A 72089-nucleotide genomic window follows, 5' to 3' on the forward strand; every position below is an offset into this window, starting at 1 on the left:
AATTATAAGACTTCTGCTTATGCTTGGTTGAGATCAGCTTACCAGACACAGACCAGGGATTGAATCTAGGTCCTTCCTGGTCTGTATAGTGCATTTTCTCAGGAGACTTTACCAGCTCAACCATTAATTTGTACTGAACTAGCCGATTTCAGTTGGGGCACATTTAGGATGGGACCATCTGCTGGATAGTGATCAGGAGCGGAGACAAGCTAATATTTTCACTTTTGCCAGTTTTATTCTCCTGTCCGTTTTCTCTTCTCTTGTCTACTGCTTGTTCATAACTCCTGTCACTTTACCATTGGTGGCCGAGCCTTAAGCCAATATGTCTCCACTCCGGATTCTCACTCCAAATCTCTCTGCTCCTTTCTTTCCTTTCTTCAAAACCATTTGTAAAATCTCTTTGACTGAGTATTTAGTTAAACACCCTTAATTTCTCCTTCCTCTCTTCACTTTTCAGGGTTTTTGTCCATTGGCTTTCTGAAATGGTTGAAGATGCTCAGGTCATGGAACTCAGATAGGTTGACACTCCAGTGCAGTGCTGGGGGAGTACTGTATTGTTGAAGGTGAGATGTTAAACTGAGGTCCCATCTGCCTGTTCAGGTGGATGATACATATCCCATAGTACTATCCAAAAAGAGAAGGTAATTCTTTCCAGTGTCCTGGCCAACAATCCCCCAGATAAAATTGATCACTCACTTCATGGCTATTTGTGGGATTATTGACGTGTGCAAATTCACTGCTATTTTGCCTACAAATACACAGCCACTCTCTCACAGTAAAATTCTGTGAAACACTTTGAAACATCTCAAAGTTATGATAAGGTGCTGTATCAAAAACAGGGAATATTATTATTGCTATTATGTTAATATTATATTGCTATGTGAAAGTTGCTCTGCAGGTGCAATTTACAGTATCTATTACCCTATAAAAGGATCCACGAATCAACTAACAACTGGGTTTCTACTTACTGCTAGAGGTGTGTGGAGTAAGGAAACTTGCCTAACGTTTCACCCTGGTGGGAATTGAACTCAGGCAAGGCGAACACTACCCAATACACATCATTTAGAGGTCAAGCGGTGTACACAGCTCACATGTACCATACGAGTCATTTGAGGGCATTGTTATGTGAATGATCAACTGTGAAGGTCGTATAGACTTGCACGTGATGTAGAATGCAATTCTCCAATATTACTCACCAGCCAGCTGTGTGTCAAGTGTGACCTCTTTCATTGAAAAAGATTGCTCAGAGGTGCAACAAGACCGAGGCCCTCCTGATTGGTTCCCATCAGGGTCTCCACATCTCAAGCACTGGCAGCATCACTATCCATGGATGCACACTCCACCTCACTGAGTTTAGAAGCTTGGCGTCTTGTTTTACCTTCAACTGTCCTTCCTACCGCGCATCTGTGCCATGAGCTGCTCTGCCTTCCCCTACCTCTGTAACATCACCTGGCTCCACCACTGCCTCTCCCCTCTGGCTGCCAAAACCCTCATTCATGAGTTGATTATATCTAGGCTCAACTACGGCAACTCCCTGCTTGTCAGCCTTCCCAACTCTTCCCTCCACAAGCTCTCCGACACCAGGCTCCATAACCCTATCACCCCCATTGTCGCCCGGTTCCACTGGCTCCCCATCCTGCAGAGGATAGAGTTCAAAATCCTGTCCTCACCTTCAAGACTCCCCATGGCCTAACTCTGTGTCCTGCTTACCCCATATCAACCTGTCCACTCAGCATGCTCTGGCCTGCTCCATGTCCACTGCCTGCCCCGCCCCACCATTGGCGGTTGGGCTTTCAGCTTCTCTGCCCCAACCCTTTGGAACTCCATTCCACAGTCCCTTCATCTTGCTCCCTCCCTTGCCTCCTTCAAAACACGTCTCAAGCCCCTTTCTTCCACCACACTTTCGGCCACCCTCCTACCCCTACCCTCCCTGACTTCCACCTCCCCTGATCCCAAACCCCTGCTTGGGTCCTAAATCCTTGACTGTCCAGCGCCTTGGGATGTCCTCCTAACATGAAAGGTGCTTTACAAATGTAATTTGTTGTTGTTTATTGCTTCCATGTCTCTCCCATATTTCAGCATTGGCTCACCAAGTCACTCTTTCATTCACTGTGTCACTCTCTACTGTTTGTATCTGTTAATGGACTATTAATAGAATGTATGTCTGTTAATTTGGACCTCTCAGTTTTTCTCTCTCTCTCGCTCTCTCTCTAATCTCTCTTTGGTAACGTGTAACTACTAGGTCATTTCTGTCTGTTTCTCTCGTTTTACCTATCTCTTTCAATGTATTTTAGTAACTACCAATCTGTCTATCTCTGTAAATGAGCTCTTAGTAGGGTCTCTCTTTTTTCAACATTTCTGTGTCTCTCATTTGTCTGTAAAATACTCCTTGCTTTTCTTCCTGTACCTGTATACAGGTCACATTTCTTTTAGTGTCAGAATCCCCACAGGGACAGGTCTGAACTGCTCAGGTTGCACATCATCTTCTTAGGTAATAAAGAAGTGACTCCAGTGTGTTGTAAATAAATAATAATCCTTGCATTTGATATAGCGCCTTATCATGTCTTCGAGATGTCTCAAAGCGCTTCACAGAATATACTACAAACTGAATTGACTGTATATTTGTGGGTGAAACGCAGCGGCCAATTGCGCACACCAGTGACCCAAAAACAATCGTGGATTGGGTGAACAAATTATTATTTTTTTTATTATTATTATCCCCGGAAAAGTGATCCACCAATCGACTAACAACCAGGTTCCTAGTTACTGCTTGGTAAACAGAGGCGTGTGGAATAAAGAAACTTGCCCAACATTTCTCCCTGCCGGGATTAGAACCCAGATCTCTCACTTGCAAGCCGAGTGCTCTAACCACTGAGCTAAATGAGATAAGCAACAAAAAAGATTGGACTGTGAAATATTGGCAACCCAGATAACTTTCCAGTGTAGTTGAGAGTCAGCAAACAAACCTAGCTCTATCTGTCCTATCAGACTCACTTATTTCAAACTATCCATCAGTCCAGTATTAGTCAGCTCTGCCTGAAACTAATGAATCTGAAAAGTTTGTCCTCTGATAACACAAAGGGCATCATAAATAAAACACTAGTTATAATAAACAGGTTCTCAGGTATCAAGAGATACGAGTTACTTCCAGTTATCCCTCCTCAAGTCTGGTATATTGCTAAGCAGTAGGAATGAAGCATCCTATTGCCCCTGAGGCCCATCAATTTGTTTTTGTTTTGGATCAATTTGTTTTTATTTGTATGCCTCACACATGTAGAATTCTTGTGCTTAAGAGTATCCAAACCAGCCTGAGGTTTCCATGTCTGCCACCTAAACATGGAAATTTCCCTGTAACTGGAATGGAATGCTCATCATTAGACACACCTTACTTACCTAATCCGAAACAGTATTAGGCGCAGGTTGGCGAGAGTCAAAGCTTGGGGATCCCAGAGTGTGCGCTGGAATGCCATTGGAGTTTAACCAGCTAAAACTGCACAGTTTGCCATTGACAGCACAGCAGTGGTGTTGAAGGTGCTGTCTTTCGGATGAGATTTTATGTTAAATGTTAAAGGATGTCTGTTCAAGTGAATGTTAAAGATCCGATGACCTTACTTGAAAAGAGATGTTCATCCTGGTGTCCTGGCTATGTGAACAATCTTTCACATAAATTGGCTCTTTGTGTGATCTTGTTCTGTACAAATTGGTCTCTGCGTTCGCCTATAGATACACAGTCACTTGATGAGATTTGCCTGAGAAAATTCAAGGATTATTATCACTTCAAATTGAACTACAGAACCTTAGGAAGAAGAATACACCACTAGCCATTGTATCTGTACTGGTTCTTTGAAAAGCAATTCAGTCAGTCTCGATTATCTGTCTTCTCCTTTCCGAGACTCCGTCCAGCGTGAAGGGTGCTACGTAAAGGCAAGTTGTTGTTGTTCTTATTTTCCCAATATCACATCTATCCAGATTACTTCAATCATCAATCCTGTTGTTATTGTATCTGTTATAGACTATAGTCTAATTGATCCAATCTTTTTACAACACCAATAACCTCCCTCACCAACAACCTCCTGCTACTCCTCTGCTGTCTTCACATCTTTATTTTTATGAACCTTCATAGTCTTTTAGCTCCATGTCATGTGCAGCTTCAGTTGTCAGCCATGCCTGTGATGCCAAATCATGTGATATGTCAATAAGCATCTCAACGATGTGATAAGACACAATATGAAAACTAAGCAATATTAATCCCAATGCTCTTCGTATTAGTTAAAAAAAACTGTTTTACTTGTTCTTCATCATTTCCCCTCTTTCCTTTCCCATTCTTTAGTTGTATTCACTCTTCGCTCTTTGCTCTGAACACCCGCTCCTGACTGGGCACAATTCTGAGCTCATCCTTATCCATTTCATTATAGAGCAAATTCAAACATTTACAGCGTGTTATTCTGCTCCAGGCACACCACGTATCCAATCACTTGCTCTAGGCTAAACATGATTCTGCTCTTTCAGTATGATTTGCAGATTTTGGCCCTCGTGCTTATAAATAAATGAAATACCAATTTAAAGTGATAGATGACATGGACTTACAGATGTAAAATTAAATGCTACTTTTAAGAATGGTATTTCCATTTATTTATGAGTGCACAGGAACAAATTTGCAAAATGTACTAAATGGAACAAGTTATCTTTTAGTCTAAATTCACTATGAAGCAGATTAAATCTATCAGACATGGCTGAGCACACCCGCCAAATTTCCCAGATATACTACTGTTGCTTTTGAGGAGTTGGGAGGGGAGAGAGACACATAGCAGCCTTTCTCTGTGTAGAAGGTGTAAAGATGAGAATTGGGAAGGGGGCAGTTGTCTAATATCACACTACACCTCCTACCAATAATAACCTATTTTGTAGGCAGTTGCATACAAAATTTAGGCATTTGCCAACAAAATGCCTATGAAATAAATTCTGTGAAGTGCTTTGAAATGCCCTCCTGACGTGAAAGGTCGTATATCAAATGCAAGGATTTTAAAAAATGTTATTTTTATCATGTGAACCTGTAACAATGAGGTGTGACTATATTCTCCTGATGAGGAAATATGAAGACTTGTGACATATGATAGAGAGAAAGAGAGAGGGGCAGAGAAAAAACCCTGTGAAATATTTTGGAATGCAACGTCATTCCAATCCCTGAAGGTTCATGCACTCAGTGCAAGAATGTCTTCCTCTGGAATTTCTCAAAATATCGCTAAACTCTTTCCCACACTGCAAAATTTATACCCTAATAGAGAGATTCCTTCAGACTTCCTTGACCTTCCTGTGAAAAGGGATTAAAATACCCTCAGTATTGCGAAACATTCCACGGCACAAAGCTGTGGACCAGCTCATCCCGTCAGCACAGCGTTTCTGCAGAAACTGCCGGGAATGACATCATGAGAGAACCACAGAGACATCCTGAGCTGAAGGTACTTGGGTACAGGTACTTGGGAAGTAAAAATATTAGGTGATACGGAGAGAAGACAGGGAAATGGGATCAAAATATTTCACATAATCTAATAAAATGGGAGAAGAGGCCCAATGGACTAAATGGCCTCTTTCTATTCAGAGATCACTATGAAGGGCTGAAACCAGGGTTAATCATGTGTCATTATACTTCGGATCTCCCACATAGAAATTATTTCCAGACAAGGTATGAATGGGGGAGAGATTCCACCTGGATCTATTTTCTAAGCATTTCTGAGGGTCCAGAAATTAGCAAATTCTTCAACACTGCCTTCATTTTGAAGCCAGTTTTTCATAAATTCTTTTAAGGATGAAAGAAAAACAACTGCAAAGTTAAGGTGGAATTCAACTATTTGGCAACGTTCTGTAAGCTCTGGAATGTCCGTAAATATATCCCCCCGGAAACATTAAATTTACTCTCCTCTATAAAAAACAAATGCTAAACCAAAGCTTTGAATGAATAAAAAAACAACAGATAGTAAAGATTATGGCCCAAGAATCCCATCCAATAAACTGGATTTAAACTCCAGTTTCAGGCATTGTTTCAGCCTGTTATAAGTAAAGCAGGTTAGTCTTTCTGTTCAAGCAAATATCTTGATCAATATAATCTTCTGCTTTCCTACCTAGTTCCATTGATTTCTCCCACCACCGCACCCCACCACCCCCTCCACCCTCATGAATTGTGCTTGTGAAGGTGAGGAATGAGAGTGCTGGAAAATTGAACACGTCTTATTTTGGGCACCAAGCTTGACCATCAAGAGCTCCCAGCTAAGCTACAGAAAAGTTAGCTCCAGAGTAAACTTTCTGCTTTCTTCCACTACAAAACACTTCTTCTTTATCATTATTATTTGAAACCCTTTAATTTTTAAGAGTAGATTCTAGTCAGCTGAGCGTCTAACATTGACTGCATGAGGATGGAGGGATTGCCTTTCTAGGGAATACTTGCCGTTTGGAGAACACAGCTATGGCTTGCCACAAGACAAGGTATTGGAGGCCTGGGGTACCATTGGAAATGAACTATTGTAGCTAAGAGAGCACAGCTTTATCACTGGGAGGCAACAGCAGCTTCCTGCTGCTTCCCTGGCTCTCCCCATCCTCAGCTCGGGCATGCAGCCAATTCTGTCAAACACTTTGAGATGTCCCATGTTCTCCGTCTTGCCCGCTCCAGCATCAGAGCTCAGACCTTCAGCCTTTCTGTTCCCATCCTCTGGAACATCCTGTTCCCATCCTTCCCAGAGCCCCTCCGCCTCGCCCGCTTCTTTGCCTCTTTCAAGGCCTGTCTCAAGACCTTGCTCCTCTTTGACTGTGCCTTCTGCCACCCTCACACTCCCCCTTCCCTCCACCCCTCTTGATTCCAATCCCAGCTTGCGTGAAAACCCTTCACGGTCCAGTGTCTCATGTCATCCTCCCAACCTGAAAGGCGTTATATAAATGTGATTTTGTTGTTGGCATAAATAATTTCAAAGTTGACAGAGCATTGCACAGGCTAGCCTGTAAATCCTTACAAACAATAACAATCCTCATATTGGTATAGTGCCTTTCATGTCAGGAGGATATCCCAAAGTGGTTCACAGTATTTACTGTAAAGTGCAGTGACTGTGTATTTGTCGGCAAACTCAGCAACCAATTTGCGCGCAGCAATGTCCCACAAACAGCCATGAAGTGACTGAACAATTTTATTTGGGGGATTGTTGGCCAGGATATTGGGATAAACTCCCTTCTCTTTTCAAATACTGCCATAGGATCTTCAAGGCCTACCTGAACAGACAGGACCTCGGTTTAACTTCCCATTCAAAAGACAACATCTCCAACAATGCATTGGAATGTCAATGGCTTTTCAGTACGAATTGGAGAGATTCTCACATCACTAGGCATGGGACTTTTACCAGTCATGGTCTAGGTTCAAGTAAAGAACAGTCATGTGGATGAGGTTCTGGGCTATACACCCCATGAAATAGCCAGGAACAGAAATTCAGACATACCTCACCCAACTCATCGCTTGGAAGAAGCACAAGCATGCCATTCAATGTTAAGTAGGTGAGGCAGCTATGTGTGTGCTCTTGGCTCAGCTCGCTGCTGTTTTAGTGTGTTGTCATGGAGATAAATTACACAATATCAGCATGAGAACTCAAGCAGTGTGGCTGATATATAGTCTAGTGATTTGCAATGCTCTCAAACAGCCCTATTTAGAATTTGACCGCAATTATCTCTGTTTAGAATCATATAACAACTCAGTGTGCTTCATTCATCCCCCAGAGGCATCTCTTTGCTCTCCATGCTAATCCGAGGAGCATGTGGATTGATTCAGAGTTTGGTTATTTATAGCGCAGAGCAGAAAATTCATGTTCTGGATGATTTTATAAAACTAAATGCAGATGTGGACCAGACTGGGGTGAGACTTGGACAGAGGGGAAAGATCATATGAGCAGAATTAGTTCATTTTGGGTTAAGCCATAGATGTTCAGTTTGAGACATTTCAGGTGCAGCTTCTCCTTTCCCATAAACAGTGGCAATGTGCGAGCACAGAAGTACAAAACTCTCCCTCTTCCCCTTTCCTCTCAATTTACTGCTCATGCCCACATCCTAACAGAGTGTTTTCTGTCTGTTTCTGTGCTGTCATTTACATTCAACATGGGCTCAGACATTTAGGTAGCTCAGCTAGTTGAGATGAGGGTCCATTCAGCTTCTTCATCCTTTTGAGTTTGAGTTTGATTTAAGACACCACATCAGAGAGCAGAAGCTGAGAACAGAAAGTATAGCACTTCAAAAAGGATTTCCCTGGTCGCTCATTTACTTTCCAGCTGGTAGAGTTGCAGCTTTGCTCTGAGTATTTTTTGGTGTTCCTACCCAACACCATGGTGGGAGCACCATCTCCACAAGGACTACAACAATTTAAAAAAAAGTCCCACCACTATCTTCTCAGAGCAACCAGGGAAGGACAATAAATGTCCATTGGCCATGTTCTGAGATTAATAAAAAATATAGTTTTGCCACAGCAGGCAAAAGTCAAGTGCAGCTGTGAGTCAAGTGTGTGATCTGGCATGAGGACATCAGCATTGAACATGGGGAGGGAGGCAGATTGAATGGGCAGAGGGAGAGTTTTCCCTCTGACACATCTGGGGAATTTCTAACTTTTAACTGCATGATAGATCCCACTGACGTGTACTTGCCCCAAAGAGCCGAGCTTCACTGGGTAGTGATCTCATTAAGGCTTGGCTCAGAGTGATACTTGGGTGGACAAGTGCTGTGCTATGAGGTTACCACTCACTGTACAACTGGGCTCAATGATAAAAGGCGATGACTCATTGAAGGATTACAGTTCTCATTACGTACCTGCTCCAATGCAGACGGTGATGTGGTGTTCAGCCTGAAGAGATTTGTACAATGGCCAGATTGTTCTCAGCTTCTGCTCTCTGATGATCTGACTTAGGACGGAAGGAAATCAAATTCCCATCATTTAGAGTAAACATATTTAAAGATAAACAAAGCCGAGCATTTTGTCTGTGTAATGGGCAGTTGCGGTATCTGAGTTATAGGGAAAAGCCTATTTTCCAATTAACCTAATTTATATGTAAATGCAATCTAATTACAATAATTCATTAATGCACAAACTCGTGTAGTACACCAAACGTGGCCTCCAAGTTAGATAAAGACAAAAATAATTTCAGTTGTCAGGAAAGTCCATTTTCCAATTATACTAATTTGTCTATGCAAATCAAATCACACTGACACAATGTATTAATAAGCCTGCCCTTGGAGCAAAATGAATATAGCTCTTATTGCCTTCTAAGTCCAGGGCTTTACCTTTCCTGAATTGTTGGGGCATCGCACATATCAGCATTGCTCAATTGGTATCATTGTCATATCTGAGTCAGAAGGCCCACGTCGGGTCTTTGAACTCACATAGTCTACTCTGACAGTGCAATGCAATGTTGTATTGTCAGAGGTGAAATCCTCTGGATGAGATGTTAAATGAAGAAAGAGAAGTGAGTTTCTCTTGGGGTCCTGGGCAACAACCCCCAGGTAAAACATGGTCATTCATTTCATGGCTGTTTATGAGGAATTGTTGTGCAGAAATTGGTTGCTACATTTGCCTACAAAGTATAAAATCACTACACTTCACAGTAAGTGCTGTGAAGTACTTTGAGATGTCCTCCTCATGTGAAAGGTGCTGTATCAAATGTAAGGATTATTATTATCTGCTTCCTAATTGCTCCATGCTGACTATGGAAATGAATCATATTAACATATTATTTCTATTATGCAAACATTTCCCAACTGTTTGTTAACCTGTAGCCGATCATTTGGAGTCCTGTAGACTGCTGCTCCTTTCTCTCTCCTTCCCCTATACTTGGCCGATTACAGAAACAGAACAAAAACAGAAATTACATAGAATTTCACCTCCTTTGTCTCAATGTTCCAACACTCAAAGCTTAATAAGGGACCCGATAAATGTCAGAATATAAAGAGGCTGCTGTTAGTCATCGAGTTGTGATTCACTTTTAATCTCCAACAAGGGCACTTTAGTGAAGGGCAGACAGGACATTTATTTGGCATGTTGAAGGAATTTGGCACTTTTAAAAAATATCCTATCGAACAAAGCTTTTCTTTTGCTTGAAAAAATACAGTAAAGTCCTTGCATTTGATATAACGCCTATAATATCAAAATGTCTCAAATAATTTCATAGCGAATTGCTTTCTAGCGTAATGACTATGTATTGGTAACCAAACAGCAATAAATTATCTGTTATAATGCTGTCCTTTGGGGCCAATATTGGAGGCCTTCCCTAATAAGTGGAGCATGACAGAATACCCCTCGTCAAGTCACCACTGACATCACTTCCTGTACATTATTCAAATAATAAAAATAAAATAATCCTCGCATTTGATATAGCGCCTTATCATGTCTTCGAGATGTCTCAAAGCGCTTCACAGAATATACTGTAAAGTTATATTTTGTGGGCGAAACGCAGCAGCCAATTGCGCACAACCGTGTCCCACAAACAGTCGTGGATTGAAGTGACCAATTTATTATTATTTATTATTTTTATTTTTACAAAGGAATTATTATCCCTGGAAAAATGATCAGCCAATCAACTAACAACCAAGTTCCTACTTATTGTTAGGTAAACAGAGGCAAGTGGAGTAAGGAAACTTGCCCTGCCGGGAATCAAACCCAGGTCTCTTGCTTACGAGGCGAATGCTCTAACCACTGAGCTACACAACCCCTCGTCCATATATGTTTTACGGTAGTGAAGTGCTTTGTGATGTTTTGATATGATGAGGCACTATACCAAATGTTGGAAGGATTATGATTACTATTATCTTTAACTTCCACCTGAAGCCAAATGAGTTTGCAGAACTACACAGCACTGCTGATTAAGGACAAGCCACACTGGCTTGTTGGCAGGACTTGGAGGGGCAGACTATTCATAAGAGTAGGGATACTTCCTACTAAGCTCCTGATAACCCTACAAGCCAATGCACTCATGGGTAGGGTGGACCTAGCTGCATAAGCAGCGGGAAGCTTGCTAAATGGTTCTCTCAAAGGCAGGCTAAGACAGTTTAGCTGTTTAGACTCCAGCAATATCCAAACGTACACTCTGGGGTCCCCAAACGTTGTCTCCAGCAAATCTGTACCTCTTGGTAAGCAGAGTATGTCCCTCTGGGCAGAGAGTGCGCATTACATTCTAGATGTAATTATATTCTAGACGTTTCGCCCACAAATATACAGTCAATTCACTTTACAGTCTATTCAGTGAAGCGCTTTGAGACGTCGAGAAGACGTGAAAAACGCTATATCAAATGCAAGGATTATTATTATTATAGATTCAGAAACATTTCACTGTGAAGTTGGTATACATATGCAGAACTTTTAGTTTGGTTGGGGTCCTCTTAAACATGGTAATCGATTTCTACATGTGTCAAACAGCCCACTGATCAAAAAGAAAGATTATTAACAGCGAACCTGAAGTGATCCAAGGAGATGATGAATTGCTTTGGAATTATTTACTGCATCTCTTGCTTTTCAACAATGACATACTGCTCCACTCTCAAAAGTCAGTTGAGCACTCTTTGTAAAAAATAGTGCCATTTTAAAGTGATTCAAGTTCACCCTGTGAGTGATAGGCAGACACAATCCCTATGCTTTGCAAAACTATACTTTTCAACATCTATAGCCTCTAGTGTTATTTTACATCCAACAACAACACCACCAACAAAATTACATTTGTATAGCGCCTTTCACATCGGGAGGATGTCCCAAGGTGCTGGGCAGTGTACAGCATTTCAGACCCGAGCTGGGGTCGGGGGGAAGACGGGAGGGGAGGGGAAGGGGAGTGACCGATGGCATGGTTGAAGAGGAGGGTGTTGAGGTGGGACTTGAAGGAGGCTAAGGAAGGGGCGAGACGGAGTGATTGGGGGATGGAATTCCAGAGGTTGGGGGCAGAGTGGCTGAAGGCTCTCCCGCCAATGGTGGGGCGGGTGGGTCAGGGGACATGGAGCAGGCCAGAGCCGGCTGAGCGGAGGGAGCGGGCAAGTTGGTAGGGGGTTAAGAGGTTACGAGGTATGGTGGGGCGAGGCCATGGAGGGCTTTGTAGGTGAGGACCAGGATCTTGAACTGGATCCTCTGAATGGAGTTAGGCAAGAATGGGGGAGATGGGGTCACGGATTTTGGTACGGGAGAGGACATGGGCTGCAGAGTTCTGGGTTATCTGCAGTCTGTGGAAAGAGGAGTTGGGAAGGCTGACAAGCAGGGAGTTTGCATAGTCGAGCCTGGAGGTGATGAAGGCATGAACAAGAGTTTCAGCGGCCTGAGGGGTGAGGTAGTGACGGAGTCGGGCGATGTTACGAAGGTGAGGGAAGGCAGAGCGGGTCATGGCTTGGATGTGGGGAAGAAAAGACAGTTGAGGGTCGAACAAGACATCCAGGTTCCTGACTGGCTTGGTGAGTTGAAGTGTGCAACCATGGAGGTTGATGCTGCCAGAGCCTGAGGTGCTGAGGCGCTGGCGCGAGCCAATCAGGAGGGCCTCAGTCTTGTTCACATTCAATTGTAGGAATAAGAAAGGAAAAGGAATAAGACAAGGAGAGCCTAGAGCCCTATTCAATTACAAGGATCTTTATAGTAAATGTCTAAATGGATTGAGGCTGTTTGAACCAATGCACTGCCAATAGCTTCCTCGTGACAAATTGTGCTCCAGAAAGTCCTATTCAGAATCTAAGTTCAGCAACTTTCAGGCAAATCCCAAGTACTTCTGGTTTCCAGACCTGATGTAATGATGCATAAAACCTAATGGCACTTGGTACTGTAACATAATTCATTCTCTTCTAGCACCTGTTGGCCATTTATGGGCATTGCTGCTCACTTCTCCCAGCTGTGGTTGATGTCACTGTTAAATATCAGTCTGGTGTGTGGGAAGGGACAGCATTGCCAAGCTCCCAGACAATTCTAGATAGTAATGGAACAAGTATTGCACCCACACAACCTGAAAAACACCAATAATATCTTCTGCAATTTGTCTGGTGACCACTTGTTGCATTTGAAAGGAAAATTAGAATGATTTTGTTTTTGCACAGTCTGACACATGCAGAAACCCATCATAATGCTTAAAAGTATCCAAACCAAACTGAGATTTCCATGTATCCCACCTACACATGGAAATCCCAGGGATAGATTGTTGGAATGGAATGTGCACTTATCATAATAAGAATAAAATAAGTTGATGGTTTCAAACCTCCATTTTAATAACACCTTGTGTTGAATCCATTTTAGTTATTGCACAACCCACTTGCTCTTCTATTTTAGAATATGCACTAGGCAGGTGGGGCAGGGAGCAGTACACTTGCTCTGCAGGATGCCTATATAAACTGGGTTGTATTGCATCCACGTTGACTGACTCAGATCGACTGTGATGCACACGGTAACCAGCAATAAAATCTTCAACATCTGAGGCAAACTGACAGGGAAGCAGATGTGCATCATACCAACTTGCAAGAACACTGGTCGGGAAATAGCCTGTGTTGGAGCAGAGTTCCATCGTGACAAGGTGACACGCATCTGGTTCCGCTTGGAGGCATTATTTGCAACTCCTGTTACAAATACCCCTTTTAGATCTTAACATAATACACTAAATAATTTACCAAGTCTATTTATGTTTATTAATTTAGGTCATGTAAATATACTGTAAGAGTGCTGGAAAATTACCAATTGAAACCAGACATGGTGGTTATTATTATTATTAATAATTTCTGCATTCCATATAATGCCTTTCACATCTCAAACGGTTCAGAAGATTTAGAGCTTAAAGTGCCTTGGGTTCTTTAACATCCACCTGAACAGCCTTTTTGGTACTTGGTTGGAATATAAAACAAAAATTACAAAAATCACAAACAACCTAGCAACCAAGTGTGCTGTAATACAAGGACCACACGTCTGAATGCCCATAACCCTAACCCTCAATATAAAAGTCAATGATCCGGATAAGTACAAGATTAGAGTGAGGGAAAGATGCACAAGTAGTTAGATAGAGATAGTAGAGAGAGAAATATACCTGTAAAAACAGAGAGGCAGACTCATACACACACACACACACACAGTTACACTCTAACACAGAGAATCCTATTATCTACATTGTTTTTGCATCTGCAATGGAACGTGTACCAATTCTAGTGCAGGGTGAGATTCTCTACTGTATTACATTAACTCCAGAGTTTGGTAGTACTGTTTGCAGATGTTGAATGTGGCATTCCACTGGGTCATCTTAAGACATATCCCCACACCTTTAAGATTCATTACAAATCCTTATGTTAAACTTGAATATTAGCAGCCATTGTCCACAGTTTGGTGATTGACCCATTCAGTTATATGAACACAGCTGCAAAAAAGAGGTTTGCACAGTGGTACCATATTTTTATTTACACAAAAACCTTAACGATGGCTTGTCCAGCCTCTGGTTAGTCCCTGGAAACTGACTATTGTCCGGATGTTGGGGGGAGAGAGGGGTAAGCAAATAAGGGGCGTAAGCAGGTAAGGGGGGGTAAGCAGGTAAGCGGGGGTCTCCTTGGATCTGAGCTGGCAGATCTCATATCCTATAAAAAAAGTGTTAACTCCTGACAGGAATTTCGGATCATATTGAAGGATCATCATTCTAGATTAAATTGGCATCTTAATTGCTGTTGGTGCCGTACAGTACGGAATTTCTGCCCCATGTGTTAATGCTGAACCCTGTGGTTCAACTATTCATTTTCTTTTGAAAATCACCAACAAGTGCTGTATTGTGAGTCTAGATGGTGTGCTGCAATCTTGCCCAATGCTCAGAGAAAGGATTTTCTAGATTTTTATAGACTGCAGGCTAATCCTGCTGTAATCCAGTTAGAGGGGATTTATTTTAAACACTGCTTAATAAACACTGCATATTTAGCACAGGTTTGTTGACATATAATGTATCGCATTTACTCAAGTCTAAGATGCCCCCAAGACACCAGGCAGATTTTAAAAGGTTGGTCTTGGTACTTACCTGAATTTCTATAGTCACTCTTTTTATTCACAGAAACCATGCATTTACACTATATTTTTGTTAGATTATCTCACTCTGTCTTTCTTTCTCTAACTCGCCCACTCTCTGTTTATCTCACTGTCTCCCTATCCCCACTCTCTTCTCTCTCTTTCCCTCACTTTCGCTCTCTCTCTATCTCTGTTTCTCTCACAGTCTCCCTCTCTCTCTTTCCCGCTCTGATTTTCTTCCTCAGTATATCTCTCTCTTTCTCTCCCTGTCTGTAGCTATACTGCACTTGCAATAAATTATTGAATAAACATTTACCTTGTGCTGCCAGTTCACAATCATGCTGCTCAGCTAAAATTGGGTACCTTAAACCCGGTATTCATTTACATGACTGAATTTATTTCATTTATTTGATGGGAATAAGCCTACAGGGGTAAGACAGCCTCAATTCTCAGGCACACCTGATTTTGAAGGAATGTTTTAATGAGCAAACTTTATATTTGAGTGACTACAGTAGTTAAGGAACATGATAAAAAGTTCAAGAATATAACAATGAAGGCTGGACCTTCAGATCCATTGGATATGACTTTCACAGCAGTTCTGTTTTGCTACTGTTCCTATTTGACTATTTTAAACAATTGAAAACTCTCACTCATGTTCCAAGCGAGGCTGGAAGTTCCTCACAGTGTCCTGCGCTTCCATGAAATCCACTTCCAGAGTAGCTCACAAGGTTGGTTTGGATAAAGAAAGCCATTTGGTCCATTTGATCTCATCCTTCTAAAACACCCACCTTACCATTCTCTCATCAAGCTGTTTTTCACCACTACACCATCACTAATATAAGAACATATAAAATGAGAACATAAGAAATGCTAGATGAAAAATATCAAGGTCCATCTAGTTCGCCTTCCACATTCTTGGCAGTCGCATGCACATATTTCCCGAACTATCTATCCCATAATGTTATTTTGTGAAAGAAAACAAACTAATCTGTGTTTGGAAAGAATCAACACTTCAATGCTTCAACCATCTCCCCAGGGAGCCTGTTCCACAGGTTCATTATTCGCTCCCTAAAATAGTGTTTGCGTAGATTTGTTCTGAATTTCCCCCCCTTCAATTGCAAAATATCTGGTTTTACTATTCTGGACAAGTTGAAACAGCCTGAGATGATGTATATTGTCCTTTAGCCCCTTTAGAATCTTAAAGACAGCAATCATGTCGCCTCTTAATCTTCTCTTTTCAAGCATGAATGTGCCCAATTTACTTAGTCACTCCTTATAGTCCAAGCCTTCCATGCCCTCAATCATTTTGGTTGCCCTCCTCTGTATCTTCTCGACTTTTCCGATATCCTTTTTGTACTGCAGCAACCAGAACTGTACACAGTACTCTAAGTATGGTCTCACCAATGATTCATACAGTGGCAGGATTACCCCACTATTTTGGCTTGCTGTTGATCTTTTGATACATCCCAACATCTGGTTTGCTTTATTCACTGCCACAGAACATTGTTGAGAGAGCTTCAATTTATTGTCAATCAGGACTTTCCAGGTCCTTTTCATTTTCCATAAGTATTATTTTCCTTCCGTTCAAATAATAGTCCCTTCAAGGATTTTTGTCTCCATGTGAAGTACTTTAAATTTCTCCACATTGAATTTCACCTTAATGAAGGAACATAACCAGACACTGCCATTCCCTCCTCCCAAGCACCATCTCTACTCTAGCCAGTGTCCTGGCCTCAGCCACCTTTTCTGGTAACCTGCTCAAGACATTAATTACTCTTTGGACTAAAGAAAAATCTCGGTAACTATCCTGACATTGCACTAAATCTATGTTCACTTGTTCTATTATCTTCGTGCATTCTAGAGTATTGTTCTGGGTCTACCATTTTGACCCCATTTAAAATTTTATACACCTTTGTGAGGTCCCCTCTTACATGTCTTCTCTCAAACTGAAGAACAATTAATTCGGTAGGAATACCTGTTTGCAGTCTCCTGTTACAAACATTGCATTTTACTGCCAGACTGTGCATAAGCTGAATTGTGGATGCTCCATCTGTATTTTAATGCTGACATCTGATGTAAGGTTACTGTGGGCGAGATAAATTGTGTGTGCATTTAATGTGATAGCTGCAAATAATGGGAGAGAAAATAGAAAATTTTGTGGACTTTTGTCATAAGAGAGTGAATTGCTTTGCGAGGATGTGTGTGCCTTGTCTCACTAAATGAATGAAATATTGATTTCAAAATTGATGCAATTAGAAGCAAAGGTGCTTCTTTGTACATGGAGGTTCAGTTGTGAATGTTAGGCAGCTGCCGGCTCAGTTAGCATTGAGAAATGCTCCAAGAGGTAATAATAATAATAATAATCCTTGCATTTGATATGGCGCTTTTCACGTCTTCTAGACATCCCAAAGCGCTTCACAGAATATACTGTAAAGTGAATTGACTGTATATTTGTGGGCGAACGCGGCAGCCAATTGCGCACAGCAATGTCCCACAAACAGTCGTAGATTGAAAATGACCAATTTATTATTGTTTTGTTTTTTTGGAGGGATTATTATTAGGCGTGTGGAATAAGGAAACTTGCCCAAGGTTTCGCCCTGCCTGGAATTGAACTCAGGTCTCTCGCTTGCAAAGCGAGTGCTCTAACCACTGAGCTACAGGACTCCACAGAGGTAGAGTTATGTCAATCGCTTGTAAAGAGTGATTAACATACAAGGTTTAAGAATGTAGTTATCAGAATTTGAAGTCAGTAAATATGAGCCTTTGCCTCTCAGTAATAATAATAATAATCCTTGCATTTGATATAGCGCTTTTCTCGTCGGGAGGACGTCCCAAAGCGCTTCACAGAACATACTGCAAAGTGAATTGACTGTATATTTGTGGGCGAACGCGGCAGCCAATTGCGCACAGCAATGTCCCACAAACAGTCGTAGATTGAAAATAACCAATTTATTATTGTTTTGTTTTTGGAGGGATTATTATTAGGCGTGTGGAATAAGGAAACTTGCCCAAGATTTCGCCCTCTGCCTGGAATTGAACTCAGGTCTCTCACTTGCAAAGCGAGTGCTCTAACCACTGAGCTACAGGACTCCACGAGCTACAGGACTCCACTATTATTAAAATGACTCCACTATTATTAAAATATTAAAATACACACAGTATTAAAATGAGTGCTTGTCTCTATTGAGTTAGCACCACTGCCCGATTATTGAAGGTTCTGTTATTATTCCATGGGTCTGGTAATCCTTGGATGCCTTTTCACAAGTGGCCATTCTTCATGTTTGAACCAAAACAGACATGGTATCACAGAGTGTATTACAGAAGGTATCACGGAAAGTGTCACAAAGGGTAATACAAAGGGTATCACAGAAGGTAACCAGAAGGTATCACAGAGGGTATTGCAGAGGGTATTGTAAAGAGTTTATACCATCACTAACATAGCCAGACACTGCCATTCTCCCTCCCCACTACACCATCATTAACATAGCCAGACACTACCATTCCCTCCTCCCAGGCACCATCTCTACTCTATCCAAACACAGTTGCAACCCTCCATGTGAATGTGAGTTCTAATATGAGTGTTGTTATTGGGATTTACTGGGATTTGTCCTTGTTTTCTTGAATGTCAGTGTTTTCCCAGCGGTGGAATCAGAAGCACATTGTGAATCTCAGCAAATCCAAACAATAACAATGAGGTCTTTTTTTCAAATTATTTCCCACAGGTGCTGACTGCCCCCTAGTACCTTGCTCCAGTGGTGATATAGATGTTCCCGTACAGTTTATAGCAGCAGAATATTGCAACTCAGACTGTTTCCTCACCTGATTTCTCCACACAATAATAATAAATAATCCTTACATTTGATAGAGCCCCTTTCAGTGTCGGGAGGACATCTCAAAGTGCTTTGCAGGACACACTGTAAAGTGTAGTGACTGTGCATCTTGTTGGCAAAATACGGCGGACAATTTGCACGCAGAAATGTTGGCAATGCACAGAGAAACACACATGCATTTTCTAGCTGGAGCCATTGGATAGCTGCCAAGACCAGAACCGGAGGTAAATTGTTCTCCCCCTCTGTGGGACACTAACATCAAAGGCAACTTCTTCATAGACACCCAAGGTACAGACTAGGGATTGAACACACTGCATGGGCTCTTATCTATTAGGCCATTGAAGGAACCCATTGCTTTGCATTAAAATAATCTGTAACTCATTTTATTCACATTTTATTGTAATGTGCTTGCAATCCATAAATGCACAATAAACATGTAAACTTTAGTTATACTATATTAGGCCATGTCCCATAGTGGTTGTATTGTATAATCTGCTGTAGATCTATATGAAGGGTAACATTCTACACATCCAGATTTGCAGAAACTAGTCTCCCCAGGCTAAATGTCAATGAATATTGGTAGACTCTTTCCACTTGATAATGAGTCCAAAACAAGAGGGCATCAGCATATGGTAGCCAGCAGTAGAGACCTAATATGAAGTTTAGGAGGAACTCATTCACACAGAGGGTGGTGAGAATGTGCTATTCACTGATAAAGCGCTCTGAGACACCGTGTTTGGCGTGAAGGACGCTATATAAATACCCTCAGACTCCACCACTGTCAAGCGCTCTGGGACACTAACCCGCGTAAGGTCACTATATAAATGCAAGTTGTTGTTGTGTAACATCTTTTAAAATGAGCATATTCCACTGTAGGAAAGAATTATTCTCCACCCCCAACCTTTACTGATCCCAGCAAACAAATCAGCTCTCATTTTTTAAAAAATTCTCTGTAGGAAATTTTCAACAAACATTCTGTATTAAGTGTCATACAAACATTTCTTCTCTGACATTGTCCTAGGATTCTGGTCCACCAACCTGGAAAGGAGTGGAAATACATTTAAATGAGCTGATTAGTAGTTCCTTGGCAATGCAAAGCTTCTGAATTAGTGCCTCAAAGTGCTGGAGGCACAATGTGTGGCAGCCAAGTGGACAGATGGTATAAAGTAAGAAAGATATAGAATTTGGCCCTGTTATTCAAAAGGTGCTGGTGAATAAAAAAAGGATCATCAGATCCTGGCAACCCTTCCACTTCCTCCTCAGCAATTTGATATGTATATTTTCATTCAGTGTGTTCTGTTGATGTGAGTAGTGCTTGATGCATTGGCCTGGGCAGCATCGTGATTCATTTCTGAAAACAAATCACTGTCCTAGCACACTGCGTAGACACGAAACAGAGCACACAAAGGTGTAATTGCTGGAAAGACATTTTAAAGAGCGCAGCAGTCATTAGTTTGCTGAGAAAGAGTTTCACATAAAAACACTATTATGCATTATGAGTCAGGGACTTGGATGAGACTTGTAGTTGTATGAGACTGAAACAGACATCATCATAGAATTATACAGAATCTACAGCACTAAAACAGGCCATTCAGCCAAACTAGTCTGTGCAGTCCTTTATACTCCACATGAGCCACCATTCACCTTAATCCCCTCCCTCCCTATTCTCCACCACCCCTCCCCCATACCCCTCTATTCCATTCTGCTCATTGTTTGCTTCAGAATTTATTTTTCAAACTAATTAGTAACAAAATGTTGAATTCACATTATCTAAGCTGACACTCCAATGCAGTGCTGGGCGTGTGTTCCATTGTCAGAGGTGCTGTCCTTTAAACCAAAGTCCCATCTGCCTGTTCAGCTGAATTTAAAGATCCCACAACACAATTCAAAAACTGAAGGGTGTTTTTCCCCGTGTCCTGGCCGACAATCCCCAAGATAAAATCTCACTTCATGGCTGCTTGTGGGACATTTTGTAGGGTGAATGCAGTAGTTGCCCTGCAAAATACACAGTCACTGCAGTTTACAGTAAATCTTATCAAATACTTTGAGATAACCTTGCTATCTGTCATGTTATCCAATAACCAGCATTTTTCTTTTCTTTGTCATGTGTCCCTTGGTTCCTAATATCTGTCTGGCCCTTTTCTTCCTGTTCAGTTACTGCAAACCCTCTCTCTGGTTTCTTTGTCTCCATCAATCCATTCCCAGATTTTAGTTCCCTGTCTCCTCACCTCGCTCCTTACCTTGTAGCTCCCTCTATCTCTGTCTTTTTCTTTCCATATTGTATCCCTCTCTCTCCCTCTAGCATCTCATGCAGAAAACCATCAACATGCTTAGGAGTATCCACTTGTGTATGTCACCTATACTTGGAAATTCACCTGTAATCTGGAATAGAATGTGAACTTTCTGGAGGGATACACCCTGCATATTTATTCCGGGGAGCAGTTTGGCAAGAGTCAAGGCTTAGGGAACGTAGTGTGCGCGTTGGGGTACTGCTGGAATCTAACCAGCTAAAACCGCAATGCTTGCCATTGTAACTGTCTGGGCAAGCTTCCCACTCTTGTCCAGCTAGGACCACCCTACCTATTACAGCTTTCACGTAAGATTAACAGGAGTCAAATGGTAAGATACCCTGTCCCTTGTGCTTCTCTAAATCCAGCAAATGAGCCAGGCAGGCTAGACTGTCATCAGCAGTGCCCTGGAATACTGCCAACCTACCTGGTTCAGGAACTGGACTATCGAGACGACCACGAGCATTAACTCGATTTTGACATTCCCTTGCCACGTACATCACCTTGGGGGCAAGTTCAGCTCAGACCCAATAAGACCCTGCTTACCTCCCTCCAGGAGTAAGGCAAAAGTAAAAAAAAAAAGAAAATATATTTGTATTGTTGAAAAATACCCTGTAAGCTGCTTACAAGTGAAAGAATTGCATTAGAGCTTAGATTCAGAGAGCATTATCATGAAGATTCAATCATTTCTATATTATATTATGGGATCACTGACTTAACTAACGTGGTAAATATTAACAGAATGAAATCAGCTTGTTTTCCCACACTGTGTGGTGTATGCTATCTGCTCTCTCCACAGAAGCTGCTGTTCAACATGCAGATGGCCACTGTCCACTGTGTAACAGCTGTGCTCGGGCCTTCAAACATTCTTCACAGTCATAACCCCTGTGATCGGTCACAATCCAGAGGTAGAAAACAACAACTTGCACTTAAACAGCACATCTTTCAGAGAGAATACATGTCTGGAGGTGCTTTATAGACAATGGCAAATACTGAGCAAGTAGGAGAGGAGGGAGAATTTAAAGGTGTTGACTAAATGCACGGTCAAAGAGAAATGTTTGTTAAGGCAGCGAGAGAGGTGAAGGGATTTTGCGAGGGAGTATCAGAGCGCGGGACATTATTGGTTTACCGACACATCATCGCTGTCTGTATGACAGCACTAGCCGTTCACTATCATTATGATGCTTGAACACATCCATTCAAACGGCTTGCTTTTGTTTAAAGGCTGAGTTTTTTTGGGAGGGGTAAATTTGTTTTCTTTGTAATTGTTGAATTAGAGCCAGCACAAAGCAGACTAGCGAATCATTACTGTCTGTTTGAGTTCTTTTTAAAAACGATGTGATTCATAACTAAGGGTGATTCATAATAACTTTCAGAAGACCGTCGTCACTGTTTAAGAGCCAAACACCTGTTTCCTCATGTACATAGGCCACTGTTGATGTTTTCATTCCTTCTTAATTATTGTTTGTGGGAAAAGCTGGGCTCAACTTTACAAGATCCACCCAGGTCAGCGAATTACCAAGTGGGAAAGTCATTCGAAGCATCTGTCCTTGTCTCTGATTTTTGGGGGTCAGTCTGACACATGCAGAAACCCATCACCATGCTTAAGAGTATCCAAACCAAACTGTAAATTCCATGCATCCCACCTACACATGGAAATCCCGGAGATAGATTGTTGGAATGGAATGTGCGCTCTCTCCCTGGAGGGACGCATTCTAAAACCGCACGGCTTGCCATTGATATTACTATCTGGCAAGCTTTCCTGCAGCTTGTCCAGCTAGGTCCACCCTACGCTTTAGGGCTTTGGCTTGCAGGATTACCAGGAGCTAAATGGGAAAGTCCTGCTGATGAGCCAGGCTGGCTGTGATGCCATCAGCAATGCTCTGGAATACTGCGGACCTGCCTGACTCATGAACTAGACTACCGAGACCACCACAGAGGGCTGGCTCGATTCCGACATTCCGTTGCCAAGCAAGTCACCTTGGAGCCAGTTCAGCTCCAAGGAGCCCCGCTTACCTCCCCCCCCACTGGTTGGTCGTTCAACATCCGACAAGTATGGGTTTGAGCCCTCATTAGGTGGAATAGTAAGTACCAAGAACTCCCTGTAAGCTTCCCAGTGGACAACTAAAGCTCAGCATGAAACGTGTGAGACCATTGCTACCATCTTTCTGTCCACAGCTCAGGCACGCATCCCTACCCATTGAGTGATGGTTCCACCAATTGGAGGTACAGTGTTTAAGCAGCAGCTGCTTGCCTCTCTGCAGGCCAATCAAGGTGGATTCCAGGCATTGGATGTACAAAAATGTGTTCACAAACTCAGATTCCAGGTAACATCTTCCAGCAGCTGTCGCCCCAAGTCTCAGAGTTAAATCATCAGCTATCTGGCGAACAGCCTAACTCTTCCCTCAGTGTCTTTCAATCTCTCTCTGTCCACCTGCCTCCCTTTCACTATCTGCTAGTCTGTCTGTCTGCCTGTTTCAAACTCTCCACTGTGTATATGTGCATGTGTGTGTGTATGTGCATTTTTCCCACTCTGTCTGCCTCTTACTCTGTCTTTCTCTCTATCTCCCTGTGGACACTCTGTCTCATATCTCTCTGTGCCTGTCTCTGTTTGTCTACCACTATCTGTCTATTTATTTGGCTGGCTGTCTTATCTCTGTTACTGTATTCATCTCTCTGTCTCTCTCACCTAGTTCCAGCAAATACAAAGAATGGATCTGGTGACTCCATTCATAGTTAATAAACATTATCATAATACAAGCAATGGAGTTACTATAGACAAGAAGGCAGTGACAGACACAATAATCTGTACATGTTGTGCCAGACAAAACTCTTCCTCTCTATTTCACCTTTCTTTCAGACACAGTTTACACTCCCTCTGTATGTGGACATTTGTTTCACATTTATAGCTGACACTTTAAAGTACACAGGAGGTTCACATTGACATCCTTTTCTTCTTTTTCTATACATTTCTATTAATTATTAATCTGTAATTTCAGGTGAGAGCTGATTTCATTGGGGTGGGCAGGCGAATTATAAGAACAATAGTGTGACAGTGTAAAGAAGTGAAAATCAGTAATAGTTCATCCTGTTATTAACCCATCTGTCTAGAACAACTGGATCAGCTTCAGCCTTGAGAAAAGACATCTCACGGGGGATTTTAAGAGATTTGTAAGAGATTTAGTAGAAAGGAGAATTAAATTCAGAACAATACTTCCAGATACACCAGTGAAACAGGACAAGAGAGTACAGTGGCAGTTTACAACAGACAGCAGGAAATAATTCTTTACCCGAGGGCAATCAACAGCTTGAGTAGGTTACCAAGAAGGATAGTTACGGCCAGGACATTAGATTTATTTAAGAAGCAGCTTGACGCTGCAATGGGTTGATGGTATGGTGGTTATTCTGAAAGTGGGAGATCAAATGGGTTAAAGGACCATCTTCATCCAAACCTGTTGTGATGATCTGGTGGTTTCATAGCAGAATAGTTAAAAGTCAACTGCAAGAAAACTAAGTAAGATGCAAGTTTCTTTCTTCAATACAGTTTCCTAACTCCACTCAGACGGTTCTCAGATGATGTCACCTGCATTTATTGTTCAAACAAAACAAATTGTGAACAAAGATCAAATGTGGAGTTCTGCAGCTCAGTGTTAGAGCACTCGCCTCGCAAGTGAGAGGACCTGGATTTGATTCCTGGGTAGAGCGAAATGTTAGGTAAGTCTCCTTACTCTACACATCTCTGTTTACCTAGCATTAAGTAGGAACCCAGTTATTAGTTGATTGGCGATTGCTTTGCCGGGGGTAATAATCCCTTCAAAAAAATTAATAATAGTTTAGTCACTCAATCCATAACTGTTTGTGGGACACTGCTATGTGCAATTGGATGCCGTGTTTCGCCCACAAAATATAGTCAATTCACTTTAGAGAATATTCTGTGATGCGCTTTGAGACGTATCAAAGGTGTGATAAGTCACTATATCAAATGCTTTGCAATTCTGTTAGGGGAGCTATGCAGATTAAGGATGGTTTGACTGACAATCAGCAAATCCTATTTAAAACTACTCTGTATTGAACTTGTTCTGCCACTTTCAAAATTTTTTGTATGTGAACCCTCAGATCTCTCTGCTCCTCTACCCCCTTTAAAATTGTACCATTTATCTTATATTGCCTCTCCTCATTCTTCCTCCCAAAATGAATCAATTCACACTTCTCTGCATTAAATTTCATTTGCCATGTGTTTGCCCATTTCACCAGTCCGTCCATGTCCTCCTGGAAGTCTGCTACTATCCTCCTCACTATTTACTACATTCCAAGTTTTATGTCATCTTCAAACTTTAAAATTTTGCTCCTTATACTCAAGTTCAGGTCGTTAATATATATCAAAAAGAGTAGTGGTCCCAATACCGAACCCTGGGGGACACCACTGTAAACTTTCTTCCAGTCTGAAAATCTTCTGCTTTTTGTCTCCCAGCCAATCTGTATCCATGCTGCCACTGTCCCTTTAATTCCTTTAATAGGAATATAAAAGTATGTGGGGGAAGGGGGAAATTATTTATTTATTAATTTTACTTTTACTAAATGACCTGGGCTTTTCTTGCTTTCATAGAATCATAGAATCATAGAATCGTACAGCACAAAAAGAGGCCACTCAGTCCTTCTAGGCTGGGCCGGCTCTTTGAATAGAGCAATTAATGTCAATCCCACTCCCCAGCCCTTTCCCCATAACCCTGCAAACCCGTCCTCTTCAAATACCCGTCCACCGCGTTTTTAAAAGTTGTTATCGAATTGGCCTCGACCACCCTTTCAGGCAATGCGTTCCAGACTCAAACAACTCACTGCGTGAAAAAATTTCTTCTCACCTCCCCTCTGCTTCTTTTAGAGACTATTTTGAATCTGTGACCTCGAGTCACCGACACACCCACCAGTGGAAACAGTTTTTCCCTTTCCAACCTATCAAATCCCCTCATGATTTTGAAGACCTCTATTAGGTCTCCTCGTAACCTTCTCTGCTCCAATGAGAATAATCCTCACCTCTCTAGCCTTTCCTCATAATCAAGGTCCCTCATTCCTGGTACCATCCTCGTAAATCTCCTCTGCACCCTTTCCAATGCCTTAACATCCTTCCTATAGTGTGGTGCCCAGAACTGGGCACAGTATTCTAACTGAGGCCTAACCAGTGTTTTATATAAGTTAATCATAACCTCCCGACTCTTGTACTCTATGCCCCCATTTATAAAGCTTAGTATCCCATATGCTCTTTTCACAGCTTTATTCACCTGTCCTGTCAAGGATTCATTTACCTGCACCCCCAGGTCTCTCTGTTATTTTACCCCCTTTAAGATTGTATTAGCAGCCTGTATTGCCTCCCCTCATTCTTTCTACCAAAATGCATTACTTCGCATTTCTCCACATTGAAACTCATCTGCCATGTGTCTGCCTATTTTACCATTCTGTCTATGTCTTCCTGCAGTTGGTTACTATCCTTCTCACTGTTTACCACCCTACCTAACTTTGTGTCGTCCGCAAACTTGGAAATGGTGCTTGCTATACCCAAGTCCAGATCATTTATGTATATTAAGAAGAGCAGTGGTGCTAATCTGATCCCTGGGGGAACGCCACTGTACACTTCCCTCCAGTCAGAAAAGCAGCCGTTCACCACAACTCTCTGCTTTCTGTCTCCCAGCCAGTTCTGGATCCATGCTGCCACTCTCCCTTTTATACCATGGGCTTCTACCTTTCTTACAAGTCTTTCATATGGCACTTTGTCAAATGCCTTTTGAAAGTCCATATAAACTTCATCAACTGCACTACCTTTATCCACCCTCTCCGTTACCTCATCGAAAAATTCTATTAAATTTGTTAGACAAGATTTGCTTTTAACAAATCCATGTTGGCTGTCCCTAATTAACCCATATTCTTCTAAGTGAAGATTTATTCTGTCCCGGATTATAGTCTCCAGGAGTTTCCCCACTACTGATGTTAGGCTGACTGGCCTGTAGTTCCCAGGTTTGTCATTCTGTCCCTTTTTGTACAGGGGAGTCACATTGGCCACTCTCCAGTCCTCTGGCACCACTCCTATGTCCAACGAAGATTGAAAAATTATAGCCAAAGCCTCCGCCATTTGTACCCGTGCCTCCCATAGTAACCTTGGTTGCATCCCGTCCAGACCGGGCGACTTATCTACCTTCGTCGCAGTCAACCTTTTCAGTACTTCCTCTATGTTTATACTTATCCTATCCATTTCCTCAACCCTCTCCTCCAATACTGCAGCATTTGGTGCATCCACTTCTTTTGTGAAGACAGATGCAAATTCTGATGAGTTTACAAGAAATTCAAAATCTCCAAAGTAACTTTCCCTGAAATTGACAAATTGGATTTGCTGACGAGCTTTCATAGAAGCATTGGACACCGTTTATAACATTTGAAAGAATTTATGTTGTATTTCCACATCCTCTTGATGGAGAGAAAAGTACCTCCTTGGGAGCACTTTCCTCCCCATTACAGTGACATTTCCCCCTTAAAGGTTTTCAGAATTACCAGCAGTAAATTGAAGTTCGCCAAAAACACAAACACAAAACATAAATTGCCCGCAGCACAAATCAGGCAAATAATCTTAAATAGTTTGTGTGCATGTCTCCAGGTCTGAAACAGATGGTTTTCTAGTGAATATTTGTATATACAGTCAAACTGCTCATTGCCATTGTGCTCAGAGGCTCTGCTCTGCAATTGGATTCGGTGTTGGACTGGAAACAATATTGAAGAATTTGGGTGGAAAATGCACTGTGTAAATGTGATGATGATCACATGCTGCATTCCACCCACCCCCATCTCCCCTTCCACACATGAAGGTGGGTGTAGAGTAAGATAAACAAATATCCCAAAGTAAATAGGGGAGTGAATTTCTTTTATGCATAAGACTCTATGTAAATACTCTTGTTGAGGCTTGGGTGAGGATTGGTGAAGGTTTATGATCTGTGGAGGCTGTATTTTGACTGAATTAATCCAATAACTGAAATTGCTATTTTATGTCTGTAGCATTTCATGTTGCTGTTACCAATTTACTGTCCAGAACAATTTAAATATACAACTGAAATGAACTTCTACATTATGGGACCATTAGCCCAGTGTGCTGGGGAGGGGCTTCCAGTGGCTGGAAGAATTTACTGGTAAGTTTGCAATCAAATCAAATGTGACCCATAGGAGCAGTATCACCTTGAAGACTGCACTGGATTATAGGGAATTATTATATCCTTCTCAGGATAACCAGGTCAACAAATGTTGGTTCTGCTAGAGTTAATAATAATAATAATAATAATCCTTGCATTTGATATAGCGCTTCACAGAACACACTGTAAAGTGAATTGACTGTATATTTGTGGGCGAACGCGGCAGCCAATTGTGCACAGCAATGTCCCACAAACAGTCGTAGATTGAAAATGACCAATTTATTATTGTTTTTGTTTTTTGGAGGGATTATTATTAGGCGTGTGGAGTAAGGAAACTTGCCCAAGGTTTCGCCCTGCCTGGAATTGAACTCAGGTCTCTCGCTTGCAAAGCGAGTGCTCTAACCACTGAGCTACAGGACTCCACATCCTGTTATGCGCATCCTGAGAACAAATAACAAAATACAATGAGGCTTTAGTGCGTGTTTATATTTCAGGATACAAAGGCCATTTTTACAGTGTGAGTGTTATACTCTCAACAAACAGCTTTAGCAACAAGCATCAGGTGTCAGCCTGGCTCAATTGGTAGCAATCACGTTTCTGATTCAGAAGGTTGTTGGTTCAAGCCCCACTTTGGGATTTTTGAGTTAGTAATCTAAGATTACACTCCAAATAGGTGCTTGGGGGTAAGATGCATTGTTTGAGGTGCCATCCTTTGGATTAGATGTTAAACTAAGATTCTGTCAACCTGTTCAGGTGAATGTTAAAAATCCCATTATTTGAAAAGAAAATGGAGTTTCTCCCAGTATCCTATCTGTATAAAATTGACTGCTGTTTGTGGAAATTGCTATGTCAAATTAGCTGCTACCTTTTTAACCTTTAAAGACACTTTGCAGTAAATCCTGTGAAGTGTTCTTGCTTAAGATACGGTTATTTTGGATGTTTCTGCACACTATGCAGCTATAAAGGGAATCACAGCCAAATAGAGTCCTCACCAAAATCCTTCTCCCATCTCATAATACACCCACTTTCAATTTTGGGCTGGTTGCTGTGGGATAATGGAATCCTCTTTCTAAATTTCCCAAGGTTGGTTTGAATGAAGAAAGGTCTTTAGTCCATCTGATCGTATCTTTCCAGAGCACCACCCTACCATCGCAGTATCACATTTTTAAATGAGTCTAGCATCCTGACCTCAAACTCCCTTCCTGATAACCTGCTCTAGTTATTATTTATCCTCTGGGTGAAGAAAGACTGAAGTTGTCCTTTGGAACTTTAAACCTGTGACCTCTTATTCAGCAGTCGCGGAGCATCTGGAAGTATTGTTCTGAGTTTACTTTTCAATTCAATTTAATTCCTTTGTCAGGTCCCCTCTGAAGACTGAAGACTGTGATTTGTCTAATTATTGCTCATGGCTAATTCCTCTAACTGTGGGGAATCAACCACCACAATAACAAAATTACATTTATAGAGCGCCTTTCACATCGGGAGGACGTCCCAAAGCACTGAACAGTCAGGTGTCGGGACCCAAGCATGGGGGGAGGGGTGGTGTAGGGGTGAGGGAAATCAGAGAGGTGGGTGGGCGACCAAAGGCACGATCGAAGAAAAAGGTCTTGTGACCGGCCTTGAAGGAGACAAGGGAGGAAGCGAAGCGAAGGAATTGTGGGATGGAGTTCCAGAGTGTGGGGGCAGAGAGGCTGAAAGCCCGGCCACCGATGGTAGGGCGGGTTGGGCGAGAGACATGGAGCAGACTGGAGCCCGCTGAATGGAGGGAGCGGGCAGGTTGGTAGGGAGTCAGCAGGTCAGAGAGGTAGGAGGGGGCAAGGCCATGGATGGCCTTGAGGACGAGGACGAGGATCTTGAACTCGATCCTCTGGGGGATGGGGAGTCAGTGGAGTCGGCCGAGGGTGGGAGTGATGGGGTCACGGAGCCTGGTGCATGAGAGTACACGACCTGCAGAGTTTTGGATGATCTGCAGCTTGTGAAAGGAAGAGTTGGGAAGGCCGATGAGGAGGGCGTTTCCGTAATCGAACCTTGATGTGACGAATGCAGGATAAGGGTTTCGGCAGCCTGAGGGGTGAGGCAGTGGCGGAGTCTGGCAATGTTGCGGAGGTGGTGGGAGGCAGTGCCGGTCATGGCGCAGATGTGGGGGAGAAAAGACAGTTCAGGGGCATACAAGATACCCAGGTTCCTGACTGGCTTGGTGTGGTTGAGTGTGCGGCCTTGGAGGCTGACGCTGCCAGTGCCTGAGGTGCGGAGGTGCTGGCGCGAGCCAATCAGGAGGGCCTTGGTCTTGCTGACATTGAGTTGAGTTGTCTTCTGCACTGCCTCTAGGACATAGACAGCCCCTTCTGTCATGGTCACCAGAACTGCATGTAGTACTCAAGGTTTATTCTGACTGGAGCAGTATATGAGTGTGTGGAATGAATGATTGATATTTTAGCGATCAATATAAGAAGCCTAAGTGGGTGGGTCGGAGGGCAGAGGATGTGGTTCTGAGGGAGAGAGTGACTCTGGGCCAGTAACAGGCCACAGGTTCTTGCTATACTAAAGTAAATGAGAGAACTGACAGGGCTCCTGGCCTGTTATTTTTGTGGAGTATCAGGGGAACATTCAGTAGGGTGTGCACCTTACTATAAACACTCCAAATGTTTGGCCCTCAAGAAGCATGTTATAATGAGGGTAGTGCACACTGAATATGGATCTGATTATAATGTCAGGGCAGTAAAGTACATTCATTGGTGTATGGGTAAAGAATGTCACCTCTGACCTCGATCTGTAAATAAATTCTTCCTCTTTGTGTGTAAAAAGATCAAAGGCTTCAGAGTACATTCCTTATAAGGTGGAAACATACACAATATTTCAACAATCCCATGCACTGATACTTTATTGCGTGTCATCTTGGTGAATCAGGCACGAACATTCTCTAATCTAATCCTTTCAGTGGTGAACGTCCTTCAGAGACCTTACACGTTGTACATTCTCCCCCGCATCAGTGCATTCAAAAGGCTAATTATTGAAAAGCAGCATTTGAAAAGCGAACAGCATGCCAAAACAGTTTTCATTTTAAAGTCTGAAGAGATTCAAAAAAAAGCATGTCTAGCCTCCAAGTGCTAAAATATACCACATTTCCGATTTTGAGGAGCTAAACTGATGTAAATTAGGTGGACGACAATTGCATAAACATAATCGTTTCACTTGATACTTTCACTCCTAAAATGTCAAAACGTCTAAAAGTGCTTAAAGATGAATAGTTGAAGGGTTGTACCTGTGTTTCTAGGCAAATGTTGCAAGCTAATTTATGTGCATCAAAGTCACAATGACAGTCAAGTAGTGAATGATCAATTTATTTAGAAGACTTGTTAGCCAGAACACCGGATGAAACTCCCTCCTCTTTTGTAATATCACTAGATCTTTAATACCCACCTGAACAGAAAGACAAGCCCCCAGTTTACTATCTCATGAGAGGTACGGCACTTCTGATAATGCAGCGGATCTCACCCAGCAGTGCATTGGAGCTTGTGAGCTTAGTCGCAAAACGAGACTTGAACCCAGAACCCTTTGACCTAGAGGCAAAAGTGCTGCCAACTGAGGTAAACTGGGATGACAGTCGTGAACAATGGGTGGGTGACATGCACAATGGGAGGAGGATCAAACATCAGTTTGCAAAGAGAGCTTCATGCAGAGAGAGCTACAGGACGGACACTAGCTTAGTGTGTCAATAGCTTATCAATAGCTTATTCAGCATTTCTGAAGGCTTCAAGGTTTTTATCATCATCTTCCAAGTAGATATTTTCACCAGAATGGATTTGTCCTGCAGATATTTGCTTTGATTTTCTCCCCCCTTTCTGTACCATTGAATTGCCTCTCCATAATGTCAAATAACGCCTCACTCCAGCTCACTCCGGAAGCCAGGATGATGAGTCAAGACTGGGTTTTGTTAGTACTGAGACACGAATCATACTGATTTCTGGTTTCATGTAAACTAAGACATACTTAAAAAACAACGGGATTAAAAATCTAATGTTTTATATAAAATTCCATGTGTTATAGAATGTATTATGAAACATCACATTTTTCCATCTATTCATACAGTCTGATGTAAACCCCCCACCACAATGTCAGCACATTGATCGGGCCTCACGTTTTCTGTGTTGCTTTGAGATAACTTGATGACATGATAAGGCGCTATATCAAATGTGAAGATTAAGATTAAGATTAATATTATTGTTTCCCATTGTGAAAGGATTGATATCCTCCCCAAACATCAGTTCAGATCTTCAAAACAGCTTTGGGTATACCTATTGTGCCAAAATCAGTGGTGGTAGAGGGTGGCTCACATCGATAGCCAGCCTTAGAAATAAATCGAAAAGCATAATAATAATAATCCTTGCTTTGATATAGGGCCTTATCACATCTTCAAGACGTCTAAAAGCGCTTCACAGAATAATGTTTCATAACATTCCACAACCATGGAATCTACTCTGGAACATTGCATTTTCACCTCAAGATCCACACACTGAAATTCAGCAAATGCAGCACCAAAACCAGGATATGGTTTTGAATGCTGCAATTCTAGGGCTTAGTGGACCCAAGATCACAGATTGGTTTTGATGAAGAAAGCCCTTTGGCCCATCTGATCTCATGTCTCCAGAATATTGTCCCGGTGGACTTGGGAGGTCCTCCCAATGTGAAAGGCGCTATACCCAAGTAATGTTTTGTTGTATTTTGTATTGTAATACTATCCTACTATCCTCCCCACACAGAATCAAGCTGCTTTTTAAATGAGTCCATAGTCCTGGACTCAACGACCCTTCCTGGCAGCCTGTTTCCTGTCATTAATTACCCTCTGTGTAAAGAAACACTTCCTGGTATCTGTCCTGAAGTCACCATTTGCAACTCTAAAGCGTATGTCCTGAAGTCACCATTTGCAACTCTAAATCGTTGAGTCCAGGACTATGGACTCATTTAAAAAGCAGCTTGATTCTGTGTGGGGAGGATAGTAGGATAGTATTACAATACAAAATACAACAAAACATTACTTGGGTATAGCGCCTTTCACATTGGGAGGACCTCCCAAGTCCACCGGGACAATATTCTGGAGACATGAGATCAGATGGGCCAAAGGGCTTTCTTCATCAAAACCAATCTGTGATCTTGGGTCCACTAAGCCCTAGAATTGCAGCATTCTACTGTATTAGTGCATCCTAAAATGTTATTTTAGATTTTTTAACTTTTCAATTCCATTTAAAATTTTATATATATTTATGAGGTCCCATCTGAGTTGTCTTCTCTTTAGATTGAACAACTTCAGATACAGAGGCTGGATTAATTTCAGAGGCTTAAAAAATCACAAGTTTCGAGGGCACACAGGAAGAACAATCAGGGTGCTTCTTAAGGCTCCACCTGAGTGCCTTGTGTTACTCATTATCCCTGCAATCGCCTTCTGCACATGTGGTGGTCTTTCAGAACCTGTACCTAATACTAACATTGAAGCTGCAGAAAACAGATAGCAGATCACTGAAAAAGAAATGTCTGAAAGATATAATTTTTTGGGTGAGCCGGATGTGAGCTCCCTGGAGAAGTGCACCCTCTTTTGCTCATCTAGTCCCAGAAAGTATTCAATACATAATATATACAGTATACAGTATATACAGCATATAATAAAATTTACATTTGCACAGCACCTTTCACGTGGGAGGACATCCCAAAGTGCTTAACAGTACTGGCAGGAGGTAAAGGGCGGTTGGGGAGGGAAATGACGGCAGAAAGCACAATCAAAGAAATAATATTAGGTACATGTTCAGAAAAGCCAAAGCTTGGGGACCCTAGAGTGTGTGTTGGAGGAGCTGCATTAACCTTTTGTGGGGCTGGCACCAAAAAGATTTTTGTTGGTCCTTATTTACAAGTGCTCTATTTATAAGTAATGGGCCCAGTATTAGACTTACTTCCAGAAAGGGCTCGGGGTTGTGAGGTAAAACAGGGGCTCTGATTCTTGGGGGGGGGCTTTGGCAGTCAATCATTGAGGCACTCAGCAGTTAATCACTAGAGGCACTTGGGGAAGTTTCCCAATTTCCTGTATGGCCAGTTTGCTGCTGAGTGGGCTCTGTCTGAGAGTGGGCCTGGTGCCATTGGTGCCATTGTTAATCTGCCATTTTGAGGTACAGAGAGTGCTTAAGAGAATATTAGACACAGGTTGACAAGGACCAAAGGCCAAAATTGGGGACACCAGATGTAGGTTAGGGTACTGCTGGAGTCTAACCAGCTAAAACCGCATAGCTTGCCTTTGAAAGCATTATCTGGCAAGCTTCCCATTGCTTTTCCAGATAGGTTCATCAAACCCATCAAAGCTTTGGCTGTTAGGTTAATAACAACAGCAACAATAATAACAACTTGCATTTATATAGTGCCCTTCACACAGGGTAGTGTCCCAGAGCGCTTAACAAGAGCCGAGGAGGATTAACAATAATAATAATCCCTGCATTTGATATAGTGCCTTATCCCATCGTTGAGATGCCTCAACTCGCTTCACAGAATATACTGTAAATTGTAGTAATTGTATATTTTATGGGCAAAACATGGCAGCCAATTGCACACAGCAGTGTCCCACAAACAGTTGTGGATTGAGTGACCAAATTATTATGATTATTATTGTTTTTTTTGAAGGGATTATTACCCCCAGAAAGAATCCCTGCACCCAGTGACCAGTATGCCTCTCCAAGTCTTGCCGAAGAGCCAAATTGGCTGGTCTGTCATCAATAGTATCTTGGCGTACCGTGGCATGCCTGGCGCAGGCACTAGAGTACAGAGAATGCCATACAGGAATAAAGGCATGGCAGCACTGGTTATGGGAAATAAAGGGTGGCACTGCACCTGTGTCACATAAGAGTCTACATTGTAAACAGATTTTCAGCAAAATTTATAGTGCTCAGAACTCTATCTCTCACAGTTCAGTTCTGATAAATGCATGGCCAGCATGCCAGGAAATGTTCTGCTTGGATTAGGATTTCTATGAGCTACAGATAAAAATATATAGCCAATTTTCAGATATATTTCTATTGCGGCTCATTTAAGCATTTCAGAATGTGCCGTTGTCTCCTAGTGGATGTTAGCAATGGACTGACTATATTTGGTGTGGTGAGTATAAAAAAGTTGATAATTGGGGAATATTTTCAGACTTGGAACAGGACTTAGTATTAGGGTGTTATGGTTGGATGAGACATTCTATATAACAGCAAAGAGCGGGAAGTAGCTTGATGCGCTGGAATGGCATGCTTTGGTCAAAATTACACTTGGATCAAGTACACATTTTTAAGAAATTGTCTGAATAAGCAAAACTGGTACAGTTGAGAGGTTCTTTAGCACTGTATTAACCTCTGCAATAGTTTAAGGATGGCCCTTTGCCCACTACAAAATCATATGTTGAGCCTTTCTATTTCTGTTAACCTTGCAGAGCTGTACAGCCATATCCCACTTGTAGTAATTTGCTTTGTTACTAAATTTTCTTCATCTAGACAGATACGGCTGCACAGAGCAATGGTTCACAGACTCACTAACAAATATTGCCAACCCCAAAATAATATGAACCACAATAATGGGTAGATGCGTAAAGCTCAGTATATGCAATAGAACAGCAGACAGGATATGAAAACGATTTGAAAATACTCCAGCCAACAGATAAATGCATATATCTTTCCGGATCTGGTGTCATCCTGGCACAGTTGATAGCAATACATCTCTGAGTAAGAAAGCTGTGGATTCAAACTCCCTTCTGGGACTTTGAACTCACAAGTCTAGGCTGGAGATGCCATCCTTCAGATAAGGCATTAAAAAATGTGCCATCTGCCTGTTCAGGTAGACTTTAAAGATCCCAAAGCACTATTTGAAAAGAGAAGCAAGTGTCTCACTGGTGTCTTGGCTAAAAATCCCCCAGATAAAATTGTTCATTTATTGCTCTGCGCAAATTGACACAGTCACTGCAGTTTACAATATATGACATGAAAGATGCTATATCAAATGTAAAGATAATTATTATCTGTGAGATCTCCGCTGTGATGCACCCGGAAGAGACTGTGTTGAAATCTAGTTCCAATGGATTGGTGGGAGGCACATCTGCAGATTTCAATATTTGTTATTCTTTTCCAAACTAGATCCCCATGATAAACATGTAATCATCCTTGCATTTGATTAACCATAACATCAAAATATTTTACTTTATTGCTGGACGAGTGTAGGCCAGGGCAAAGAGGAGACATTGCTGTGTGAAAATTAGCTGCTGGGTTCGCATACCAAATGTAGTCACTGCACTTTAGAGTAAATCCTGTGAAGCACTTTGAGACGTCCTTCTAATGTGAAAGGTGCTAGTCCAAAAGCAATGATTATTATTATTATTATAATAGGAACATAGGAATTAGTAGTAGGAGTAGGCAATTCAGCCCCTCGAGCCTGCTCCGCCATTCAATAAGATCATGGCTGATCTTCTAACCTAACTCCATCTGCCCGCCTTATCCGCATATCCCTTAATCCCTCCATCCTTTAGAAATCTATCAATCTCAGTCTTGAATATGTTCAAGGACTGAACATCTTCAGCCTTCTGGTGCAGAGAATTACATAAATTCAAATGAGTGAAGAAGTGTTTCCTCAACTCTGTTGGAAAGGGCTGTCCCTTAATCTTAAGACTGTGACCCCTAGTTCTAGATTTTCCTACCAGGGGAAACAGTCTCACACTGTCTACTCTGTCAAGCCCCATAAGAATCTTATAGGCTTCTATAAGATCACCCCTAATTCTTCTATATTGTTCCCTGTTGGGCATAACTATGCGGATCACAAGAAAGGTTCAGTTGAAGAAGGCCCTTCGGCCCATTTGTTCCTGTTCCTTCAACCTTGATCAGCACAAAAATTCACTCACACTCTTTCAACAACAAAAAAAAGAAGCTTGGCTCCCTGACAAACACCATCAATTCCATTTTGACTGAATTTGGTATGATAGGTCTCATGTTTACCTCTACTGACCTAAGCTTCTGAGGAGACATTCTACAGATATATAAGCGTTTTAATGGGATTGAGAAAGTAAACCTAGAACATTAATTTTGGATGCACCAAAACAGCAGAACAAGAGGTCATACATAGTCTTAGGGTTGCAATGGGCAATTTCAGGACAGACACCAGATCATATATCTTTACCCAGGGAATAATTAACAAATGAAACAGGTTACCAGGAAGGGTGGTTGATGCAAGGATTCATTTAAAAAACACAGCTTGATGTTGTAGGGAGGACTCTAGGGTGAGTATTCTGTGAGGCTGAGATCAAATGGGCCGAAGGGCCTTCTTCAACTGAACCTTTCTTGTGATCCGCATAGTTATGCCCAAATAAATGTTTTATCCAAAAAACAGGATTTGGATCAATTTGCCACAAAAATTTTAATCCAATCTCCTAAAACGTGCATTATCTCAGTCAGAATTCCATTCAAAAAACATTAATCTGGTGCCTGAGGTGGGGTCTGATCAGTATGATGGGATATACTTCCAGCTTTTAAAAGGTGTCCTTGGTTGCACGACTCAGATTCCTTATTAAGAAATTCCCGAATTTAGAGCCCAGGTTATTTCAAAAGCCTAGTGACCATTTCTATTTATTTAAATAAGAATGTGTGTTATGCGGGGAAGAATGACCTTTCTTTTTCCATTGGGCTGATGGGTCAATTTACTAAGCCTATCCCTCTTAAAAGAGGGGTAAGACACTGATACCCATCTTATTCAAGAGCAATCTTTTCAGTGGTATGGAAAGGTGGAATAGCAGCGTGGGAGCTTGAGTTGAGTATAAACTGGTGTCCAGGTGGAGGGATCCTCTTTTAATGATGATATCACAAAATTAGGAATGAATACATTCCTAATTCCAAGTATTTGTATGCTGAGTTGACCAGTATGAACTATGCTGGTGGAATGGCCTGTTTCCATGCTTTATTATTCTATGTAAATATGTAACCCAATTCATCTTACAAATACTTGGAATTAGGAATGTATTCATTCATCACCGTGATGTCAACATTAAAAGAGTAGCTCACCCGGGAACCCAGTACCTACATAATCTACTACTGCTTTCCTTTGCCTTCAGAGCAGCATTCCTAGAATTTTCAGACAAAAAAGCAATTGTTTTCCTATCAAAGTTGCAGCTGTGAATGCAGGTTGAATAAGCTGTGTGATAACAGTACAGAAACTAGGAATTTTAAGCAACAAATAGATTAACCCTTATTTACATTCTTATTTTTTCTTTAGATAAACAGATAGAAGCACTGCAGCAGGATAGAATGATACAATAACAGATGCTTAAAGCTGCACTGTTCTAACTGGTTAAAGTCCAGCAGTACCCAAACTCTGGGTCACCACACTTTGGTTCTTGCCAACCTGTGCCTATTAGTATTTTCAGGCATTAGGTGAAGCAGGTGCATCTCTCTGAGCAGAGAGTGTACATTCTAAAGTGGTTTGGATGCTCTTAGACATGACAACTGGTTTATGTCAAACACCTAGCCCCAACCTGTATGTGTCACACAGCTAGATTATCCTGTGTGTGTTAGACAGCTACCCCCCAAAAACACGATGCTTATTTGATCTTACTGTCTAATATATGGCCTCAATTATAATAATATAATAATAAATAAACCTTGCATTTGATATAACGCTTTTCACATCTTCTAGACGTCTCAAGGCGCTTCACAGAATATACTGCTAAGTGAATTGACTGTATATTTATGGGTACAATTGTGCCATGCTGGTGGCTTGCCTATCTTTGCCCACTACTTTGAGATGGAATTACTCTATATCTATAAAGTACGGATTTTCTTCTCTTTTTTTATTGTGCATAAAACTAGATACTGTATGGAACTAAATGGGCAGACATAAGGAGTAATTCAATGCTTCTCCCTTTTGTACAATTTCCCAGGACTTATTATAGTAAACAGACATTTTATTCCTTTGCTTGCACATTGGCACTACATATTTGTGTGTGAATAATGGAACAATATTTCTGAGTGAATAGAAACTGCATGTTAACTCTTAAGACCACCAAATCTGTACAAATGCAGCTTGTTTATCCAACTTAAGTGTCATTGTCATCTTGGAGTCCTGTAGCTCAGTGGTTAGAGCACTCGCTTTGCAAGTGAGAGACCTGAGTTCAATTCCAGGCAGAGGGCGAAACCTTGGGCAAGTTTCCTTACTCCACACAGAGCCTAATAATAATCCCTCCAAAAACCAAAAACTATAATTAAATTGGTCATTTTCAATCTACGACTGTTTGTGGAACATTGCTGTGCGCAATTGGCTGCCGCGTTCGCCCACAAATATACAGTCAATTCACTTTACAGTGTGTTCTGTGAAGCGCTTTGGGACGTCCTCCTGACGTGAAAAGCGCTATATCAAATGCAAGGATTATTATTATTATTATTATTATTGAACACAATAAATTGAGTTCACTTTGACTCAGGCCATAAGATTTCAATGCTTGAATTCTTAAGTAGATTCACTTGGCTCGGAAGTCAAGATGCTATCCTGTGTGAAGCTTGTTATACAAATACAAGTACTTGTTGTTGAAGCCATTTTCAAGATCTTATTGGAAAGATCATCTGGGGAGAGGAGGGCGTTTCACACTGATGGCCAGCCTTTGGGAATAGATGGAAAAATGCAAAAATAACATATTAACTATAATAATAATCCCTGCATTTGATATCGTGCCTTTCCCATCATCAATATGTGTCAAAGAACTTCACACAATTGACTGTAAAGTGTAGTCATTGTATTATTGCAGGTGATAATTAAAAATTAGACAATAATTCAATGACTATTGAATCTGTTGTGAAATATCGTATTTTCACCCTGTTATTTATTGTATTAAACGGTCGATTCAATTTATTTTTTTCATTTTAACATCCAAGAATGAACACTTAGTTTATTTTGTAGATAACAGCATGCCTGTCTGCTTCTAACCCATTGATGCAATTTTTTCTGCAAGTATTGATACATTATCAAGGCCTCTTTGTTATGCAACAGAGATGATTTGGTAAAACTTGTTAACGGCATTTTGACAAGGCAGTGTCCCTCCCATCAGTGGCCTGCCTTCACACACGTACGTCAATAGCACAAAAAATTGAAGCTGCTTTGATGAAGTAGCTGTCTGACTGTGCTAGTAGTCTCAGTTAATGCAAGTTACATCTACAAATTCAAATCAAAGCTTGAATCAAGGAGATGGAGAACTCTTCTCAGTGATGGCTGTCAAAAGTCCGAAGTGAATTGAGTTCTGGCAGTGTCAGATGCCCTGTGGAAAAGAGTGCTGAAATTACACAGCTACTCTGCTCTTAGCACCTAATCCAGTTGCCTCAGCTGGGAGACAGTGACGTAAAGAGTAATGAAAACAGAAAATGATACACGCCGAGCGGAGATCTCATCCAAAATTGGGATAAAGGCTGCTTTATCAGAGGAATCAATTGCTCCTTCCTCCATTTACTCAAATAACATCTAGAAGTTCATGGAATACTGGAAGAAAATGTTGGGTCATGGATGCTGTCTTCCTGAGTGGCTACAAAATCTACATAATAACAAAAAATAAATTGAAAAAACAAAAGAAAATCTCCTGTAACATATGTAGACCCTATATTTGGTCGGTTCAATTTTTTTTATTACCCAATTCCTGCTGAATATAAAATTATACCTAAGCTGTAAGGTTACCTTGAGCAATACTCCTGCCATAATAATAATAATCCTTGCATTTGATATAGCGCTTTTCATAGCTTCTAGATATCTCAAAGCGCTTTACAGAATATATTGTAAAGTGAATTGACTGTATATTTTGTGGGCAAAATGCAGCAGCCAATTGTGCACAGCAGTGTCCCACAATCAGTCATGGATTGAGTAACTAAATTATTATTTTTTTNCTTGAAGGATTATTATCAGATGTGTGGAGTAAGAAAACTTGCCCAAGGTTTCACCCTGCCAGGAATAAAACCCAGGTCTCTTGCTTGCGAGGCGAGTGCTCTAACCACTGAGCTACAGAAAATGCCATGCTGCATTTTCAGGAATCACCAGTGAACTAAAAATTCCAATTCAGTCATATTCCAATCTTAAGCCCTTTATGTCACTATTAGTTACAAATAACAATTCAATCTGGATTTATTACTTTCAGGCTCTTTAGTTAAATAATCCTAGCACTTTTTGGTATAGTGACTTTCATATCAAGAGAATGGAACCCTGTAGTTCAGTGATTAGAGCACTTGCCTTGCAAGCGAGAGACCTGTGTTTGATTCCTGGGCAGGCGAACCGTTGGGCAAGTTTCTTTACTCGGTTTATCTAGCAGTAAGTAGGAACCCAGCTGTTCGTCGATCGGTGGATCGCTTTTCCGGGAGTAATACTTCCTTAAAAAAAAAAAATTGGTCACTCAATCCACGACTGTTTGTGGAACACTGCTGTGAGCAATTGGCTGCTGCATTTCGCTCACAAAATATACAGATAATTCACTTTACAGTATATTCTGTGAAGCGCTTTGAGATATCCTGAAGACATGATAAGGAGCTATATCAAATTCGAGGATTATTATTATTATTAATATTGTTATTATTATTATTATTAATGGCTCAAACTACTTTGCAAGATTTACTATGAATTGGAGTGACAGTGATTTTGTATGCAAACGCAGAAGCTCAATTTCATACAGCAATGTCCCATAAACAGCCATGAAACAAATCACCATTTATATTTGGAGGATTATTAGGCAGGACACCAGAAGAGAGAAACTCCCTTCTTTTTTCAAGTACAGTAATAAGGACCTCTAACATCCACTTGACCAGGAAGACAGGACCTCAAATACTTGCGTTAGACATAGCAAGCAACATATTGCTTCAATTCATTCTCCAAGCATTTCACACAATGAGTTTAATTTTCTTGACTGGTGTTGTCCAGGCAAAAAGTCTTCAGATTTCGCCCTGTCTTAGCTTGTGAGATCTTGTTGTCTTAAAATTTCAGATTCAGCAAAATTGTGGACAATTCTTAAATTAATTTTAATTTCGAAGCCAGTCCTTTTTAAAAATTGTGACAAACCACAATTGAATTGAAGGATTTTCCACAATTTTGAGAAATCTTACATTTTAAGACAGAAAGATCTGACTAGGTAAAATTTTGGCCTCTGTTTTTTCTTATTTTAGGCGTAAATTTAGCCTTGCTTTACAGTTGCACATACGGTCAACAGCATCTTAATTCCCACGTGAAGAATACCCATTTGGGTTATATACCAGAGACCTGATATTATATCCAACAATAAGGCAGTGCCTTCAGGAGAGAGGGGAGGAAATGTCGAAGAAAAGAACTCAAAACAAGAATAAAGAACTGGTGCAGAGGAGGAAAAAAAACAATGGTTGTGAATATTACTGGGTAGCAGCTTGTCAATAAGGAATTCAGATTAACAAACAATTACCAACAATGCATCTTTTCAACAGGATATTAGATATTAGAAAGCTGTCATGTTTGTCTCCGTTACAAGATATCAATTGAAGCATTCTATTCTCTTTCTAAATAATTTGGACGTAGAGCTTTCGATAAGGAAATCTTTGCAAAGTCAAGTCTCTGATTGCAAAGTACCCTTGTATAAAACCCAGCTATTTGTGTGAATTGAAATATGAGAGAGGTTCAAAACTGTCACCTTGTTTGTGAGTATTTGCCTTGTTAATCCCTAATACAGTGTAAAACGTTGAAATAAAGATTATGAAGAGGATTTTCAGTATGGTGGTGTTGAAGTTACTTTTAACAATAAATAAGCACACTGAATGGATGTTTACTGCTATGCTGAACAAAGGTCCACATGGTAATTTAACACTAAAGAAGAGACTTTCCACAACGTTTTTTGGACACCCCACTTAATGTGCACACATGTTTACTCTTCCAATATGTGAATTTTACATTCATCTATATTAACGGCCATCTGGTTTTCCTCAGCCCGTCTGTTCAATTGCTGTTCGTTTCCCTTATATTAGTAACCCAATCACATAACTTAGTATCATCAGCAAATGTTATAATATTAAAAGGGGTGCTCTCCTCCAAGTCATTCATGCATAGTTTGAACAGCAGGCACCCAATTGCCAGTCACTTCATAGTTCAATGATCCTAAACCTGGTATCACTTTATATTTTAGGAATCCTTTCCAGTGGTTCAGGATATTTTCAACATACATATATATGGGATACAGTTTCATCAGGGTTTACAGTTATTCTATTAATGTATTAGTTCAGGGCATCAAAATTAAAGATTTTATTTAAGAATACTGTGCAAGTTGTTTTTTAAATTCTGGATTCTTTTAAAAACTACAGTTTATTTTAAGAACATTAGAAAACAGGCTTCAAAATTAAAACTTAATTCAACAATTTGCCAAATTCTGGACACTCTGAAATGCTTAAAAGTGAGACCCAGGTAGAATTGCTATCCATTAATTCACAGGTGAACAAAGCAACAAATACTTCTCAGTACAAATGAAATACAATTTGACCAAATCCAGATGTTAACATAATAATAATCATATTCCTTGCATTTGATATAATGCCTTATCAAAGAGATTTACAGAATATACTGTAAAGTGAATTGACTGTATATTTTTGTGGGCAAAACACACTATATATTAATATATTAATCTGTCAAGACCAATTCCCAACAAATTTGTCCTGCTTATCCATGGTTACTACTTATATTTACAACTGGCATGTGGAGAGTTGCATTGGAACAGAATTACCTTTTAGGTTATTGAAGGGAGTATATAGTGTGTTATATGATTATGTACAGAATATGTATATATTTCTGATATCAAATGCGGACACTCAGTGGTGTGAACTATGAAAATTGATCATCTTGACTTCACAAAAATCCATTTCTGCCTTTCTCTCTGAACATGCCTATGGAAGAAAAATTAAACAGAAGTAATATAAGATGTCCTAGGAGGGAAATTCCAATGGTTCTGGATTTATACAATAATAATAATAATAATCCTTGCATTTGATATAGTGCTTTTCACGTCTTCTAGACTTCTCCAAGTGTTTCACAGAATATGCTCTAAAGTGAATTGACGGTATATTTGTGGGTGAAACGCAGCAGCCAATTGCGCACAGCAGTGTCCCACAAACAGACGTGGATTGAAAATGACCAATTTATTATTGTTTTTGTTTTTTTGGAGGGATTATTATTAGGCGCATGGAGTAAGGAAACTTGCCCAAGGTTTCGCCCAAGGTTTTACTCTATTTTGCTCACTGAAACGGAATCTCCTCTAGCCCCTGCACCATCTCGTGCAGCATTCCTCAGGGCTCTGTCTTTGCTCCCTCTTGGTGACATCATCCGCAGACATGGGGTTACTTCCACATGTATGTGGATGACACCTAACTCTATCTCTCTGTCTCCACCCTTGACTCCAGAACCACTGCTGTCCTAACAGAATGTCTGTCAGACATCACGTCCTTGATGAGAGCCAACTTTCTCCAGTTGAACGTCAACAAGACCGAGGCTCTCCTGATTGGCTCCCGTCAGCGCTTCCACACCTCAGGCTCCAAGACTGTCTCACACCTCAGGCCGCCAAGACCCTCATACACGCATTCATAACATCCAGGCTTTACTACACAAACTCCCTACTTGTTGATGGCCTCCCCAACTTCTCCCTCCATAGGCTGCAGATCATCCAGAACTCTGCAGCCCATGTCCTCTCCCACACCAGGCTCGATGAACCTATCACCCCCATCCTCGCCCGCCTCCACTGGTTTCCCATCACACAGAGGATACAGTTCACGATCCTGGTCCTCACCTTCAAAGTCCTCCATGGTCTGGCTCTCCCCACCTCTGTGACCTCCTAACCCCTTACCAACCTGCCCCTTCCCTCTGCTCAGTGACCTCCAGCCTGTTTCACGTCCCCTGCCTCGCCCACCCCACCTTTGGCGGACGGGCCTTCTGCCACTCTGCCCCCACCTTCTGGAACTGCATCTCACAGTCTCTCCACCTCGTCCCCTCCCTTGCCTCCTTCAAGACCTGTCTCAAGATCCTCCTCTTCGATTGTGCCTTCGGTCACCTTCATTCCCCCACTGCCCTCCACCCTTCCCGATCCCAACCTCCAGCTCGGGTCCGAAACATTGATTGTCCAGTGTCTTGGGACGTCCTCCCGACGTAAATGTTGTTATTGTTTCAGAGGGTTCAGGATTTGGCTAATTCATAAATACAATTGTTAACTTTGAAGTCAGTATTCTGTTCGCTTCTTTAAAAAAAACTACAGGAAAACGGCTTGAAAGTTAAGAATGAATTCAACATTTTGCCAAATTCTGGACACACAGAATGTTAAGAAAATAGAGTAAATCTAGGTGGGATTCCCATTTCCCACCACGATTCTATTCTATGAGGTTATTACAGAAATTCCCTTTATGTTCAGTGGAAACCCTTTTTGGAAGGATAAAAGGAACAGTGTTTTCATGTGACAGTCTGCACTGTTCTCCTTCTGTAACCACCAAACACATTTAACTACACTTACATTTAACCTTAAACATCTGTTTGAAAGAAAAAAACCCTGCTAAATATTATGATGTAAATAGAGAGCTGGAATTTTTATTGTGTCTGATCACATTGAAACATCTCAAAGTGTTTTATAATAATTACTGTCATAGATTTTTACAAACAGCCAGACAATTAGATCTTTTGGTCTGCCTGCTCTAACCTAGCAGGGAAGTCCCAAAGCTTCTGTACAACAACATGCCCAATTCAATCATCTTTACACCATCTGGAGGTCTGCTACATAATGAAGACACACATCTACCATACTGCAGAACATCACTAGCATCATAACCATTTCTGTAATTATCCAAATAAAACTGAATGTTTATTTGAGTGTTTTTTGGGAAGGTTTGAAATGTCTCCCTTTTATCCCCTGGTTTCAGTGGGTCGCTGAGAGATGAGATACCACTGTGTTCTGAAGCTCCATTTTACAGTTTTCAGGCAAAATGGTCTGACAGGCTACAGTACCTACCTTTCGCAGTGCTGTCCAACCCACATGTTTACCTGCCTTTGAGATGCATTGACATAATAAGGTGACAGAAGATCCATTTCAATCTCACAAACTGAAACACAAGTCAATTCATCAATGTGGAAATGGCCACATCTGAAAAGCAAAATGTCCACACGTGTGATCTCCCTCACCTTATTGAGCGCAAATATTAACCCCCAAATCCCAGACTTTTTTGAATGAATGCCACAAAGAAATCATTCTGCTGAAAGAGTTCACATTGGAAGCACTGTTGGAGGCAATGTGAAAGAGCATTTACTAATATTTTCTTGTTTGTTTGTGGAGGGAAGAAAATTAGAAGTCCTGTGTTCATTATAGAAATCGTTGTTTAAAAGAGCCAGCACAGACACAATGTGTTCATTATACAAATGGACTATAATGAACTATAATGGCCTATTTTCTGTGCTATAAATTTCTATGGTTCTAAATGTACCATAGAGGTAATATCTATTTTCAGGCAATCTAAGTTGCCAAACCCTATCTCATGAAGACGCTGTATCCTGTGAAGTGTCCCTTTAAGATTTATCTGCAAGCTCCTGCAAGAAAATGCAAAAAACAAAACAAGAATGATCAAAAACATAAAGTCTCTGCATCTGTCCCACATATTATCCTGAAAGTGCAAACAAGATAACATTCAAGGGCAGAAAAACACCCAATCAGTGTGTGAGATATCAAAGCTCAATCTATTTTCTCAAATTCTTTGCCAGCGAGCGAGCGATGTTCTTCACTAAGACTTGTTTACATTCTGAAGCTGCCTGACATCAAGCAGAGCAACAGAAAGAACAAATTGCACTGGATATATAATTTGACCCTACAGGTTATTTTCATTCCATTATTCATGATGCACCATTATCTCAGTTACACATCTTTTCCCTGCTTTTCCTCCTTATTAGCAATAAATTCAAAAACAAGTCATCTGCAGAAGCTCATCTCAACTCTGCTCTGGATGTCAGAGCAGCCAGATTCAGATTACACTTTATTAATCTTGTTGCATTGATTGTTCACAGGGAATAGGCATCATTTTCATTAGAAATTCACTGTGTGATGCAATACATTTATATTAATTTTCATTAACATCTATCCGTTTAACAATCGGATGCCTCACTTTCAAATAGCATAGAATAAGCACTCCTATCCTACCATAAAACACATTAATCACCCATTATTCCTCAAAGAGAAATATCACAATCAACATCTAACAATGACTTTAACCTTCACTGCACTGTGCATTGTGAATTAGTATCAGGATTATTTGGTTAATCGATAATTTAATTCATTCTTGACAGTGACCTGCAAAGATTCAACACTTTCAGGTGCATTTGGTCAGGAGTTAACAATCAAAGAATTCTTCTGTCACTCATCTGGGTCAGAGGCTAATCCTACACAATGAATTTCTAGTGTCTTGCTCTGCTGGGTATTTCTAATGATGGTTCCATTACATTTAAACCTATTCATACTAATTGAGCATCAGAGAGGAAAAGAAACACACCTGGGTTCTGGGTTAATTTCCTCTCTCAGAAGCGTCTTTCCTCCTCAAACATTTATAGATAGCTGACACCCCTTTCCAAGGACACTATGGTCATCATATGACAAGCATGCTGAACCTGCTAGAGATCATTTAATTAAAAGTTTAAGATTTCTACAGGGTAAGCAGAACAAATGGACCTTTGGCTGTGTGTCTGTATAGACTTGGCAGAAATCTTTGGCCAAAAGGAAGTCCAACCGGAGTCTAATTCTTTCCTAGTGAATTTCACATGCATGAGTGTTATTAAAGAATCTATCCTGCTGACCAGAAGTCAAAGAACCCAAACCAACTCCTGGCTTTTTGGATACCTACTAAAGCATAAATATGAGCTCCAGTTAATTCAATTCCAAAGGTTGCTTAATAAATAATAGTAAAGAAGTCATAGTTAACCTCCAGGCTTCTGTGTAGAATCATAAAATATCACAGCACCAAAACAGTCCACTTGGCTTGTTAAATCTGTATGTAGTGTTTTTCTCCACATGAGCCACCCAACCTGATTCCACTCTTCTACTTGTTCCCCAAACCATTTAATATTCCTGTTTACAGGAATCTACCCAATTTGATTTAAACGTTTTTGTGGACTCTGCTTCAACTATGGTTTGTGGTAGACAATTCTGCTTTTTGACAACCCACTGTGTAAAGATCACAAGAGAGATATGGATCGAGAAGACCTTTTAGCCTATTTGATCTCATCCTGGACATGTTTTCTAATCTGCCATTTAATTCCTTTTTTTAATTATCTTAATTTTGTGGCCTTTCTGTATTAACTTGCCAACCCCTGGAAATGATTTTTTACCTTATCATAATTTTTCATAGTCAGTCGGGTGTACCATCACCATGCTTAAGAGTATCCAAACCATCCAAACCATGTGCTGTCATCAGCAGTGCCCTGGAATACTGCGTACCCGCCTGGTTCAGGAACCAGATTACCGAGACTGCCACAGAGGGCTGGCTCAATTTCAACACTCTGTTGCCAGGTATGTCACCTTGGAGCCAGTTCAGCTCCACGGAGACCCCGTTACCTCCCCCCATGGAGGACACTCACTAAGCATAGATACTGGTAGGTATCCCTTCAAAAGCATTTTCATTACCACTCATATAATGATCAGCATTATCAAGACTGATGGCAACGTTTGCAGTATCAAAATAGACTTCTACTTGCCTGAAACTACCTCCATTGCCCATCCATCTATTAATTTGTCATGCAGCACAGGCAGTAAACACTCCTAATGTAAGTAACGCCAACAAACAAAGCAGATTGTTTTCCTGCCCCTGTGGAACATGCAATACAAATCGTATTCCAGAGACTGAGCCAGCTGAATCAACAGTGACTATAAACCATTTCCCAACCTGCAAAGAGGGCAACAAAGATGCAGTATCTCAGCCACAACATGAACAGTTTGCAATGCTGTGCTAATTCAGCTCACTAACTAGCTAGCAAAGTAAACTCCAAGGACAGTTACAATGACTTCTATTCTGTGTGCCTGGATCAGTTGGTCGTGCTCTCACCTCTGAATCAGGGGTGTTCAAGTTCCACCCCACTTCACAGTATATCCTGTGAAGTGTTTTTAGACGTCCTGCTGACGTGAAAGGCGTTGTAACAAATGTAAGGATTATTATTATTCTATAGTGGCTTAAGTTCCTACTAAGTGAGAAACTAATACCATGTGCAAATAACTAAGGAACCTACCCTATCTTACATGACTCACATTCCCAGCACTTGTGTATTTACAGTGTCAGAAAGCAAACTACAATACCAAGTTGCTGCTCACAGTTTATGTTATAGTAGTGGTACGGAGTGCTTTATTGTTGTATTACTTTGTCTTCATTGAAAGCCTCCTCTCTAATCTCTAATTGACACTCTAATGGTCACTTCAGTACCTTGTTGATGTTACAGAATTCTTTCCTTGAATATTGTGTGCTGTTACACTGTGCCCTTGACCCAGACCAGGAATAGAGAGAGAACAGAAGGAGGACAGATTAGCCTTTTAAAACAAGTGACAGGACAAAAAACAATTATTTGGCCCTGACAGCACTGACCTGAAATTACCTTCTACTGTGAAGGTAACTGCAGCTTCAGATTTCTATACGACAGACTCGTTTCAGTACCAGTGAGTTGTAACACATGCCTTGTACCCCAACCTGTTAATATAATAATCCTTGCATTTGAAATACTGTAGCAATTATAATATCAAAAGGTCTTAAAAAGCTGAAAATACAGCGACTGAGTACTTTTGAACAACCAACTTGTACAACAGAATCAGTCATGAAGTGAATGATCAATTTATCTGGAGGATTGTTGGCCAAGCTCATGGTAGCAACCCCTTCCTTTTTTTGAAAAGTGCCATGGGATCTTTAAAGTCAATTTCAACAGGCAGAAGGGACCTGGGTTTACCATCCCACCTGCAACATTGCAGCACTCCCCCAGAACTGCACTGGAGTGGAGACATATTGGCTGAAGGCTCAGCCATCAATGGTAGAGCCACAGGAGTTATGAACAAGCACTAGACAAGAGAAGAAAGCACAGACAAGAGAATAGAACTGGCAACAGGGAAAATATTAGCTTGTTTCCACTCCTGATCACTATCCAGCAGATGACCTCATCCCAAATGTGCCCCAACTGAGATCAGCTAGTTCAGCACAAATTAATGGCTGAGCTGGTAAAGTCTCCTGGGAAAATGCACTATACAGACAACATTTTCTGGAAGGACCTAGATTCAGACCCTGGCCTGTGTCTGGTAAGCTGATCTCAACTAGGTAGAAGCAGAAGTGCTACAATTTGCCTCTGTCCCTGGCTCGGGAAGGAAAAATTGGGCAGGATTTCTACTTGTGATTGCTGTTAAGAAACCTCTGTGCACAAATGCCATCTGAAGGATGGCGCCTTCGACAATGCAGCATACCTCCAATGCTGCACTGGAGTGAATCCCATCAATGTTGTTACTCTTATACAGCGGCTCCAGTGGCATGGGTTCAGGGCCAATCCGAATCGGGATATCTGCAATCAATATTGCTATTCACCTAACATACCACAGAATCAAAGGGAAGGTACTTACCTCTTTCAAACATCTCAACCTTCTAGATCAGATGCTGGCTTTAAGAAGCCCATTTTTTAAAACACATAATTGTTTTGAGTTTTTTTTTCAACTCAGTTCTAATCTTTGGATTCACGTTCAGTGACACTGATAGTAAAAAAATCTAATAAGTGATATGGGCATCGTCTTTGGCAATGTTGGCGAAAACAAAATAGTTCTATTGTTTTACAGGTCAACTGCAGAGATCTGCTTACTTCTGGAGTCAGCCTCAAGTAAAAAGCAGCATTTTTAGAGGTTTAAGAGTCCAGTCCCTTGACTGAAAAATATCCAGTTGGGAATCGCACTGATAGCCGACCCTCCAACTAAAGCTTTTCTTGTATAAGTGAGAGTATTATTGTCATCAATCAGTAGAAACCGGCCTGCAGTGCTAATACCACTATATATCTGCAGATAATAACCACCTGGCTGGTGGTATCTGGACTTATTTCAGACTTTTCCACTGTACTGCAGGCTTTTTTTGTAGGTTTGGCTTCTGAAATTGTAAAATAAGAATGATTACAAAGTGTATTATATAATTATTTGGGGAGGACAACTTTGCAGGGCTATGTGGAGAGAGTGCGGAAGTGGGATTGATTTGCGTAGGTCTTTTCAAAGAGCTAGTACAGACATGATGGGCCGAATGGCCTCCTTCTGTGCTGTATAATTCTATGATTCTATGTATTATACCTTTTAGTTTATCAGTACCTTCTCCTCAGACAAACAGGACTTCTCAGACTCCTTAGCCCCTAGATTTTGCAACCTGAACTAATGACCCCTTGCATCTGTTATTTTAGGGACCAGTGTTTTGTGTGATCATGTACATTAACAAATGCTTCTCAAAGAACAAATATTACTACCCAAAGCAGAGTTAGCTGAACTATAGAACAATATTGTATTTATGAAGTGTGTGTAAATGTGTATACATCTTAGAGTGCTATCAAGTGCAGTGACTGAGTAGTTGTGGACAGCAGAACTAGCCATGAAGTGAATGGTCAATTTATCTGGAGGATTGTTAGCCAGGATACTGAGAGGAATGAAATAAAAACAGAAGTTGCTGGGAACACTCAGCCGGTCAGACAGCATCTATGGAGAGAGGAAGGGGAGTTAACATTTCTGGGCGATGTTGAAAGAGAGCAGTTTATAAGGACAAACAGAGAAGGGGGCGGGGAAGGAAAGACAAAGGAAAAAATTAGGTGGAGGACAGGAGATGATGAGATCCGAGGTCTCACTGGAAAAAACTTCCTTTTCTTTTCAAACGCTGCCATGCTTTGATGTCCACCTGAACAGACAGACGGGACCGCAGTTAAATGTCTTATCTGAAGGACAGCACCTCCGACAATTCAGCACACCCCCAGCAATGCATTGGAGTGAAGGTTACCCCATCAAAGGTGTTACTTTTATCCTGTGGCTCCAGTGGCACGGGCTGCAAGGCTAACCTAGATCTGGATATCTGTGTATAAATCAATACAGCTATTCACCTAATATACCACAGAATCAAAGGGAAGGTGCTTAGCGAGTAATTTTACCTATTTCAAACTTATCAACCTGGAACAGATGCTAACTTTAAAAAACTTGTTTTTTAACACACATCAGTGTTTTGAGTTTTTTTCTACTCAATTTTAGTCTTTGGATTCAATTTCAGTGACACTGATGGTAAAAAAAAATCCACTGTGTATTTTGTGCAGCGTCTTTGGCAATGGCAGCAACTAATCGGATTTCCTATTTCTTCTGGAGAAATTCCACCTGGGTCCTGGTTTACTCTATTCACACATTTTAGAACATTCAGAACTTGACAAATTGAATTCAGTCGGCCTCAGTTGGTAGCATTCTCACTTCTGAGTCCTGTAGGTTGGGGGTTCATTAGGACTTTGAACTCACGGTCTAGGCTGAATCTCCAATGTAGTCAGGATAAGCTGCATTGTCAGAAGTGTCTTCCATTGGATAAGATGTTAAACTGAGGTCCTGTCTTCCATTTCAGGATGTTAAAGATCCTGTGGCGTTATTCAAAAAAAGAAGTAAGTTTCTCTCAGTGTCTTGGCCAACAGTCCCCCAGATAAAATTGGTTATTCACTTCATGGCTGTTTGTGGAACATTGCCAGAACTATACCCAGTCCTCCAGGTAATGCCCACTTGGAGCACTGTACAGTTTCAGCGTGATTTCTGAGGATTTGAACTAACTGATTTGGCAACATCCAATAGTCCAACATCTTTTTTGGCTTGTTTATTGCTGCCTCACTGTGAGCGACGAGTCAGCTAATACCCTTTGCTAAGGCGCCCTTGGTATGATTAGCACATAATCCGTGTTAATTACTATATAATTCAAAATGTGAAGTAATGTCTGCAGCGAAGCAACACAACATTAAAAAGACAGTCACCTTGACTCCAGATGTTTAACTTTCATAGGAACAGGATAAAAAACAATTCTATTGGGTGGTTGTTGATTTGCAAGCATTCAAATCTGTCACAACAAAATTAAAATTGATTTAAATTTTGTTGTGACAGATTTCAATGCTTGCAAATCAACAACAACAAGATTACATTTGTATAGTGCCTTTCGTGTCGGGAGGATGCCCCAAGGCGCTGGACAGAGTATAGCATTTCAGACCCGAGCTGGGGTTGTGGGGGGGAGGGAGAAATAAAAAAATAAAGAAATAAAGAAAATAAATCAACAAACAACAACAACAATGTTACATATTTAGCACCTTTCATGTCGGGAGGATGTCCCAAGGTGCTGGACAGTCAGTGTTTTGGACCCGAATTGGGAGTTGGGATTGGGGAGGGTGGAGGGCAGGGGGGAAGGAGGTGACCGAAGGCACAGACAAAGAGGAGGGTCTTGAGATGGGTCTTGAAGGAGGAAAGGGAGGGGCTGAGGTGGAGGGTCGGGGGAATGGAGTTCCAGAGGATTATAATAATAATAATCCTTGCATTTGATATAGCGCTTTTCACGTCTTCTAGACGTCCCAAAGCGCTTCACAGAATATACTGTAAAGTTAATTGACTGTATATTTGTGGGCGAACGCGGCAGCCAATTGCGCACAGCAATGTCCCACAAACAGTCGTGGATTGAAAATGACCAATTTATTATTGTTTTGTTTTTTGGAGGGATTATTAGGGAAGGATGGGTTGGGGCAGAGTGGCAGCAGGCCCAATGGTGGGGCAGGCGAGGTGGGCGACATGAAGCAGGCTGGACCTCGCTGAGCGGAGGGAGCGGGGAGGTTGGTTGGGGGTTAGAATGTTGCAGAGGTAGGGAGCAGCGAGGCCATGGAGGGCTTTGAAGGTGAGGATCAGGATCTTGAACTGGATCCTCTGTGTGATGGGAAGCCAGTGAAGTCGGGCGAGGATGGGGGGGTGATAGGGTCACGGAGCCTTGTGCGGGAGAGGACATGGGCTGCAGAGTTCTGGATGATCTGCAGCCTATGGAGGGAGGAGCTGGTGAGGCCAAGAAGCAGGGAGTTTTGTGTAGTCGAGCCAACCACCCAATATAGTTTGCTGCTCATGATGTGGCCTCCTCTACACTGACAAAACACAAATTGGGTGACCGATTTGCCAAACACCTCTGTTCTGTTCGCAAGCACAACCCTGAGCTTCCGGTTCCTTGCCATTTCAACTCTCCCTCCCACTCCCACTCTGACCTTTCCATCCACAGTCTCCTACGTTGTGCCAATGAGCCACACCGCAAGCTCGAGGAACAGCATCTCATCAGTGTGCTAGGGACTTTGCGGCCCTCTGGCCTCTCTGTTAGCCCTTAAAAGCCTCTCCCTCCCAACATGCCAGAGTTCTGACAAAGGGTCATGGACTCGAAACGTTGACTCACTTTCCTTTCTCCATAGATGCGGCCTGACCCACATCGACTTCTGTTTTTGCACCTAAAAAAGTTGTTTTTTCCCTGTTCATATGAAAGTTAAACGTCTGGAGTCAAGGTGACTGTCTTTTTAATGTTACGTTGCTTCACTGCAGACATTGCTTCACAGATATTTCCTGATCAATAACTAGAGACTCCTAGAAGGTTCACATGCTTGTGAGGACAGGCTGGCGTCTGACTAGAATGCCCCTTGTGGTCAAATAAGCGATGCGGTTTTAGCTGGTTAGGCTCCAGCAGTACCCCAGTGCACACTCTGGGGTCCCCTAGCCTTGACTCTTCTAACTAACCTGCATCTAAGGATTTCAACCTCTGGAATTAATTAAACAGGATACATCCCTCTGGGGAGAGAGTGCACATTCCATTCCAATAAATATCTCTGGGATTTCCTTGTGTAGGTGGCTTGCATGGAATTCTCCGTTTGGTTTGGATACTCTTAGCATGGTGATGGGTATCACTCACTAAAGGTTCACACATGGCTAATGAGCAGGTATCAGATGGCCATGGAACCATGCCTAGTAGAAGAAATTAAGGATCCAGAATACTTCAAGAGAGGAAGAGGGGAGAGAAAAAATTGAAGGAAGAAAAATAAGAAAATGAAGTGAAGCAGACTTCCAGGCCTGGGATCAACTTTCTTCGCAACAGCAGACACGTTTGGGCTGAAGTTCGAATCAGTGTTAAACATAATGCCTTTGGTGGTGGCATTACTCTAAAGGAGAAAAGAGTGTTTCACCCAGTGTGCAGGCCAACAATCCCCCAGATAAAATTATTCTTTCATTTCCTGGCTTTAAGCAAATTGGCTGATGTGGTTTGCCTACCAAATAATAATAATAATAATAATCCTTGCATTTGATATAGCGCTTTAAAGCGCTTCACAGAATATACTGTAAAGTGAATTGACTGCATATTTGTGGGCGAACACGACAGCCAATTGCGCACAGCAATGTCCCACAAACAGTCGTGGATTGAAAATGACCAATTTATTATTGTTTTGTTTTTTTGGAGGGATTATTATTAGGCGTGTGGAGTAAGGAAACTTGCACAAGGTTTCGCCCTCTGCCTGGAATTGAACTCAGGTCTCTCACTTGCACATTCACTACAGTTTACAATAAACCCTATGAAGGGCTTTGAGATGTCCTCCTGATATGAAAGGAACTATATCAAATACAAGAATTATGATTATTGTATTTATATTATGTCAGCATTAACAAGATTTCCCTGCTCTATTTGTATAATCACCAAATGTACTACGTATAACACCAGCCGGAATGTCAGTCTAATCAAATAAATAATCAGACTGACTATTGGAGGCAACATTGTATTAGATTGGGTGGTGCATGGTTTGCTGGGTGTCCAACATTTGGAACCCCATTGCCATGCTTAAGATCAGACTAGACTGACAGTTCAACAACAACAACAAAAAAATTACATTTATAGAGCGCCTTTCAAGTTGGGAGTTCAAGCTATACATGAACATTTTCATTAGTTGGAATTGGAGTCTCTTTCTCCCCTGGAGGGACCCATCCTGCTTGCTCAATCCCCAAAAGTACTAGACATGGGTTGGAAGGAGCCAAAGCTTAGGTCCCCAGAGTGTGTATTGGATGTTGCTGGCCTAAATCACATAGCTTTGTCATTTCATAGAGTTTCAATATACTTCGCCATGGCGTAACATTTTTGCACCTTGGTTTTCTATGTAGAGTTACCAATCTTCATCGTGTCATCAAGAGAAGGTTACAAGTACCAGCCACAAACACAGGCAGGTTTGTATCCAGGTCTGAAGAGATCACTGGAATATATTAGTGCACGCTCTTGGGCGCCACCTAGTGGACAGCCTACAAGTGGGATTGAGTGGGTGGCATGGTGGCGAAGAATGTGCACACTTCACCTTGAGTTTACAAAGCACTTTATAACAAACACCTCTTTAAAATAACAAGACGATGTTGCAATGGTAAGCATTAAACAAACAGCATGAATTTAATTGTTGCAGCGATTATAGCCTTCAAAATTGCTGCACAATCAATAAATGCTAAACGTAATCTTATACAGCACTGGGGCGAGTGCCAAACTTGAAGCCCACGTCGAAACGTTATGATCTGGGCCAAAATTCAAGCAGTCTGAAAAATATGAATCCAGTCCAGTGCTGCAGTCTGGTCCTATTAGGATCAGCCGTCTATTTTTGTAGCTCATAGAAAGACAGAGTACCAATGTAAACATGACAGCTACTACAGTTGCCTTGGTATTCCACCATCAGCATTAGACACTTTACAGAAATTACTCAGACGCTGACCTTTCCATTTGCTGATCTCGACAAAACCGGGCTAGACTAGCAATTTATCCAGCATAATAGCATGGAGGTGAGTGACGTTTTGAATGATAGTGTTAAACTGAGGAAAAGTTGCTAATGGGGTTCACAACAGGGCGGTGTTCAAAGATGTTCAGTAAAAGTGACACAGCGGCATTAATGGAGAATCCTGCCAGGAACTAGCTCCTAGGATCATGGCTCCGAAGTTGTCAGAAGTAGATCATGGAGTTCCATGATGTACTCTCATGACAAACCAGTCAACCTAGCTCATTAGTAATACTTGGCTAAGAAGGCCAGTCACTGGGGCAAGGAACCACTCAGCCTGGAGTAGAATGGTCTTAGTTGGACAAGCAGTGGGAAGCTTGCCAAACAATAACAATAGCAAACTTCATGGGTTAGCAGGTTAAATTTCAGTAGGACCTTGCTGCATACTCTGGGATCCCCATAAGCCTTGGCTATTGCAAACCTGCATCTAATAATATAGCTCTACCCATTTATCTCAAACCCATTTATGTCGACATAATGCGTATCACAGGAAAAGAGTGAAGTTCTGGTCCATTCTCTACACATTAATACTAAAAACTTACCATCTGTGTCGATGTCAACATAAACTCCGGCACACTTATGTCGACAAAATGTTTAGGCCCCAACCATATTAAAAGCATTGTTTTATTATCTTAAAGGCATTGCTTTATTGTTTTACTTAAGTGTTTTATTGCCACTTATGTTGACAGTGTACTCTTAAATGACTACGCTTTAATTACATGATTATTTTTGTGAATAAGTTAATTAATTTTTTGTAAATAAAGTAGCGGAAATACATGTTACAGAAATTTTAATCACAGAATATCTATTGTCCGCTTGTTATTGCCTATATCAACAAACCGCCTATGTCGACAAAACTCAAATGGTCCCTGACATGTTGAAATAAATGGCTACGACTGCAATACTTTCTGGGATTTAGGAGAGAGTGAGCACTCCAGCCCAGACAAAGAGAAATGTTTATGCCTATGTGGAACACTCAGAAGTTTTTGATTTAGACACCATTAAGCATGATGATGGATTTCCACCTGTGTCAGACACCCATTTGACCAAAGCAAAATGAAAATCTGATTCCAAACTAATGCCTTTTGACTTCAATATGTAATGTGATAGGCATTCTGTACTTGGTTGGGGAAAGGAGCCATGGAAATCTCTTATTTGATTATAAACAGGACCTCGGTAAATAAATATTAATTAGTAAGAAAAAGGTGTAAATAGCCTTCACCTTTAGCCAAAGCCATGTATTTTCATGCTGATCCCCAAGGGTCAATCAATATACACTATATTCTTCCTTATTATTCTTCAGTTCTAACCCACCAGCTTACATGTTTCATCTCCCTTCAACATCTGCATTGCATAAATCAATGCTAACTGAAGTAGGTAATTGTAGTGCGGGTCTTCTGTAACTACAATTACCTAATTCATTTCTCAGTACCTCAAATCTTATTTATCTCAGTTTCCCTTCCTTCTATAATCTAAGGGCTTTTGAAACTCAAACTTGCCATTATAATTTATCTCAAGCCGAATTTTTAGAACTGGGGCTGACAATATCTATGTCAATCCTTTTACTGTATACCCTTGGTTTTGTTGCAGAAGACTAGGTACCAGCCACGTCTCATCCTATTTAACAGTGACTGAGCACTGAAAAGCTTACTTCCAGCATTACTGCACCTTATTTGTATTGCCTTTAATAGCCTTTAATCCTAGGTATTTAAACAAATATTAATTCTGTGGGTTGAATTTCTAATGGAAGTTTTCAATGTGGCTTAAGGAATAAGAATACACCTGAACTTTCTATCTAGCTATCAATAGTTGCAAATCAGCTTCGCTCATCTCTCTCCCTCCACTCCCTACTCGAAACACTCCAGTCTGGTTTTCGTCCTGCTCACAGTACAGTCCCCAGCTAGTTCCTGACTGGACTATTCCAATACCCTCCTCACTGGTTTCCCCAGCTCCACTGTATACAAAACACAACTAATTCAGAACTCTGCCACATGGATTCTTACCTGCACAAAACCCTGTACCCCATCACACCAGTCATTGCCAGGTTCCACTGGCTCCCAATTACCAAACGGATTGATTTCAAGATCCTCTCACTCATTTTCAAATCTCTTCATGCTCTCACACCTCCCTAACTATCTGATTTGCTTACTTCCCACTCCCCCACCCGCTGCCTCCACTCGGTTGGCTCCGGCCTCCTATTCATCCCTTGTCTCCTCCGCTCTACCATCGGTGGCCATGCCTTCAGCCACTACACCCTGAAACTCTGAAACTCTCTCCCTCAATCCCTCTGCCTTGCCTCTTCTCTCCCCACTTTGAACTACCACCTAAAGATCTTCCTTTTTGACCGTGCTTATAGTCACTTAACCCCTTCCTCTCCCCTGGCTCGGGGTCAGATTCCACCACTGTTAAGAACCCCAGGACATTAGCCCATGTGAAGGGCACTATATAAATACAAGTTGTTGTTGTTGGAAGTGCACTTTGAGTCAGAAGGTTGTGCTCTTAGTCCAGGTTGACACTCCAATTCAGGGCTGGGTGACTGCTGAATTGTTCAAGGTGCCATCCTTGGATACATTAACCAAGGCTAGGTCCTCCTGTTCAGGTCATCAACCCTAACCCTTGGCAATATTCAAGAGGAAAAGAGTTTCTCCTGATGTACTGGCTACAATCCCCCAGACACAAAAAAATTGTCCTTTACTTCTTCGCTATTTGTGGGATTTTGCTGTGTGTAAAAGAGCTCTGGAATGTGCTTTTGAGATGTTTGGAAGTGATAAGGTGCAATATCAAATGCAAGGATACTTTTTATTATGGGTTTGGATCAGGTAAAACCTGGTAGTGGAGTATATATTCTGAGTATTTTCTATTCTCCAGGTTTGGAATTCTTGGTATTATACTTTCAGGAAGGAGATTGGAATGGGAATTGATGAGGATAACCATGGGATGTTTGCTGGAATATCCATAGAATTCCAGAAACGTGTATTCTTACTGTCTGCCAAATGAGTTTCTAGGACTATGATCAAATACAAGTGATTGACAATGCGAGAAGAACCATGCATGTGCTGCTTCTGGGACAATCGTATACAAACACCAGATTATTAGGCACTATGCCACTGAGGGAATTTTCTTGGGTCATCCAGGTGTCTGATGCCTGTAAAAATCCATCATCATACCATTCAAACTATACTACTGAGAGTTCTACCAATGCATGGAAATTTCCCTTTCTCCAGAATAAAGTGTAAACTCTTGTCCCCAGAAGGATGCACCCTACTCTCCTAATCTTAGAACGTACAAGGCACTGGTAAGGAAGAGGCAAGGCTCAGGGTCCCCTGATTGTATATTAGGGATACTGCTGGAGTTTATCCAACTAAAACAGTGCAGCTTGCCATTACAAACCCTGACTGACAAGTTTCCTGCCACTTTTCCAGCTAGGAGGATTCTACCCATTAGGGCTTTGGCTTGCAGGGCTAACAAGAGCTGAGTGGTAAGAATTTTTGCTCCCAACTACATTTGGTGTTGAAGTGGTACATTAAGTGTGATTTTTTATTGTTGATATTAAAATGTTTTATTTGCATGCATAATTCTGTACAATTCTTTCAAATGGTCATTAAAATGAACATTGTAAAAGCAATTCATTTCACATTTAAATTGCATAGAAAACACACTAAACTTAAAATTCTAACATTGTTTAAAATTCTATTTGTGCTAAGCTCAGTAACAGCTACATTAACTTGACACCAGTCTTGGGAGGCACTAAAAGAGAATTTGGCAAGATGAAGGATAAAAATCAATAGATGGATGAAAAGGCAGTGATAGTAAATAATCTGAAACTTTAATTTCTCCCAAATATCTTTGTTTTAGCTGTTCTATGTACTGATGGGTGATTTATGAAGTGGCAAACTATTGTATTAAGTATGTCATTAAATGAGCAGTTTTCAGGTACCATACCCTGGGGATGAAACTATCTCACTTTGGCAGTATAAAGCACTCATGATGGAATGGAGTCCTGTAGCTCAGGGGTTAGAGCACTCGCCTCGCAAGCGAGAGATCTGGGCGCGCTTCTCGGCAGGGCTAAACCTTGGGCAAGTTTCCTTACTCCACTCGCCTGATAATAGTCCCTCAAGAAAAAAANCCAATAATAAATTCAATCCATGACTGTTTGTGAGACACTGGCTGTCGCATTTCGTCCACAAATATATAGTCAATTCACTTTACAGTATATTCTGTGAAGCGCTTTAAGATGTCTAAAAGACGTGAAAAGCACTATATCAAATGCAAGGATTATTTTTATTATTATGCTGGACCCTACAACCATAGCTGGTGTCATACTGTTGTAGGAAAAGGAGCAGTGACAAGAATCACAAGCAGATGGAGGAAGAAGTCTACATAGAGAAATATGTAAATATTTATTTGATTGACTGGGTGTCTGACACATGCTGTAACCCATCACCATACTTCAGAGTCTCCAAACCAAACTACTGCGAGTTCCACATATACATTCTACCTCCGCATAGGACTCTCCATTTATCTGGTATGGCTCTCATCTGAGTGACCTAGTATGCTCACTTAATCCTGAAGAGTACTGCATACATATTGGCAAGACTTGGGAACTTCAAGGTGTGTTCAAGGTGAGTATTGATGGAGTTTAACCAGCTAAAACCATTGCAAACACTGTCTGGCAACCTTCTTGCTGCTTATCCAGTTAGGTCTTTGGCTTGCAAGGTTAACAGGAGGTGAATGGGAAAAATCCCTGCCCCAGTGACTGGTTTATCCTTCCAAATACTGGCGACAAGCCAGTATGTCTGCCCTGTCATCAGCAGTGCCCTGGAGTACTGCAGATAATAGACAAGTCATTTAAGCTTGTTGTCTGGGTGGTGTGAATCACACTGCTCCTTAAATCACTTCCCCCAGACTTTATAAAGGTTCATAAGATAGTGGTATAAAGCAAACTCTAAGCACATTTTCAGATATGTCAAGTGTGCAGTGTAAATACAACATTAAGATTTGTTAGTAAATGAAAAAAAATCTCCCCAGAGTGCATTAGGGTGTCAATGCAAACTGTGAGCTCAAATGATCGTATGCTTAAACAAACAACCTTCTGACCCAACGGTGAGAGTCCTACCATCTTTCCCAGCAGTGAAAGTGCTACCATCTACCATCTGAACCAGGATAATAAATATGCCCTGATTAAAATGGCGTTACAATGCAAACCACATTATTAACCTCCTTTACATGAATGTGTGCACCCGAGCACCAGTATATCTCATTGCATCTGGGAGGCATTGAGGCTTAAAACATGGCTGTGGTTACTGATGTAAGTGGAAGGAGTATACAAAATCAATCACTGACTTCTATTGTACAAAACAGAAGGAAATCACCACTCCCACCCACAAATATAAAGGTTATCTACTCACTCTTTTTAATTAACAGACATTAATTTAGCTTAAATCTTTGCACTCGTTGAGCTCAGACTGTGCTAAAAATTAACAAAATAATAAACTGTGACATTCTAATTCAACACATTACTGTTTCTATCTATTAATAATAATAATAATAATCCTTGCATTTGATATAGCGCTTTTCACGTCGGGAGGATGTCCCAAAGCGCTTCACAGAACACACTGTAAAGTGAATTGACTGTATATTTGTGGGCGAACATGGCAGCCAATTGCGCACAGCAATGTCCCACAAACAGTCGCAGATTGACACTAAGTAAGAGGCAGGGATCCTTCATGTATTTGCAATGTGCAGGAATCGTTAATTTTCTTTACAGAGTGAGTTGGCTGCTTTCATATTGACAAATTTGATCAATTTATGCGGTGAGAATTCTAAATCAAATTAAGACACATTTTGCCTGAGGATGAGACAGATTGACCCTTCTTTTCATGAATCTGGAGGTCTTAAGAAATGTGAATTAAGGAAATCTGTTGTTTTAAACAATGGTGACAAGAGTTTGATTTTCTTCAGGATTCAGTGTTGAATTTGGCTTTCAGCTACAGTCATTCATGTAACAGTGATGTTTGCCTCTGCCATACCTCACTTCTCTTAGACACAGCTTCTTGGCTTTGGTTACCAAGTTCAGATGGACTAGTGGATATAATCAGATAAAATCAAATGCAGTGGTTTGAGGGACCAGATGAGCAGGTTATCACTCAGTAAGGCTCAAGCTATATACCAGGGAACAGATCAATTGGATAATAAACTATACAGCCTGGCTCAGTTGGTAACACTCTCATCTGAGAATCAGAAAATTGTTGGGTTCAAGCATTACTTTGGGACTTTGAGCTCACAGTCCAGGCAATGACATTGTCGGAGGTGCCGTCCTTCAGATGAAATTTTCAACCAAGGTCCCCACTGCCTGATCAAGTGAACGTTGACGATCCCTATGGCACTATTCAAAAAAAGAAGGGAGTGTCTCCTGATGTCCAGGGAAACAATCTCCAGGTAAGATCGTTCATTCATTTTGCGGCTGTTCATGGGACATTGCTGTGCACAAAGTGGCACAAACTGGCTGTCACATTTGCTTACAAAATATATAGTCGCTCACTTCACAGTAAAATCCAGTGAAGCGCTTTGAGATATTTTCGACGATGTGTTAGGCACTATACCAAATGTAAGGATTATTATTATAATTATTATTACACATAATTAGATTTTTTACTGTAGCCACAAGTAAAAGCAATCCAAATTAAAGAATTATGTCTGTGCATGCACAATATATCATAAAATCCTGGCAGCACACTACTTATTCCAGAAACAGGCACTGTGAACTTGGCATCACTGCCATCTTACATCCTTTTGCCTCAAACTACAGTGTGGATTTCATACAGTTCAGGAAAAGGAGAGTTTGAAATGTAGAATCTTGCTGGCGAAGAACTGGATGGTGACTCTACAGACTCTTTTACTGCCTCAGCTCAGGTCGCCACTCTTCACAAACTACTGCCCCTTATCAGGACCCATCTCTGCCATAGGAGCCAGGTCCATATGCTCCTCTGCCATAGGAGCTGCTGCCCCCACCCCTCACTCTGGTTTCAGCTCCACTCCACCCGGACTCCTCATCCTCCTCGGTAGCCAGCAGCTCCATTGAATCCTGCTGCTCTCACAGGTGCAGCTTTATCTCTTTGGTTACTGCATCTTTGCGTCAGTCCCCACACTCTCCCCATACAGACATTAATCTCTTTCCCCCTCTCACTGGCCCAACCATGGGCTGGTAAAGCTTCTGCATTTCTTCTCTATGGGCTTGGCTGCTGCATCTCATCTACTCTCTCACAGTACACTTCCCAATTGCACAGAGAAACACAAAGTGCAGTGTCCACAAGTCTGGCGATTTCAGAAGGTCTTCAGAAAAACAGCATTATTTTAACTATAGAGCCTGACCCAATCCCAGCAGAGAGACAGAATAAGCATCTGAATGACCCCTCGCATTGTTCCAAAGAAAAAAAATCATCAGTGCCCTGATCTGTCGCAGATCAATACATGAAGCTGAAATCCACACACTCATTTAATTGCAAATTCTTCAGCAAACTTCACCAACTTAACAAAATCCATTTCATTACATATGCTTATATTTCCATTTTTTTTCTCTGACACAGATTCTGACACATTTATTGCAATAATGCCCTGCATTCATGTCTTCAGATCTAACATTCAATAATCTAATACTTTGGTGCAGTTCTTTCTTTAAACGCAGTCTCGTAAGCGGCACAAGAATAACTTCAATATTACAAAAATAATGCAGGGAACTTTCTGTCATTCAAATATCAGACCCTAAACCAAATTGCTTAAGAATATAGTTCATAAAATAAATGATCCTCACATTACATATCAGGAGGACGTCTCAAAGTGCTTTACATGTTATATCCCAAAGTCTAGTGACTGTGCATTTTATAGGCAAACAAGGCAGCCAATTTGTGCACAGGCGAGAAGTGAAATTACACATTTTATTTGGGGGATTGTTGGCCAGGGTACTTTTTGTAAAGTATCATGGGATCTTCAACATCCAATTGAACAGGTGAAAGGGATTCTGGTTTAACATCTCTTTGGAAGGACAGCACCTTTGACAAAGCAACATTATATTGTATTGGAGTGTCATCCTAGACTACGAATTCAAAGTCCCAACGAGTGGCTTGAACCAACAACTTTCTGACTCAGATGCAAGAAGCATAGAATCATAGAACTTTACCGAACAAAAGGCTCTCTGAGCAAGGTTCAATCAATCCACTGCCCTGCCCTATCTCCATACCCATTCATATACCTGTCTACTTCCTCTTGCAATCCATAATGGATTCTGCCTCTAACACTTACTTGGCAGAGCAATCTACATCCCAACAACTCTCTGAACGAAAAAAAATCACCTACGCTCTCCTTTCACTCTTTTTGTGACGATCATAATTATGGCCCCTAGAAACTGACCCCTACTAGTGTAAATAACAGAATCAGTTTGACACTCATAAAACAAAGACCTGCATTTATATAATATATTTCACATAATTTTTTTTTGATTAAAACGCTTCATAATGACTATGGGTTGAGGGGGGGAAAGAAGTTTGAGAATGTTGAGCAAAGACATAGTCAAAGCAATATGTATTAAATAGGGTTTTGAAGATGGGTAAGGTTGGAAGGGTTGCAAATGTAGGGTAGACAAGATCAAGGAGGTCAGGGTGAAGATCTTAGGGACAATGTCCTAGGGCACGTACAGCCAATGGAGCCTGGAGAGGATCAGGATAATGGTCATGCAAAGCCTAGTCCGGAATAGGATATAAACTGTGGAGAGTTTTATTAGTTGGAGTTTGTGGAGAGTGGAGCGACACTGGAGCTTAATTACTCTGTAATTGATGTTACTTCAGTAATTACAGCAATAGTAGAGACATACACAAAGATATAAGAAAAAGGCATTAAGGATTTTTTGAGCTTTGTAATTGAACAGTTTTAAACATATAAACAGCAATTTGTCACATTTCATAATAATAACAGTTTTTTTTACAGACCAATATAGATGGAATTTCAAGCTTTAATCATTACCTCATGACTGTTTGTGGGACCTTGTTGGTGTAAACAACTCCGACATTCACCTACAAAACCAAACATATCACTATAGTAGGCACTGGAAGCCCATTTAATTCATAGAACAGGCCTGAATTTTGCTCGCTACATTTGCATGTAGCTGTTAAGGATTGTGCCATCCTGTCCCATTAAACAAAGCCGAGTATTTATTTATTTATATTTTGCGTCCCATTTAACTTCCCGGAAAAAAACGTCCAAGTGGCAATGTAACAAAATAAGATGGACTGCTGTAATTGCCACCTATAACAGTGCTGTAAAGTGGATGAGATTTTACAATGCAATGTAACTCTGCAACACTGCAAGGTCTTTCTTTTCTTTCTTTGCTGGCGCCCTAAGAACTCAAATTGAAACTACCCAACTTGTTCACTGGATTGATTTGATTGATCCTCACTGTGAGCAGAGAGAGGAAACATCAGTGAGGGAATTATTTGTGAGATAGATTGATGCTCAGAGTCTCTAATTGGTACTTTGGCCCCAGGTTTGGCTTCAAATGTTTTCCTTTGTGTTCACCACCAAACTAATAGATAATTTGAAAGCGGCTGCAATAGATTTACCTCAAAATCATTCCATAGTTCTTTAATAGAACCGGATTCCAAATCAAGATTGAATTTACAAATTTTCCAGAAATCTACATTATCTTAAATTTTAAGACAAAATAATGATAAAATAATAATCCTTGCATTTGAAACATTGCTTTACCACATCTATGAGATGTCTCAAAGTATTTCAGAGGATATTCAGTAAAGTTGTTTTACTGTGTTTTGTGGATGAACAAGCAGCCAATTTGTGCACAGCAATGTCCCATAAACAGCCATAAAGCGCATGACTAATTTTATTTGGGGAAATGTTGTTCAGAACACTGGATAAACTCTCTTCTTTTTTTGAATAGTTCCATGGGATCCTTCTCTTTGACCGTGCCTTCAGCTCCCCTCTCGACTCTCTACCCCCTCCTCGCTCCCTCCCTTCCCTCCCCTCACCCTGACCATTTTCCCCTTGCTCGGGTCCTGACCCAACTGTACAGCGCCTTGGGACGTCCTCCCGACGTGAAAGGCGCTCAATAAATGGAATCTTGTTGTTGTTGTTAACACTTGAACAATACAATACAATACAAAATTATATTTGTGTAGCACCTTTCATGTCGGAAGGACGTCCCAAGATGCTGGACAGTCAGGGATTTGGACCTGAGCTGGGGATCGGTATCGGGGAGAGTGGAGGGTAGGTAGGGTAGGCTGAAGGCTGGGTCAAAGAGGAGGGTTTTGAGACGCACCATGAAGAAGGCAAGAGAGGGAGCAAGGCGAAGGGAATGAGAAAGTGGGATGGAGTTCCACAGGGTGGGGGCAGAAAGGCTGAAGGCTCGACTGATGATGTTGGGACAGGCTCGGCGGGGGACGTGGAGTGGGCCAATCCCTGCTGAGCGGATGGAACAGAGAGGCTAATAAGAGGTCAGCAGGTCGAAGAGGTAGGGAGGGGCAAGGCAGTGGAGGGCCTTGAAGGTAAGGACGAGGAGTTTGAACCCTATCCACTGGGGGATGAGGAGCCAGTGGAGCCGGGCAAGGGTGGGGATGATGGGGTCACGGAGCCTGATGCGGGAGAGGACACGAGGTACAGAGTTCTGGATGATCTGTAGCTTGTGGAGGGAAGAGTTGGTAAGACCACAAAGCAGAGAGTTGGCGTAGTCGAGCCTAGATGTGTCGAATGCGTGGATGAGGGTTTCGGCGGCCCGAAGGGTGAGGCAGTGATGGAGCTGGGCAATGTTGTGGAGGTGGGGGAAGGCAGAGCGGGCCATGGCATGGATGTGGGGTAGAAAGGATAGTTGAGGATCAAACAAGATGTCAAGGTTCCGGACTGGCTCAGCGAGCTGGAGTGTGTATCCTTGGATAGTGATGCTGTCAGCGCCTGAACAGACTGAAGGGACCTTGGTTTAACATCTCATTTGAAGAATGGCACCTCCAACAATACAGCACACCACCGACACTTTATTGGAGTGCCAGCAGACACTATACAGGTATCCAAGTCACGACGTGGGGCTTGAGGTCACCAACTTCTGATTCAGAGTCAAGAATGCTACCAACTGAGCCAGGCTGGCACATTATTATTATTATTATAGAAATGGTTTGACAGACTAAGATTAGGTGGATTTTGGACCTCTTGTGTTCTGTTGCGTAAAATGAAAGTTTGTGATGCAGCAAGTGATCTGTTACCAAGAAGTTTCTCTGGAGTTTTAGAAATAGGAGTGATAAATTCATGGTTGCAAGTGCAGGTAGCTCCGAATTCCATCATAGGCTAAGACTGGGTGGTATATCGGACTCCTGCTGACTTTGTGAACGGTTTCTTCCCTACATTTCCCAACATGAACAATCAAAGGTAGTGATGCAGGATTTGACAAGGTCACGTGCCCTTTTTTCAAGGCAGATTGCATGGTGCCAGCTTTTGATTTGTCTTATAGCTTCACACATCACTAGAGCTGTTACAAGCTTAGTAACAACAGAACACACTCTACCAAAGCGCCCCAAGTAAACCAGTAATTTTCAACCAATTTACAGTAAATAAAATTCCCAACACCTACCAAGAGAAATCTCTAAGCCTGGCTGTTAAGAAATTTTGATTAAAAATGTTGATGTATGTTAACAGGAGAAAGAAAAGAAGGTGCATAATTCTGGGATATTGAATTTTGATGCACATAGCCATTTACCTACTGATGTCATATAATTATAGTTAGGAACCTTACTCAAGGAGCATTTACCTTGCAAATGAAATTGTTAAACCACAGATAAGCTTGTCAGAACTTAAGACTTGCTGATGACTAATGAGAGTCATTTGCTTACAATTGCAATGCAGTGTTAGAATTTATTGAAATTCTTATTTGCAGCATTAAGCAATAAGCACCAAGTTATAGGGATAAATCTTCCTTAATGACCATTCCATTCTGTTTTTTTATAGATTTTAAGATTTGGACACCATTTCACAAAAATTCATACCAAATTTAACATACATTTTTTTTCAAAAGTAATAAGTGTCGATATATTGAGGAACTAAGAGAATGAAAAACTGAGCGGGAACTCCAGGCACATTTAAAATTTTAATGTAATCAAATGTGATTGCAGCTTCTAACTATCTGGCGTGCAAGCAAGAGAGTCAAGTTTGCATTTGAATTTGTGGGTCAATATCTGATTCGTGAGATTTGAACCGTTTTAACATTTCCTTTTGTCAGTAAGCTCGCTTATCCACATGTCTCGTGTAAAATAGGCTTTCACACACACAGCAGGGATAAGCATGATTAAGTAGCACATAAATAAATTGTGATGGCATAAATAGAACATTTTTTTAAGGATACCCTTCAAGGGCTGGTTATTGAAGCACGTTATTCCTGTGATGAGGTTTGCTAAGGTTGTCTGATAGAATGATCTGTCATAGGTTGAAGTCTCTGATCTGCTAAGATCTTGTGTTTGGTTGAGCTGTGTGAGAAGGAGCTGAAGTTGAGAATGTCTCCAAACGAGGCAGGAAAAACTGTTGTTAAGCCACAGGGATGTTTCCAGCAGAACACCTCCACACATGTGCTGGGGTCAAGACAGTTTCTCCCAGTGTCCTCATCAATAATCCCCCATATAAAACTAGTCACTCCTCTTTGTGGAACATTGCTGTGCGCAATTGGCTGCCGCGTTCGCCCACAAATATACAGTCAATTCACTTTACAGTGTGTTCTGTGAAGCGCTTTGGGACGTCCTCCCGATGTGAAAAGCGCTATATCATATGCAATGATTATTATTATTATTATTATTATTCACAGTAAAATCTTGTCAAGTGTTTTGAGCCGTCTCAACAACGTGATAAAGCACTATGTCAAATGCAAGGATCACATTTTATTATTAAGCCTATAGTCTCATTGGGAGTAGGACATTCTGGCATTCTGTTGCCAAGCACCTCACTTTGGAGCCAGCTCAGCACCAATTAGTCATCCTTTATTCCCCCATCCCACCCTCCCACCCAAGGTTACTCACCAAACAATCTCTTGGGCATAGCTCAGGGGATAGCCAGGCAAAGGAGAAAATAAAAGTAGTCATGTAGCTTGAGTGTTTAATGTTTGAATTGCAGGGTTCAGCCACAGCAATTTTTTCTCGTATTACGTGAGGGTAAGAGTAATTTGTTGCATTTAAGTAATGTTCATTGAAAATAATTGAAATTCAGTGTTATAACAATGATCTCTACATTTGATACAGTGCCTTTCACATCGGGAGGACATCTAAAGGCATTCACACAATTTACTGTAAAGTGAAATGACTGTGTATTTTGCAGATGAACACAAGGGGGGGAGGCAATATGTGGGGCCAGGATACCAAGAGAAGCTCTCTCCTCTTTTCGAATAGTCCCATGGGTCTTTAACATCTACTTAACAGGAACAGGCAGTGATTTCAGTTTAACAATTAATTAATGCCTTTGTCTTAATACTGCGCAAATTTGAATCTTATAAAGGATTTACTTTTATTTATTTATCAAGCGGGTAGCTACGCAGTACTAAGTCGTATTATTAATTCACAGTGAGTGAGTGAGTTTCACTCTGTCCGTGCTCGCTTGACTTTGAGATTCTCTCTGCCCTTTAACTTATCTTTTGAAATCGTAATCCTCTGTGCTCTCTTTTACCACCCCTTCCCACACTAAGCTGAGGAGTCCTGTTTAGTGGCTAGAGCATTTGCATCGCAAACGAGAGGAGCCGGGTTCGACTCCTGGCAGGACGAAACACTGGCCAAGTCTCTTTACTCCACCCAGCTCTGTTTACTTAACAGTAAGTAGGAACCTGGTTGTTAATAGATTGTCAGATCGCTTTCTGGTGGTAATAATCCCTTCATAAAAAATAATAATTTGGTCACTCAATCCACAACTGTTTGTGGACACTGTTGTGCGCAATTGGCTGTTGTGCTTCGTCCACAAAATATACAGTCACTCCACTTTACCATATATTCTATAAAGCTCTTTGAGACGTCTTGAAGACATAATAAGGCGCTATATAAAATGCAAGGTTTTTTTTAACGTCTCATCCAATGGCACCTCTGACAATACAACACACTCCCAGCACTGGACTGGTGCGCCAACCTAGACTGTGAGCCCCAACATGGGGTTCTGAACCTGGACCTTCTTATTCAGAGGCAAGATTGATGTCAACTGAGCCAGGCTGATTCACTATATCACAGTTCTCTTAGAAATATTACAATTACTGGAAATGAGCTGCCAGTGTTTTTCAGAATTGGAAGGAAAACAGCTCAAAGTAGTGCAAGAGATTAGCTTTTTATAACTGTATAATTTAATTGTTTTATCTTAACAAAAAGGCCATTGTCTTTGAGGGTTTTCCACTGTGTAGTTATTCATATCAATGCAGATCAATGGCTGCTGCAGTTACAATAGGATACCATATTATTATAAAACATATTAATGATAGTATTGCATTCACAGAAAAAAATCTATCATAAATGAACGAATTTTACATATTAAAATATTTGATGAAGCAAACTTTGTTTATCTCAATAGAAAACAGAAGCAAAGCAAGAAGGCGCAAGAGAAGATCGGAGACATTGGGAGATGCTAAGGAGCAATAGGATTTATGGATGAGGGGAAAAACTTTGAAATTGATCCATTAGGAAATAGTGGAGTCTGACGAGGTCTGGGGTGATGGGTGTTCGGTTTGCTGTAAGTGAGGATATAGAGCGACAACGTTTTGGATTAGGTCGAGTTTATGGATGGTGGAACTGGGGAGATTGATGAGGAGTCCATCTGAAAAGTCCAGATGGGAGGCAACAAAAGCATGAGTAAGGATTTTGGCAACATTTGATGTGAGATCAGAGCAGAGGTAGACAATGTGACAGAGATGAAGAAAAGTGGACCTGGTCAGGGACTGAAATTGTTAAAC

The sequence above is a fragment of the Callorhinchus milii genome, unplaced genomic scaffold (genome assembly GCF_018977255.1).
Source record: "Callorhinchus milii isolate IMCB2004 unplaced genomic scaffold, IMCB_Cmil_1.0 Scaffold3, whole genome shotgun sequence".
NCBI classification, from domain to species: domain Eukaryota; kingdom Metazoa; phylum Chordata; class Chondrichthyes; order Chimaeriformes; family Callorhinchidae; genus Callorhinchus; species Callorhinchus milii.